The 72,089-nt window shown below is 38.7% G+C and overlaps 4 protein-coding genes across 12 annotated transcripts in view; 1 reads left to right on the forward strand and 3 right to left on the reverse strand.

Annotated features, from left to right (window-relative positions):
* Window positions 1–5,500: 5,500 nt before the first annotated feature.
* Window positions 5,501–5,917, reverse strand: LOC118646487. Its single transcript, XM_036289493.1, has one exon. It carries the CDS (start codon window positions 5,915–5,917, stop codon window positions 5,501–5,503), a length of 417 nt encoding a protein of 138 aa, XP_036145386.1.
* Window positions 5,918–22,906: 16,989 nt separating this feature from the next.
* Window positions 22,907–25,466, forward strand: LOC118646430 (glutamic acid-rich protein-like). Its single transcript, XM_036289312.1, has 4 exons — window positions 22,907–23,123; window positions 23,341–23,473; window positions 24,013–24,854; window positions 24,939–25,466. The coding sequence occupies exons 2-3, from the start codon at window positions 23,365–23,367 to the stop codon at window positions 24,849–24,851; spliced, it is 948 nt and encodes a 315-aa protein (XP_036145205.1). The 5' UTR covers window positions 22,907–23,123; window positions 23,341–23,364; the 3' UTR covers window positions 24,852–24,854; window positions 24,939–25,466.
* A 260-nt stretch (window positions 25,467–25,726) lies between these two features.
* Window positions 25,727–28,369, reverse strand: LOC118647286 (putative nuclease HARBI1). Its single transcript, XM_036291887.1, has 4 exons — window positions 28,038–28,369; window positions 27,007–27,873; window positions 26,656–26,796; window positions 25,727–26,572 (listed from the first exon to the last, which is right to left on the reverse strand). The coding sequence occupies exons 2-4, from the start codon at window positions 27,288–27,290 to the stop codon at window positions 25,792–25,794; spliced, it is 1,206 nt and encodes a 401-aa protein (XP_036147780.1). The 5' UTR covers window positions 27,291–27,873; window positions 28,038–28,369; the 3' UTR covers window positions 25,727–25,791.
* Window positions 28,370–44,040: 15,671 nt separating this feature from the next.
* The window catches only part of LOC105835844 (protein lap4), a 365,219-nt gene continuing 337,170 nt past the window's right edge, over window positions 44,041–72,089 (reverse strand). For 4 of the 9 annotated variants that reach the window (XM_036284277.1, XM_012679441.3, XM_012679439.3 and 1 more), the window contains 3 exons: window positions 66,317–66,448; window positions 65,872–66,072; window positions 44,439–44,714 (listed from right to left, as the gene is read on the reverse strand). In XM_036284277.1, the coding sequence (XP_036140170.1) occupies window positions 44,439–44,714; window positions 65,872–66,072; window positions 66,317–66,448 (609 nt within the window). Of the gene's footprint in view, window positions 44,715–46,411; window positions 46,872–65,316; window positions 65,406–65,583; window positions 65,617–65,871; window positions 66,073–66,316; window positions 66,449–72,089 lie in introns of those variants that run through there. The other 5 variants (XR_001139022.3, XM_012679437.3, XM_036284283.1 and 2 more) reach the window with 5 other exon arrangements.

Genomic DNA, 72,089 nt, shown 5'->3' on the forward strand with positions numbered 1-72,089 from the left:
GCGACTGAGGTAGTCCCCGATCACCCGCTCTAGATAGGGAGGTACCCCGTGATATCGAAGCGCCTTTCCAATCTTGTCCCAAGGCAGGGTGTTGAATGCGTTGCTTATGTCCAAAGACACAGCAATCGCCACCCCGACGATTAACCTAACCTAACCTTGAAACCGACGGTATGGCAACCCCGTAGCGAGATTCAGCCGACTCCATCAACGAGCGGAGCTAGGCAAGCGGACGAGACTCTGGCAGTCCAGATGACCCCGAGGAAGACACGAACGGGCACGAGAGCATCGACAGTAAAGTTATATAGAATAGATGACATGCGAGACGTAAAATAAATAGCGTTTTGCATGTAACTCCAAGCGGGAGTAAAGTCCGTGATATTTTGTTATTATTTTTATTTTGATTATCAGAAAATTGATTTATTTAATTTTAGTTATTTGAATAAATCGTGCAAGCGAAGCAGAGTCGAGAGATTTTGACATATTAAGTCATATATATTTTCTTATTATTATTAAAATTTTATTATTTCATTTAATGCTTTACAACAACACATTTGATAGCAAAGTTATTTTGCGTCAAGTTTTCTTTTATATAAATATATATATCCTTTTGTGTGTTAAATTAGAAAATTTAGTATATATAGTTCTAGCGTTTAATTATAATCGTTACATATATTTTCAAGCACAAGTTAGTTTTGAAAAGAAAAAAGAAGAATTAAAGTTTTACCTTCTATTATATTATTTAAGTTAATTATGTGCGAACTGCAGAAACAGCTGCGGGAATATTCCTTGATTTTATTAATTGTAGTCATTTTGCATTTATTTTCTACATTTCTTTTATTATATGCTTTCTGCATGTGGATAACAATTTTATAATTAAAATTAGCATTAAGGTTAGCTTTAAATGAATGAGAGCATCCCTGAATAAAATCTCAGTAAGGGAAAGAGTGCATTGTGGTGGCACGCGAAAGTGCACCTTATGTTGCATGCTGTGAGCGCGAAATCTCGAATGACGGGATCGGACGATCGGCCAGTGGAGGGGCGACGTGAACGGCGACTGTCACCTCGAGCGCTGATTGGCCGCAGCAAGCGAGACGAGCCGAGGCAATGCCGGGAGCGACCGCGCACGCTGATTGGACGGGATCCGAGGAGCGAGACGGTGCGAGTGCTGATTGGCGGAAGCGGCGAAACTACATGCGGCGGTTCGACGCCGTATAAAACCGAGACGTTTCTCGGGAAGATCAACTTTAGAATCTCAGCCACCGAAGGCCTTTCCACTCACGCGTGCAAGACTCGTCCTACCCATTAAACCCACCTCGAATGGCCGGATCTGCGTGCTACGGAGGGCCCCCTGGAAATCACTTTTCAGCATAACTGCCGGTGGCCCCCCCCCCCACGCTCACGCGCCTTGTGATCGGCAGCGCGCCTCACGCCGAGGGTAAGGAACAGGTGTGCTGGAGTCCCGTCCCCCGGTCGGTCCGTTTATAATCGGACCTGCACGGCCTATCTCTTGCGGAGCAGGAGAGAGGTCGTTTCTTTCTCCCCCGCCACCACCGCTCCCCCTCTTTCTCTCTCCCGACGATAGAGGAGAGGGGCAGGGGGGTGATGTTACCCCCCCCCCCCCCGAGTTTATCTCACTTGTCGGAAGGATGGAGGACGGGAGCAAACAATGCCCCAAGCAAACTGCCATTCCTCGACGGCCCGCATTGCGTCTCCCAAAGGAGGAGCGGGGGGGGGGGCATCCGCGCCGTCTCTAGGGCCGGGCCCCCCAGCGGACATATGTGGATACATATATATATATATATATGGTGTAACCGTACTCGCGAGCGACGACCAACTTCGCCTCCGTCCCTGGTCGCGGCCCTGAGCCGCCCGAGTGTCGAGGCGTTTCTCGCAAGGTTTTATACACAAATATTCGGTTGGGCGCCAGGTACGTTAAGCGTACCACTCTTCTCGTAATTTGCGGGAGATTGCACTCAAATTAACTTAAAAAATCGCGAAAAGAACAAGCCTCGTAGACGATCGGGGCGTTAGCGGCTCTGATAGCCAGCTACTCAGCCCTAAAATGGCAGAGGGGGAGGTTCGACGCGGACGGATGGAATCGGGAAGGCGAGAGAACTATTAAGACACGTAAATGTAACAGTAAGATTAACAAATATATTTAACAGTAGACGATACAAGAGTATACAGCTCTGTTGAGCGACGATGGTGGTTCGCGCGCGTTACAAGCAGACGACCGCTTGGAATTAAGTGTTGCAAATGCGGGATAATCAACGAACGGGTTATTCTGCGTACGCGGAATTCTCTGACTTGCCTACGCTCTATCCAGCGTCATTGGGGGACGCCAAACTCCCGATAGGATAGCGGCTTCGCCAAGGGCAAACGGGATCAACAGTAACTCCGAGCCCGCGCGGCACGCGACGGACTCGTGCTCTTCCGCACGTTAGAGGATCTCGCGAGCAATATGCACGATAATTATTATTCGCTTGCCAACGAGGCGGTACAGGACAATTACATAAAATTTTACAAGAGCGCAATTGCAAAAGGACTCGCGATATAAATGCGATAAAGTAAATCGAATTTTACTACGTTATAAATGCGCGACAATTCACAGTACAATTAACGACAACAAATCGCGATACGATTACAAGACGAAGATACAATTGACTCGGCTGCGGATTGGGACGCACACGCAACGCAATTATAACACGACACGAACAGCACGGAGCGAACTCACGCGGGCGGGCGCGATCGGGCGAAACAACGATACTCTAATAAATTCGTGACTCTAGTCTAATGACCACAAGATCGTAACGAATTCGTGACTCTAATCCAATACTACAAGAGCGTAATAAATTCGCGACTTTAATCTAATGACTACAAGATCATAATAAATTTGTGACTCTATTGTGAGTCGCCCAATCGCAAAATCAGTGGCTTTACAATTTGTGACGCTCGTCTCACCAAGCCGGCTCCTTCGTCTCAGCCTCGTCCGGATCGTCCGGGAGGTTTCCGGCTCCTGCGTCCTCTTACATGATATCTCAGCTCGGGATCTGGATCGCACACACAAGACAATACAACGTCCACAGCTCGAGTGCGGGATCCTGGATCCTGCGGGGGCCGCTCGGCGACGCGCCCCACCTTGTTTCCAATACGCCCTTATTAGCCGCGGTTTTCCGAAATAGATTTTTGCGCAACGCGCGGCGTGCACGCCGTCGCTGGCTGATCAATCCAAGCGCGGTGGTCGATACTGTTGGGCCCTGTGCACGAGAATTTTGGCGCTTTCTTCTGCGGCAGATTCTTCTCTCCTTGCCGGGCGCATCCTCCGCTACCAGGGCGTTACCTCCTCCTCGACGAGGGCGTTCACTGATTATAAGCTGTCGCGATCTCCGTCAGAATTTATGCGGGATCGGGTCTGCAGTCGCCCCGTCGGGATGACGGCTTCGCGCGCCTTTGCTGGATCCTGAAAGCGTGACTCGGCGGCAGTATCGGGATTCTCACAAGATAGAAATTATAGGCAAGATAAGGGCGGTATTAATAACCTGCGGACCCCCGCTCAAAAAGGGTCTCCGTTACTCCCTCGATGTCCACTTACTCTGCGACCTCCGGGAAGATTCTCCGACGAGACGAGACGTCCAAAAATTACAAGATAGGTCGCTGTGGCCACCGATTTCCGCCGCATTCGCAAGGCAGCGCTCGCAAGAATCTTAATAGTTAATGAACGGACTACACACGGGACGTCACACCCAAAAACACACTTTTGCGAACGCTCCCGAGCATGAGGACGCAGGACCCGCGTGATGTTAACGCGTAAGGGCCAATGAGGCCCTTGTGACGGACAGCAGCCTGCGGCTGTCATGTCACAATAGATATATATATATATATATATATATAAGCCCAGGAGGAGGGAGCTGCATTAATCGGTCAATCCCGATGGTTCTCCTGGGCCAGACTCCTCGCTCGCATTTTCGTCGCGCACGGCAGGTGCGACCTCTCGTCTCCTACTCTTCGGAGGGCGCCCCCGACAATTTCCCGCCGCGCACCGTCGGTTTGCGCGAGGTCGCGACGGCGGCCGGGGAGACGGGGGCATAAGTGCCTGGTTACGGTCTTCGTCCCGATTCAGGGGACGGCCGCGATGTCTGCGGGGGGGGGGGCGCACCCCCGTGCCGACGACCCCAATATCCGGTGGAGGGGACCCGCGAGGGCCACCCTCACCTCTCCTTATTTTCTCGGCCTCCTCCTTCCGCGACATGACGCTCTCGCAGAAGGAAAAGGCCACCTTCCAAGCAAATTCGTCTCTCAGAATAGCCTTGACGAGCGTGCCAAGGGACAAGTCCTCGCCGGGCTTCAGCTTTGCCCTTAGGGCACCACGCTCGCGCTCCCAGGACACACGGCCAGCGCGGTGTCCCCTTTCTCTCCCACGTCCTCCGTGCAGTGGTGGCAACGAGTTGTGATTTCCTTTCGGATTCGGCACAGAAACTCCCCGAAACATCCGTGTCCGCTGAGGACCTACGCCATCCGGAAGGACACCCTTTTTTTTTAACGAGGTGAGAATGCATTTACGCATACCCTCGCCACCGATGACTCTCGGGCGAGGGTTATGTGGAACTTACGGGTTTGTGAGTGGGAGGCTAATCCTTCCCACTCACGTGCAATACCCGTACTACCCACTAAACCCACCTCGGTTGGCCTTTACAGCACGATATGGGGGACCCACCGGGAATCACTATCCAGCATAACTGCCGGTGGGTTCCCCCCCGCGCTGGTGCGTCATAGCGGCGGCGCGCATCGCTCCGGGGGACGGAGCGGACATCTCCGGCTAGAGAGAGTCCCCTCCCGTCACCGTTTTAGTCTCTTCCCGGCCATCACTTTTACCCTCTCCTCCCTTGTCCACACAACGCGCGGAGGGGGGAGAGAGACGGGGGACCGATGTTCCGTCCCCCGGGCATTTTGCGCGCCGGGAAAGTCGGGGGCAGAGGCGGGCGTCGCCCCGGGCAACCCCGATCCCCCAGCGGCGACCCGCGGCACACCTGTGCGGCGGGCGAATGTTACCATGCTGGTCCAGGAGGGGGGAGAAAGGGCCGTGACTATTGGCCCGTTTTCCCGGTCCTCCCACGGACCAGGCTATCCTTCCCGTTCGCGCGCGCCGACTTCGCACTCAACCCGAGGCCGACGCGCGCTCGCGACTCCTCCTCCCGTCGCCGTCATCCGGGGGGCGTCCTCTGTTGCCCCCCGCGGTCCCCCAGAGGCCCGAGCGGGGCCGTCGTAGCGGCGGCCGGGGGGGTGGGGGCGCCCGGTCGCGGTCCTTGCCCACCGAGTCTGGCGGGCGACGGCGACGCCGGCGAGGGAGAGGTGCACCCCTTGCACCAGCCTTTCCTGTGTCCGGAGGGGGGATCCGCGAGGTCCCCCCTCTCCTTCTTATCCTCTCGGCCTCCTTCCGCGACATTACTGTCTCGCAGAAGGAGAAGGCCACCTCCCACGTGGAATCGTCCCTCAACATCGCTCACACCAGCGTGCCGAGGGACAAGTCCTCGCCGGGCCTCAATTTGGCCCTCAGGACACCGCGCTCCCTCTTCCACGCCAGGCACGTGGCCAGCGTGTGAAGTGGGGTGTCCGCCTCCTCCTCGTTCTCACAGTGGTGGCAGTGAACCGTGTCCTCCTTCCGGATTCGGCACAAGAAATCACCGAAACACCCATGTCCGGTGAACATTTGTGCCATCCGGAAGGACACCCTGCCCCAACCCCGATCCAGCCAGTCCGCCAACACCGGGGCCAGAGCTCCGACGGTCCACTGATCCGCGCACTTCGGATCCTCGAGGCGCGCGCACCACTCCTCGACCAACGACCGCCGGGCCTGGAGCCTCAATAAACGACGGACCCTGTCCGTCACTATCCCGCCCCCCTCCCGGATCTGCCGCATCCGCTCGTATACGCGGGCCTGCGCCCGTGCGGCAAGATTTCGATCGAGAGGCCTTTATTGGCGCACAGTACAATTGGACACGTTGCAATTGCCCACTGTGCTATTAGACACGAAACGTTGCACATCGTTCAATTGCGCACCGTTCAATTGCGCACAGTTCGTTTGGACACAGTTCCATTGGACACCGTTTGATTGGACACCGTTCGATTGGATAACGTTCGATTGCACACAGTTCGATTGGACACAGTTCGATTGGACACAGTTCGATTGCGCACCGTTCGATTGCGCACCGTTCAGTGGCGCACCGTTCAGTTGCACAACGTTCCATTGCGCACCGTTCAATTGCACACCGTTTAATTGCACACCATTTAAGTCGCAAACCTCTCGGTTGGCGGGGGACCACCTCTGACGGAGGCCCGGTGGAAGTATAGGGCCTCCATCTTTCTCCTCGCCACCTCAAGGCCCAGACCCTCGATAGCGCGCAAGACTCGCTGTACGGCCTGCTCTGCCGTCCTTCTTGTTTCTCTCCAGTAGGACCCCCCGGTCACCACGATGGTGTCGTCGGCGTAGCAGACGACACCACAGCCGGGGGGGGGCAGTTTGAGGGACCGTGTCGTACCCGAGGTTCTACAGCAGGGGCCCCAACACGGACCCCTGTGGGATACCCCGGTGCACGGCCCTCCGTACCAGGACACCGTTCTGGTCTTGATAGGCCAATTGCCTGCCGCGGAGATAGTCCGCTACGACCCGTCGCAGATACGCGGGCACCTCTTGACCGCTGTCCAACGCGACACCCATCGCCACCCCGCCCCGCTCCACCGTCTTTCCCGCGAGGGCACGGACGCGCAGAATCGCATCGATCGTCGATCTGCCCTCGCGGAAACCGAACTGCTCTTGGTGGAGCTGCGGACCATCCCCGTTCAGATGCTGGTTGACTTGGCCGGCAATTATCCTCTCGAACAGCTTGCCGGCCTCGTCCAGCAGACAAATTGGCCTATACGCGGAGGGCGTCTCGCCCTCCTTGTCCTCTTTGGGAAAGAGCACCAATTTGGCTTCCTTCCAGACTGGAGCGAAGCGGCCGACTTAAAGACAGGCGGAGTACAGTCGCGTTACGCGACGGTCCCATCCGGACCAAATGGCCAGGGCCAGAATCCGTCCGGGGACCCCATCCAGGCCGGGCGTCTTGCGACCGGCGCCCATTTTCCTGAGTGCCCAGAGGAGCCCCCCGGCGTCGACGTCCCGTACCTCCTCGTCATCGGTATCGTCTCCACGGTGATCGAGGCACGACGGAGGAAAGCCGGCCGGTGGCGGCGCTCCTCCCCCATCCGGGAAAAGGGAGCTCACCACCCAACTAACCAACCGGCTTCAAGGTCTCCGTCAACGGAAGGGGCCCGCCGCCTAAGCTTTCTCATAGCCGCTCTATACGGGCGCCCCCACGGATCCACCTCGAGGGAGATGAGCAGCTCCTCCCAGACCCTGGCCTTCGCCGTCCTGATGGCCACCCTGAGAGCGGCGCGCGCGTGGCGGTATTCCACCTGGGCCCGCCTTGCCTAGCAGGGCAACGGGCTCGTGTCAGCGGCGGACCCTCTGCAGGGCCCTGCGCGCGTTTGCCCGAAGTTGGGCGATTTCCCGGCACCACCAGTAGGCCGCTCTGCGACCGTGGCCAGCAGGAAAATCCGCGGCGCAGGGCATCGCCTGGCCCTCTCTCCCTCGGTCTCCATCGGGGCCTCCTTGCCCCGAGGAGCCGGATTGAGACTCTTGAGCTCGCGGCGGGGCCTCTTCTTTTTTGGCGCCTCCTTCGCCACGTCGTCCGCGACGTGAGAAACTGCGTCCGTTACGGCGGGGTGAGGAGCCACGTCGGCCGCCGGTGCCGCGGCCGGCGACGCTAGTGGTCCGCTCCTCATTCCCCCATTCCTACCTCCTGATGGGGGACGTTGCAGGCCAGTCCACCCACCCGGTGGTCCGCCTTCTACCCCCTGTCGGCGCAGAGCGGACACCTGAACCGGTCGATGCAGGACGCAGCCCTATGACCCGGCTGGCCGCACCGGTAACAAAGTCCGGTGCGGTCTACGTCCCGGTTGGGGCAGCGCAGCCCCACGTGCCCCCGCTTCATGTGTACTTGTAGCACTAGAAGAGCCTCGCGGCGAGCAGTTGTACACGGCAGATTGACCAGTCGATCGCCAGCCTGCCCGCTGCGACGATCTTATTGGCTGCCGTCACAGGGCAACGGACCCAGGCGGTGTCGAGGCTGTCGGAGGCCCTCCTAACGGCGCCCACCCTGGTCTCCATCTCGGAGCATCCCCCCACGTCGCGAATAGCGGCCGAGATCTCCTCCGCAGTGGCGGAGTTGTCGAGGTCCCGCACTCGCAATTCCGCCATTTTGACCAGCAGAGCGACCTTGACGTCGCTCCAACCGGTCAGCGCCTCCTGTAATAGTCTGCGCCTTTTTGGTCTTTAGACCCTTGATTCCCAGGTCGGCAAGCTTGACTTCTTGGCCTCAGCCATGACCCGGGCGTACCCGCCATCTCGGCAGGTAATAGTCACCACAGCCGACCTGAAAACCTTCCTCTTTTTGGAGGGCTTCGTGCCCCCGGGAGCCTCTCCAGTCCCCCGTTGAGGCGGCTGTTGCCTCGATCCTCCGGGGAGAAGGGGATGGAACAGCACTCTCCCCCTGTTGGCTCTTCCTTTCTCTCGTCGCTCCCGCCGCCCGATCACCTTTGACCAAAGGAGTGGGTCTCTCAACGGTAAGGGGGGCGCCCCGCACCCGGCGCCGGCCTCCCGGTAAGACTCCCCGCGCCAGCCGCCGCGCGTCGCGAACGCGGGCTCAGGTCGCGATCGTTCCGGGCGCCAGCAGACGGCACCGGCCGCGTCCGAGTCGCCCTAGGGACAGGCGGATGGGGTCGCGAAGGCGGAACGATGCCGCCGACCCCCGAAATTCCTGTTATATCGCCCCTGGCTCCTCTCTTCCTCCTCTTCCTCCTCCTTGCGCCCCGGTTTTCGGAGGCTCCCTTTTCCCACCTTCCCAGAGTCGGGTCCCTAGGCCCAGTATTTGGAAGAGGAGGCGGGTAGGCGTTCAGGTCGGGGGCCATGAGTTGGCGCACCCAAGTCCACTCGGCTCATCAATGCCTCGGCCATGCCTTCGAAGTCGAGGGCCTCACCGCAGCTCAGACGCTGCCTGGCATCGAGCAGCTGCTCAATAAGCGCTGTCACGCGTCGATAGGTCAAGCTGCCTTCAGGATCGGCCGGCTCGCCGCACGGCCGATCGTTTATCACCGTCGACACCCCGCGAATCGGCGGTCTCTTAATCCCTCCCGTGGAAACGGGGGACCGTGGGGACAGTCCCGGTCTCAACCCCCCCAGTCGCCACAGCCCGGGCAGGGGACACCCTCGAGAGGGCCCGCCCGCCGGCCGCGGTGGACACGGCCCCCCGCCACTCCCGGCCCCTCCAATAGTGAGTGAGGCCACGGGAGCTCTGATTTGGAAAAGAGGAAGGAGGACCGAACCCTTTGCGCAGCCCTCCGCCTTCGCCTCTTTTTACTCGGACCATCGGAGGAACACCCCGTCCAGCTCAGGCGACGCCGTCTGGGTGGAGGAAGCAGATCTTGTTGCGCCACCCTCCGTCCTCAATCGCTCCTTCAAGGCGGCGACCTCCGCCCTCTAGTTAACTACCTGACTCCTGAGGTCATTGGTTTCCCTCTCGTAGGTGCCCTCGATCACGGCCTGGGCCCTGATGGTGAGGGACCTGGCCGCCTTCCTTAAACCTTTAATACTATCACGGGCGGCTCCCTTGATGGTACCCTTCAAATTGGTGGAGCAGCTCAGGGCCTTATGCAAGACGTCCAAATGTTCTTGGACCCTGCCGCCCAGCTCCACCATGGAGGCCAAGCCGCACTCCTCTCTGGCCCTGCCACTATGGGACGTTTGACCTGTTTTTTGGCCAAAATTACAAAGACTGGTTTTTATAAGCTTTTGTTTATATATATATATAGGGGTTTTTTGGGTTACTGAATCCGAATATGATATCAGAATTCCAAAATTCAAAATGACGGATCCAATATTGCAGACATTAATTTAAAGAAATCAATATATTTTCATAAAACTAAGTATCGTATGGTTTTTTGGGTTGCTAAATCTGAATATGATATCAGAATTCCAAAATTCAAAATGGCGGATTCAATATAGCGGACATTAATTTTAAAAAATCAACATATTTTTATAAACCTAAGTATCCTATGCTTTTTTTGGGTCGCTAAATCCAAATATGATATCAGAATTCCAAAATTCAAAATGGCGGACCAATATAGCGGACATTAATTTTTAAAAATCAACATATTTTTAACAAACAACCAATAATAAAACATTAGTTAATAAAAGATTGATATAATTAATTTTTAAATCTTCAAATTCAAAATAAAGATTATCCAAGTGAAATATATTTTCTAGCTCAAAAGTTGTATTCTTCATCTTTGGTTTGACTAGCACTTTGATCTGAAATATTTTCATTATCTGATTTATTATCGTCTGTATCATTTTTGACTAATAAATTTACAACTTCTGATGGAAGAACCTGATGGCCTGTTCTACTCAAGTCGTGGGAGTTATCCGCTCCAGGTTCCAAGTCATCATTAGTATTTTTATCCATGTAAGTATTATTATCTATTCCCCTCAGTGCTGCCCGTTCATCCTAAATTTCATTGAGTAAGGGTTTATTTACAGCACTGGAGCTCTTCCTTACCCTCTATTTAGAAATCATGACGAGTGAGCTGTTTAGCCGTTTACCGAAGATCTTATAGGAATGCATGAAATACCCACATATTTACATTATATAAATAATGTAAATTGCATTTCTTCCATATATGCTTTTTACATTGATTTAGTATGGTATATTATATCTGCCATTTTCAATTAAAATTTTTGATGTCAGATTTAGTGATTATCTCCTCTAAAATCAAAACAAATAATTTTTAAAATTTTTGGCCACCATATTGAATCCGCCATTTTGAATTTAATTTTTCATAATTTTAATAATTTTGATTTAAAATTCAGATTCAACGACCTCAAAAATCCTAGAATAAATATTTTTGACTATAATCATGAACTTGCAGAATTGGGCAGTCGCGCGACTGCAAATTTTAAAATTGTCCCTGCTTATAAAAATCATATCTCACGAAGTGGTGCCTAAGAGCAAATTTTTAAAACGGTTTTGAGAAGAGTAGTATCTTACTTAACATTTAAATCCAAATTTGTCTTGTTATCGCCTGTAGCCCGAAAGTTCTGGTCTTTTAAAAATTAGAAAATGATTAAATTATTGTTTTTTTTTACTTCAAGTAGATGGTATTTTAATCCAAAATAGTTAAAGTTTAATTTATTATTATTTTTTTTAAGTATTAAGTTGTGCTAAAAATTATTTAAAACAATGGTGGATAAATCTTTAATATTTAAAGAGAGAAAAAATACTAAAGAGAAGAGATTTTTTGATTAATTTCATATACAATTTAGCATAGTTTGAATATAAAATGCAAGAAAAAAAAACTTTGCGTAGAACAAATTGTCTCAAAATTTTTTTCATGTGTTATTAATGTTTGTTGAAGCTTTTAGAGTTTATAAATGTTACGGAATTTTACTTTGATTTTTGACATTTTTGGCCAAAAAACAGGTCAAACGTCCCATAGTGGCCCTGGCCCGCTCCTCCCTTGCTTTTTTACTCAGCTCGGGAGGAGGAACGGAGGGGTCCGTGATCTCCGCCTCTCTCCGCTCCTCGTCCCTGGCCGTCTCCTCGGCCTCTCGTGCGCATTTGCGCCGATATTCACCCGCGGTCTCAGGACGGCCACACTTCCTCTTCAGCGTGGCCGATCCCGGGCCGGACACCATGTCGACGGTGGAGACGAATGCGTCGACGTTCACCGTCTCGACCCGCTGGGTCCCCCCGAGCGAGGGAGGCCTGCGGCCACCAGTCTGGGATTCAGGCTCCACATCTGCCACGTCCAAGCCCCCCGGGAGGCCCACCCCCAAAGGGGCAGACGTCCCCGGACTAACCGGTGCAACGGTCCCCACCTAAGCGCAGATTCTCATGTCCCGAGGTGTCAGCTCGGGGGGCGGCGAATGGGCGGCGTCCCCTTCTTTGTTCGCGGTGTCGAATTGAGCGAGGTCTCGCGATGTCCCGCCCGCACTTTCGAGGACTTCCCAATCGTTGGGAACCAGTTCTCCTAGGTAGTTCCGGAGTGGAGGGTAGACTACCCACTCCTCCATCACTGCCGGGTTTGACGACGACCCTGCTCAACGAAACGGTCGGCATCCCGGCTGTTGCTGCCGCACGCAATTCCTCCGGGTTAAGTAAACCCCCGGGTCGCAACTTAATCTAACCTTGAAACCGCCTCCAGAAGGTGATGGAGAGGAGTTAACGCCAACGCCATCCACGTGCAACCAACAGGACAACCAGAATGTAGCGGCCAAAACAGCGAACAGCGGCAGCGAGCGTTCGGAAACGCAGCAGTCATCCGTGAGGTTAGAACGGTTAAACGAGCGCGGAAACAAAGGTTAAACATTAATATTTGCAAAAATCACACGAAAAGCGCGTGAAAAAGTTATAACATTCTATTTCGTTATTTTAAATATTTAGTTTGTTATTATTTATCAGAAAGGTGCTGAAAAACACCACGAAATTAATTTTGTTATTTCAACGCGTTATTTAAGCGCAGATGCAGTAATAGCATCTCCTATTCCTTTTTTATTATTACCGCATATATAATTATTTTGAAAATAAAGTCAATAAGTTTAAGTTAGTTATAAATAACCCGTTTGATAATACATTACTTAAAAAAATTATAGCATCACTAAATTTCGGCCAAAAATTGGCAAAATTTGAAAAAGTATAACTTAGCGAAAAATTATCGTAGGATCAAGAACTTTTTTCCAAATTAAAGCCTGAAATCTCTACTTTAAGAAACTATTGTTCAATTTTAGGTATAATGCATCCCTACCACTGTAAACCCTTAAAATTTGAGGACATGTTTGACATATTGAAAATTGTAAAGTTGGCGGACTGCACGGATTTCCTAGAATTTTTCTCGCGGTTTCCACTTGCAGGGAAATAAAGTTTGAACTTTTAACTACAATTTAAAAAAAAGTTTTTGCAATTTTTTTCCGCGAAGTTACGGCGTTTCAAAGATACTAGTGCATTTTTGATTTACCGCCAGCATTAGCATTATTCAATGTACACCACGGGGAGGTTGCTCATCGGATTTTGCACATCGTGTGTGTGTGTGTGTGTGTGTGTGCGCGTGTGTACGTGTGTGTGTGGTGTGTGGGTCAGCAGAGATAAGGACCCCATGGTTCGTCACTCTCACGGTATTTAACAACTCCAAACCCTATCTGCTGTGTGTGTGTGTGCGTGTGTATGTGATGTGTGGGTCAGCAGAGATAAGGACTCCATGGTTCGTCACTCCCACGGTATTTAACGACTCCAAATCCTCTCTGCTGTGTGTGTGTGTGTGTGTGTGTGTGTGTGTGTGGTGTGTGGGTCAGCAGAGATAAGGACCCCATGGTTCGTCACTCCCACGGTATTTAACGACTCCAAACCCTCTCTGCTGTGTGTGTGTGTGTGTGTTGTGGGTCAGCAGAGATAAAGACCTTACGGTTCGTCACTCCCACGGTATTTAACGACTCCAAACTCTCTCTGCTGTGTGTGTGTGTGTGTGCGTGTGTGTGTGTGTGGTGTGTGGGTCAGCAGAGATAAGGACCCCATGGTTTGTCATTCCTACGGTATTTAACGACTCCAAACCCTCTCTGCTGTGTGAGTGTGTGTGTGCGTGCGTGCGCGCGTGTACGTGTGTATTGATGTACGTATTGTAGCACTAAAAAGAAATTTAGAAACTCGTATTATCTCCTCTTCGTGTGATCACTTCTCGCAGCCGCGTGCGCATGTTTATGCATGCTCTAATTTCCTCTTAAGAAATTTCATTCCAAATTCTGATTAGAGCTTCTGATAAATTTTGAAGATTAGTTGGTGGTCAGACCAAACTTCTTAACCATAACGACCCATAATGTCCCAGATATGCTCTATAGGGTTTAATCTGGACTGACCGCAGGATGTGGTAGCACTTGGATTTCATTTTCTCGTAAAAACTCGCGAGTAACTGCTGCGGTGTGAGGTCTTGCGTTGTCGTGCATAAGGACAAAATTTCTCCCCATTCGTTAGCTCATTAGAACCACATGAGGTGTCAAAACTTCATCAATATAACGCGCTGCTGTCACTCCTGGCGGTGTCATAATGACAAGATCTGTGCGTTTCCTTGACGTTATTCCTCCCCAGACCATTACTGAGCCATTATTAAATGCCCTAACAGGAGCAACGCATGTCCAATCAAAACGTTGTCCACGACAACGCCAAACACGAACACGTGCATCATTACCAAAGAGGCAAAATCGTGACTCGTCGGTAAAGAGTACATTTGCCCATTGTCTTTCTGTCCACTCGATGTGACTTTGTGCGTACTCTAATCGAGCACGTCGATGTGTGATTGTTAAAGAAGGCACACGGACACGACTTCGTGATCTCAAACCCACCTCGTGCAATCGATTCCTCAGTGTTTGGTCACTAATTTGTCGTCCCGGTAAAACTGCATCGCCAATTCGGCAAGCTGTGGTTACCGGGTTTTTCTCTACAAAATGCCTAATAGCACGATCTTCACGTGCAGTCGTCATACGTCTCCGTCTTTGTCCTTCTGCTGGCTCTAATTCTCCCGTTTGTCGGTAGCGAGCCCAAATCCGAGAAACAGCAGATTGATTCACGCCGATTCGTCTTGCGATGTACCTTTTGTATGTCGTCACAAATACCGAGCAGTATGTAATTTGTTTAGTACAACACGATGCAAAGACAAATTAGAAAATGTGTCCTCGGATTTCATTTGGGATCATTCTTGGGATTATTTTCCACTATCTTTGCATCGTGGAGACGTTAAATACCGTGGAAGTGACGAACCATGGGGTCCTTATCTCTGCTGACCCACACACCACACACGCACGCACGCACACACACACACACACACACACACACACACACACACACACACACACACACACACACACACACAGCAGAGAGGGTTTGGAGTCGTTAAATACCGTGGGAGTGACGAACCATGGGGTCCTTATCTCTGTTGACCCACACACCACACACGCGCACGCACACACACACACACACACGCACACACACACACAGCAGAGAGGGTTTGGAGTCGTTAAATACCGTGGGAGTGACGAACCATGGGGTCCTTATCTTTGCTGACCCACACATCACACACACGCACACACACACACACACACACACACACACACACACACACGCACATACACACACAGCAGAGAGGGTTTGGAGTCGTTAAATACCGTGGGCGTGACGAACCATGGGGTCCTTATCTCTACTGATCCACACACCACACACACACGTACACACGCGCGCGCGCGCAAACACACACACACACACACGATGTGCAAAATCCGATCAGCAACCTCCCCGTGGTGTACATCGGATAATGCTAATGCTGGCGGTAGGTCAAAAATGCACTGGTATCTTTGAAACGCCGTAACTTTGCGGAAAAAAATTGCAGAAACTTTTTTTTTTAAATTGTAGAGAAAAGTTCAAACTTTATTTTCCTGCAAGTGGAAACCGCGAGAAAAATTCTAGGAAATCCGTGCAGTCCGCCAAACTTTGCAATTTTCAATATGTCAAACATGTCCTCAAATTTTAAGGGTTTACAGTGGTAGGGATTTATACCTAAGGCATTATACCTAAAATTAAACAATAGTTTCTTAAAATAGAGATTTCAGGCTTTAATTTGGAAAAAAGTTCATGATCCTACGATGATTTTTCGCTGAGTTATACTTTTTCAAATTTTGCCAATTTTTGGCCGAAATTTAGTGATGCCATAATTTTTTTGAGTAGTGTATATATCTTGACAATGTTATAGCTCATTGAACAGATAAAAGAATTTTACTTATTTTCTTTTGTATAAGCGCGAAGCGGCGATTCAATTGTAATCTCGCTAGCTCTCAAGATCGCTGGAACGGCTCAGCGCTGAGCCAGAAGCACGTGTCTCGTAAGCTTGATGATTACGAGAATATATGGACAGGTGATGAGCCAATAGCAATTTATCCACATAGAAGGAACTTTATTTTACTTCGTTACACTCCACTTTGCGTTTCGGAATTTCTAAGTTTGTCGCGCCGCCGCATTAAGTCCAGCTGTTCTCTGATGTCAGGCGCATCGACTGCGCTCGGCTTCTCCAAGGCGAAACAAGGCGCTCGTCGTGGCCGCGGCACTCAGCGCGTTTAAATTAATCTCACGCTAACTCTATCCACTAATGGTCTATAAATTTTCTCCCGCGGCTCGGATACAGCGGGTTTACGTTCGTAATAGATGCTTGATATTTGAACAGATGCTCGAGAATAAAAATACTCGCGATTTCAATGTAACTTATGAAATACGCGGAGTTGACGATACATTTTTTCAATATCCTCTGTCACGACGTACGTATGTAGACGAAAGCGTAACAAATAATCGAGAAGTTTATTTTGTATAATTGATCCGACCAATAGCGCGTCATTGAATGAAAGGCCACGATCTGTTTTCGCGGAGGCGTCAAACACGGTGCAAACTTTCGTAGTGCTACTCGATGCCTTAATTACCGCGTGATGCGACAAAAAATAATTGTCTTTTGGTTCATCTTCGACTAACGACATGTGACCAAGCGATATGTATTTGTTTATAACCTTGTGGTATTCCGCGTTAATATGAGAATCTGTCTTGAGTCGCTTCTCAAGAGAGTAAAAACGTCGAAGAGCCTGCGAACGCAAAGAACCCAAATTCATATCGTTTGTACGAAATGGTAATCTTACGATATAACGCCTGTTCGCGTTTTGAGTGGTATTTTTCACGTAATGTGCCTCGCATTTCTCGTCATCTAAAAATTTATTTGACGTACTGTCCAAATCCTCAATTTTCCAGAACCTTTTTAACTGCGCGGACAATTCTGCTAACATACAAAAAGTCTGCGGATTTTTATTGCGACTGTGTATTCCGCCCGCGATCACTCAGCCCAATTGCGTTTTTTGCAAAATTAAGTCAATGTTGCCGCGAGACAGATTAATCTGCCTTATGCTCAGCATCGATAGAGTGGATCCGGCGCCAATTAGAAGATCGACGGGCCGAGGCATGTGAAACTACGGGTGCTGGATGTTCGCCGGAATTCGAACTAATTCGAGAGGGAACATCTGATCCGGTATTAAATCCGCTATTTTTGGTATAATTAAGAAAGTAAGATTTTGATGGTAATTACCTTGCAACGACTGAAAATTAACTTCAATTCGATTTTTAGATACAGTGCTCATTTCATTAATCGCACCTACCGGGACTGTACACGCTTGGATAGGTAGCTGTAATAGACGCGCCAGTTTTTCTGTTATAAAGTTCGCAGTATCCAGCAGCGTACAAGCCGCTATCAATTGACCCTTCGCGTTTCGTACCCTTACCACCGCGCTCATCATAAGTGGAGACTTCGAGCATGACGTCACGGAATTCAGCGAAAAACACTCAGGTCATGTTTGCGTGGCGCCCTCCACTGTCGCGTTTACCTGAGTTGATTTAAAAGCTACGACGGTCGCGGGTTTGGTTTCTCATGTCGCGCTTGGGCTTCCCCTTCCCGAGTGTAAAAGTGAGTAATGGAATTTCGGACAAAGTCTACAGTGCGTGCGATTGCACGTGCCTTCGTGCGCGCGAAGGCAGTTCCGACGAAGCTTGTTTTTCCGTACAAAGTCCCAGCGCTGTACTCAATTTTTCAAACGTGGGGCACTTATAAAGGAAATAATCTTCCCGACATTTTACGCATGCGCTCGATACATCAAGAACGAACGCGCGTGTAGCCAACCCGACGCGCCGCGTCTTTGTTGCCGACGGCTGCGAGTCCACGCGGCGTTTGCCGCTCGACTCTCCCCTACGCGCGTTGTCCTGCTCTAACGTGCAGAGTCGAAAGGCAGCCTCGTTCACGAATTTATAAAACTGTGCTAAATTCGGTACTTCGTCAAGGTTATTTAATCTCTCTATTTAACCTCTATTTAATCTCAAGTTCGCATTAATTCTATTATATTTCCCGTCGTTGAGCGCGTTGTTTAAACTCGTCAACTGATTTTCCAACGACTTGAACTTTCTAGCGATAAATGCAATTCTTTTCCTTGTATATAATGAACTTTGTTAATTCCCCTTGGGGTTTACAATCTCAACATACTTATTCTATCTTAAACTAACTTATTTCTATCTTAAATCTAATTCCTGGTTGCTTTGGCAGCCGCTGCTGCCTCCACAACCTGTCCTTCTACGCACACACACACACCGCCTATCTGTGGACTTCCGTTTCCTCTGCCCTTCCTTCAATTAATCAACCATTTTTCCACTCTTCATGCTATCGTCGCCTCTCTATCCCCTCCCTCTCTCTCATCAATTCCCTAATCCAACTCTCTCCCTCCCCATCTGCCCCTAAAATTCTTCCTACCACCTACTGCCAACTGTCTCTGTCTAAACCCCAATCTCTACACTCCTCCCATACATGCTCCCACGTCTCTACGCCACCTCCACATAATCTACATCTTTTCTTTTCCTCCTCCTCCCAATATTTATTGCCTCTCATCTCGTTACCCAATCTACACCTTATAATTCTCCTCCACCTGCTCTCTCCCCACCCTTTTTTCAAGTATCCTGGTATGCCCACCTCCTTCACCATTTTATACCACCTATTATATTCCGAACCTACAATTCTCTCCCATCTTTCCTCTCTCTGCATTTTTTCTCCTTAATAATCGCTTCTACTCTATCGCTAAATATCGCTTCTACTCTATTCTCCTCTCTTTCCTCGCCTAACTCTTCCAAACTCCCTCTCCTGTCCTCCCAATAACTCCTTCTCTCCCCTTCTCAGCCACTCTCTACTTTTTCTGTCCTACACCTCAACTTTATTTCTTCTAAACACTTTCTTGCCAACTCGCTACCTCCGCCCTCTTCTAACCTCCTTTCATATTTCCACGCCCTTCTTCCCACTTTCCCTCTCAATTTATCCCTTAGTATCTCCTCTCTTATCGTATCCCATAACCGTCCATACCAACCTGTCAAATAGCCACACCCTCCTTCCCCAATCACCCCCGTACCTTCTCTTCCCAATCCCCCAAACCTGACCCATCACTGCCCTTCTCACCCATCGCCGCCCTTCTCACCCTATCCTTTATCTGCGCTTCTTGCCCCCCATTTTTTTGGAACACATACCCTAGATAGCAAAATTCCTTCACCTTCTCTATCCTATTTCCTTTCCACCACCAAGTTCTACTCTCCCTACCTCCTCCCTTTTTGAACCTCAATATTTTCGACTTCTCTGCATTTAAAACTAAGTTCTTTCCATCCAAGTATTTTTCTAGCCTTTCCAACATACTTCTCATCTGATCCTCGTCTTCCGCTATTAACACCAAGTCATCCGCATATGCTAACGTACACACCTTCACACCTCCCACCTTCACTCCTCCCCACTTGACCCTCCTCATTACCTCTTCTAAATCTGAGATCAATAGATTAAACAACAACGGACTCAGTGGACAACCCTGTCTTACCCCCCTCCCCGTCCAAAACTCTTCCCCCGTCTCCTCCCCAACCCTAACTCTACTCTTCGTTTTTCTTAGTAAGCATTCTACTCTCTCTATTAAACCTTCTCTAATCCCCCTCTTCCTCATCGTTTTTATCAAAATCCCTCTATCCACCGAATCAAATGCTGCCTTCAAATCTACGAATAACGGTACTAATTTTCCTTCTTTTTTGTCCACACTTCTATTTACTACGTACTTCAATACGAAAATATTATCTATTGTCCCTCTCTTATTCCTAAAACCTGCCTGATTTTCTGGGATTATTCCCTTCTCCACAATCTCCTCATTTAACCTCTCTGCTAAAATTTTCGCGTATACCTTATAAAGCGTGGGCATTAACGTTATTCCCCTATACTCCTTCACCTGCTTTCCCTCTCCCTTTTTAAAAATCGGTACAACTACTCCTTCTTTCCAATTCTCCGGCCATTCCTCTCCCCTCCATACCCTATTCAAAAAACCCCATATCCACTCCTCTAACCTTTCTCCCCCCCCACCTCAATACCTCATTCGGAATTCCATCTAATCCTCCCGCTTTTCCTACTTTTAGATTACTCACCACCTTTCTTACCTCCTCCTTGCTAATAACCTGTTCCTCTTCTCTCCTACCATCATCTCTATCCTTTCTCTCCTCTCCTCTAACCACTCTTGCCTCTACTCCACCTAACAAACACATAAAATACTCTTTCCACTCCTCCATTCTTATTCCTTCGTTGACCCTCCTTTTCTTTCTCCTATCCTTATTTACTATCTCCCACACTTCACTCTCATTCCTGGCCTCTTCTGCTTTTTTCTCCCACTTCCTATTCTTCTCCTCTTTCTTCCTCTCACATAGAACTTTGTAATCTCTTTTCAGCCCTATATATTTACTCCTATCCTCTAATCCTTTTCTCCACCTCCTTAATTCTCTTCTCACCTGTCTAATCACCACCCTACATTCTTCGTTCCACCAGCCTCTTTCTACCTTCTTGCCTTTCCTTCTCTCTCTCTCCGTCTTCCCCATTGCATCCTTAATTTTACTCCGCATCCTATCCCACTCCTCATTTACCTCCTGTTCATATTCTTCTTTATCTCTCCCTCCAAAACTCCCCTGAACAATTCCTTTCCCTCTTTATCCCAGACTCCCCTTATCTCCCTGCCTCTCCTCCTTACATTTACCCCTCTCACCTCACTCCTCACCTCTGCCACTACTGGAAAATGATCCGACTCTACCTTATCTATTACCCTCATCTTTTCTATTCTATCTTTCGCCTCTCTATCTACTAATATATAGTCTATCACAGTGCTTCCCCTAACTCTCACATACGTATACTCCCCTTCCTCATCTCTCACCATCCTTCCATTTAACATTTCCCATCCACATTCACCTATCAATTCTATTAGCTTTCTTCCTTCTTTATCTACCTTACTATCTTTGGACATTCTCCTAGTCTGCTCTTCCCCATCTTTACCATCCGAATTCTCCCCCCAACCTCCTCCTTCTCTACCGGTTCTCGCGTTGAAATCGCCCCCAATAATCACCTTCGTTTCTCCATCCTTTGATTCCATCATCTGTCTCAGTACCTGCATAGCTCCTTCCCTACCTTCCTCCTTTATATACACCCCTACTATCCTCCAACTTTCCTTTCCTATCTTAATTCCCACCGACAATAACCCTTCTCCTAATTCAACTATTTTACTTCCTCTATCACTTAGCTCCTTTCTTATTCCTACCACCATTCCCTCCATCGCTCTACCTTTTCTATTTCTTCTACTAGCCTTCTGTACTCCCCACTCATAACCCTTTGGTACCCTGTCTCTTATCTTTTCCCAACTCCTTGCGTCCGCCCATGTCTCTGATAAAAACATTACATCCCATTCTTTCAAATTATCCCAAAAATCTATATCTTTATTCCCCAGCCCTGCCACATTCCAGAAAGCTATTTTCAAAACCCTCACTGCTCCTCTTTTGACTTACCCTTCACAATCTACATTCCCTTCCCCCCTTCCTCTATCCTCAACTCTCCTTTCTCATTCTTCAAGACTTCTTCTTCATCCCACTTTCACCAATAATCCCCTATCCTGATCCTCCCATGTCCTAACCATACCCTATTTCCCTTTTCCTTTTCTACTCTTGTTATTTTTTCTAACCTCCATCTCATCCTCCTCTCCTTCCAAGTCCAATCTTCCATAATTCTTTCTTCCCTACCTTTTAGCGTCTTCTTCCTACTCCACACTTCTTTCCTCTGTTCCTCACTCTCTAACTTCACCCACATCATCTCTCTCCCTTTTTTGTTCCCCTCTCCTATTCTCCTAACTCCCTTCACAGTCACCTCTGCTCCTATCTCCCTGAACACCTTCTCCACCGCCTTTTTCCTATTCCCTTCCTTGACCTCTACACCTTTAATTAATAGATTCTTCCTTCTGTCCTCCCTTTCCTTCATCTCTAACCTCCTCTCTATCTCTTTCACCTTTTTTCCAATTGCGTTATCTCCTCCTACTTTTATTCTCTCTATCTTTCTCTTTAATTCTTCCTGCGCCACCACTAACTCTTTTCTTTCTCTTTTCCATCTATATTCTCTCTCCTTGAATTCATTAATTTCCTTTTTCAACGCATTTATCTCCTCTCTCATCTTTCTCCCCTGCTCCTCCATAATCTCCTTCAGTTCTTCCTTCATCTCTCTTGCTACCTCTAATGCTATCAATCGAAGTGCAACTGTCGCTTCTGCCTCTATCCGTCATGTTTGTCGCGTCTACTGAACCCGCCTTAACTCTATATTACCTCCCTACTCTGTCACTATGCGGCGCCCCCCCTCTCACGTACGCACGTCTTCTCTCTGCCTACTCCCTGCTTTAACTCTGTTATTCCCCGTGACACCTAATTAATACGTAAAATCACTCTTATCTTCTCTTTCACCACTCACCTATCCACCCACACACTCTCTATGGCTCTCTTTCACTCCCACCCGACTATCCTATCCTCTCCTACGCTTTCTAATACCTCTTATTACACTCAAATCACTGCTTGCAACTACACACGTCTAACTTACTCTGGCCCGGAAACGGAAGTCCTTCCTTGTAGCCGCGTCCATATCGTATCAAGTATCGGCTCAGACGCCGTATATTTCGAAATGAAAAGAACAACACAAAAAACGAATCCCTTTGAAAGAGAGAGAAAAGGACGAGCAAAGAAAAAAAGGTTCGGACTGTGATGACTAGAACCGGCGTCGGCTATTGTTTTTGGTTGATAACCGGCGTGTTCAATGGCCGCGTAGATACCTGAACGCGCGTTCTGCCGCATGCATGAACAAGCTACATCTAGGGTGCGTTCCGTTTCTTGCATGATGCGCACAGGTGCATGGAAATTCGTTCCGTTTCTCTTCATGCACACTCTATGCGTGCATAGCCCAGCCGTATGCTCCGCCTCTTCCGGTGCATGAGACTGCATGGAGTGCCTCAACTCGCGAGGTGAGGCAGTTCATGCAATTCATGCAGTACTGCTTTTTGAAGCACGTATTTCAAAAAATAGAGACCGCTTCGAAAGAAATAGATAACGGTAAGACGAAAATGTAAATAATTGATACTTTTTCCCAAATATATGATAGAAAGGATCCAAATTTTACAATTCTTTTATCAAGCGTGAAGTGTAAAAATTCTATTTGTATATTATCAAAATTTAATGAGTTAAGTTTGGGGCTAGGTTTACAATTTAAGGTTACATTTTATTTTTTCTCAAATTAAATTTAATCAAAACATTCATATGCATTGTGTAGATTGTGATAAATTACTTCTCTGTGATGACTTCAAGGGTAAATACAATGGACATTTCAGTTCTTGTCGGTGAAAATGAAGAATTATATTCACTAACTGTTTCAACTGAAGAATATGAGCAAATAATTAAAGGAGGTAAATTGATTATTAATGTTTTTCTTTTATAAATGAAATGCATTTTATCTTTATCAATCTTATAATGTACTGTTATTAAACAAAATTAAATGGTTCTTTTTTTTAACATATTTAGAAAAAATGCAACTATTCATAGACAGGCTTTATAGTTAAGGTCTTACTTAAATTCATCTTTAGATACTTTGTAGCCAATGAAAAGATTCGTAGAACATCTAAAGGTAAACTTAAAGAGGTCTAGCTAAAATATAAGGTCTGAATATGAATACGTACATATGTCTTAATAAAAGTTTTTTTAATATTATAATAAAATTTCTAGAGACAAGGAAAATTCTTTTTTTAATCTATATTTTTTCTCTACTTCTAATAACTTTTCAAATTTTTTATAGGAATAAAATCCAGTTTTCTTAATCTATTAAAAAAAAAGAGAAAATTGCTTTTAAGATCGTTATGATTCTTACTATGATACATTTACTATAATACATTTAAATGTTTTTGTTTCTTTAAGACATTTAATAGTTGTTTTTTTATTGATTTTTTAGATAACAAGGTACTTGAACGATTAATTAATGAAGAAAATGAAAGAAGAAGTACTACTGCGGTCCAACAAATTATAAATACTAATAATAAAAATTTGAAGAATGTACAAACTACGATATCATTAAAAAGTCACGTAAACAAAGACGACAAAGATGATGATGGCGAAACAGAGTCATTTAATTGGCCAGATAAAGCTGTTATGCTCTTTTTCGAATTATATCGTGAAAGACAACAGGAATTCACTGTTGGGTTAAAACGCCATAATAAAATATGGGCAGAGATTGCTTCAGAATTACAAAACTCTAACTACAATGTTTCTGCTGTACAAGTACAAAATAAAATGTCGAGTTTAAAAAGATCGTATAAAAAAATTAAGGATTCCAATGCTAAGAGTGGCAACCATAATAGTTCTTGGGCATATTATTCTGTAATGGATTCTTTATTTAATAATAAAGGTTGGGTAAATCCCCCAGCTACAGCCAGCAGTGATGGGCCAATTGCACCTAGTGCATCATCATCTTCGTCGACATCTTCAACATCTCATTCTTTATCCCCCATGGATAGTTCTGAATTGCAAGATAACTTGTCGTTTGAACCAAAAACTAAGAAAAGGAAAGTAGAAGTCGTCTTGGAATCTTTTATATCGGATTTAAAAAGTAACAGAAACGAAATAAAAGAAGAAAGAAGAAAAGAACGATTAGAAAGGGATGAACAAAAAGAGCAAAGATGGAAAATTTATAGGCAAGAAAAAAAGGAAATGCATAAAGAAACAACAGAAATTCAAAAATCTCTGGTTTGCCTTTTAGGTAAACTTGTAGAGAAACAGAACGAATCCAAATAAGTTGTAAGTTATATATGATTATATATTTAATAATATAATTAAAATTGTTATAAATATATAATTAAAATTGTTTTTTTTTAAATATAGAAAAACCATTTTGTAACAATGAAAGTGCTATCTCAAGTTTTACTTGTGCTATTATTCATTAAGTTTATTTATATTAAATAATATTCTTATTTTTATACCAAAGATGTATTAATAGATTGAAACAGTTGTAAGTTTAAACAAGTTTATTTTTTTATAAGCATAAAAAACCAAATCGCTAATTTTAATTCAAGTTATCTGATCTCAAGTTTTATTTTGTATTGTGTTTGCTAATATTAATTATGTATGTTATAATATTTATAAGTAAGTGAATTCTAAACTTTAAGTTTTAGATTTTTGAAATGTATCGTAAAAGTTGCAACTTTAAGTTAGTTTATTTAAATACGAAAACTGTTTTCAATGATATCCGCTTAATCGATATTATAAAGTTAAAAAAAATATAAAACATTTATATTATTTTCATATGTTTTGTGATGTGATTTTGTCATTTTATGTAATTTTATTTTATTCATAACTTGTATTATGAAAAAACTATCATTTTTACATGAATAAAATGCTCATAATTATCCATGTAACCATCTTACTTCACATTCCTCAATTATTATAAATGTAATTGTATTTACGATATAAAATGCAATTTTGCTTATGTACTTATTGTACTATATACTATACACACTATACTTTGTACTTGTTCTATATTTTATTATCTATTTTATTATTATGTATGAATTGGTTTTATTATATACATATATTTTATTATTCTTATATTCTATTTTCTATTCTATTATCTATCTTATCTAATCTAGGTTATATTATAATTACACGTGTTATATATTCATGATATAAATTTATTGAATTTCATTTACAATGTGCATAAAATGTTTATGAATCCGGGCTACATTCTTAAATCATACATAATTCGGTTTCTTTTAATGTTGCCTAATTCTGCCTCTGCTCTTATTACATCAGGTACAGCGTTTTCTTCTGGATATATCACAACTGGAAACTCGTCATTTCTTAGCATACAGATATTATGTAAAACACAACAAGCTAATATAACTTGCGGTATCTTTTTTACATCAGTCAAAGGTAAACAATCTAGTAGAATACGGAACCGCACTTTTAGTAATCCGAAAGCTCGCTCTATGGCCATCCTAGTTGAAGACAAACGAGTATTGTAATTTGTTTGAAATATTGTGAGATGACCATTATCTCTAAATGGAACCATCACATGCGGATGAATTGGATATGCAGCATCTGCTACAATATGAGTGTCAAACGGAAAATATTCATTTGGAACCTCAATGTAATGAGCAAGGGTAGAATTTCTAAAAACTCTTGCATCATGTACCGAGCCGACATGTCCTGCGTAACAATGAGTAAACACACATTTTGCATTACACACAGCTTGCAAATGAATTGCATGAAATTGTTTCCTGCATATATATGAAGCAGCATCTTCCTTTGGAGCTCTGATTTTAATGTGCGAACCATCAAGAGCTCCAATTACATTTGGAAAATTTTTTATTTTTGAAAATTCGTTAATTGTGCATCTTACTGTTTCACCTTTTGGCCATTGAATAAACCTTGGTGCGAGACAATGTAAAGCATACGTTATCCGTCTTACTGCTCTGAATGCAGTTGCCTTGCCAACTCCGAATTGAACATGAATTGATCTGTCAAGATAAAATAAATATGATTTGACACAATCAAAAAATAACAAGAAATATTATATATTATTATAAGAATAAAAAAATACCTATAAGAGTCTGGTGTAGCTAAAAACCATAATGTTATTAACAGTTGTTTTCCTGGGTCTATTTGTTTTCTTCCAATTGTCGTTTGAGATAAAGCTGGTCCGATTAAATGCAATATCATGTTGTATGTTTCAGGAAACATCCTACAAATAATAAACATGACAATTTAAGATTAACTAAATCGAAATTAAGTTCTATAATTGCTGTTACATTCTTTTTTATGATTAAAAAAACTCATGTTTTTCAAGTAACACTAGTAATAAAAATGAACATTTTAATGACAAAGAAGAACTCTGAATCAACAAAAAAGACTATCTTTTTGTGTAATAATAATATTGCATTATACAACTTACCTAAAGTGTTCCTTGAATTGTTGTGGTAAATAACCTGGCACAACTCGTTCTATATAATCTGATAATTTTTCAGTTGGAATAGTCACTCCTCTTGTGTTTTGCACCATTAGAATAGCGTATAAAATTTCCGTATCTTCCTCTTCATCACTCGAAAGTTCATCACTTTCATCACTACTACTACTTCTTGACATGCATGAGTCTTCTTCTTTTATCGTAAAAGAAAATGTTGTAGCAATTGTAGAAATTAATTCCGATTCGCTCAATCTTAAATCTTGATTCTCCATGTTTGAAGTATCTAAACAAAATGAGCTGCATGAAATCTGTTCCGTTACCAGAAACGCATGTAGTGCATTCAAGAAACGGAACGGGTTCTACACTCCATGCCCTGCCCTGCTACTCATGCATTTCATGCAAGAAACGGAACGCACCCCTACGCGACGCGTTGGCGGAAGTGATACAATTGCCACGTGGTTCGGAACGAGCGATTGTGAAAGTGATAAAGCGATAGCTTGATTTGATTTTCTTTGAGAATGGCGATATGCAAAAATTAATTTTTAAAGAAATTGACTTATCTGGTAGTAATTGCAGACGTGGAGGACTACTGGGCGGCAGGTGTCCTGGCGTAGGAGCGACGGCGATGGCATTGATGTTGAGGCGTCGAGTTGATGATCTGCAATGGTTGCAAGTCGTCGTGCGCTGCGTTTGAGCGCGCACTGTCCACGTGTATCACCGTCTCACGCCTCTTGGCTACACTATGTCCTTAGTTCGCGAGCTCACACATCACGGGAGGCACCAGAAAATGTATGAGCGGCGACCCGCGTTTGGTCGCTTCCCGTCTTTCGATTTCTCGATAGATGGGATAGTTTACTGGAAGGGCGGTATAGGAATTTCAAAATTAATAATCACGCTGTTTTTAGGGCGAACCCAAAGAGGAAAATCCGAGTCTGCAAGAGCAGGCCCGGAAAAAACCCCCTTCGAAGATTTATTGATGAATTACTTGAACTAGAGAAATTACAAAATTTAACGTATACAATAAATGTGAGGCGTGAGCGTCGTTTCCGAGTTTGAATAGCGAATTAAAATCGCCACGTGGGCAATGCAAAATGAAGGCTAGGCTCCCGCGGACCGGCTGCAGACACGGTCGCGCGTGCGAGGTACTCGAGGGCGGCTCGAGTCTCGGTCGACCTGCGTTATTGAGGTCACGATTTGTTGCGAGCACTTATAGTGCAAATCAAGGCGACTCGATTTCGCTGTTGAATTTCGTAGCACTTCACTGGTTTTCACTAGTCTTTACTGATCGGTTTTCCGGAAGCAAGTGAGTTCGGATCGATCGGCACTTGAAGGCGTCTCCTCGTGTCTCCCCTCCCTTTGTGTTACCGTAGCGCTCGGTAAAAATCGGGAAATTACGCAAAGCCAGTCTTGTCCACGAATTCCGCCTTTCAGCGTGTCGCTCAATGAAAATTGGACAAGTTTTTCAAACGCCGCCAATTGTATTCATCTGTGTTCCAACGGAACAAGGATGAAACTATTCCTGATGTATAGAGCAGATTTTTGCTTTTTTTTGATATATCTCAAAAAGTATTGGAAGTATCAAAAAATGTTTTATACAAAAGTTTTATGACAAAAATATCTTTATCTAACTACATTTATAGAATTAAAAAAAAAATTTTTTTGTTCAAAATTTTATTAATGTAGTTAGATAAAAGTACTTTTATTGTAAAACTTTTGTATAAAACATTTTTTCATATTTTGTTTAGTTTACGAGATATATCGAGAAAACACAAAAATGTCTTAACTTTAAAGGGTGGTTTCATCTCCCCCCCTTTAAACCGTTTTTGGGCCGCTACTAAAAATTTCTAAATTCATGTATTTACCCCCTCTACATTTATGCCAAGTTTCATTAAAATCTGAATTTTCGAGTTCGCGAAATTTTCTTGTTAATTTGGTAACATGACGTCCGCGACCTTAAATGATGAATTATTGACGTCTAGTGGACGTCACCTTGCTACCTGGGAATATATGTTGCAACAATTATATATATAAATATATATATATATATGTTACATGTTATTTGATGTTTGCTGGAGATAATATTAATAATTTTGCATTATATAAATGTTACATTATGTAAGTATAACATGCATTATGTAACAGAGGATCGCTCTATTATCACGCACAAGTTCGTGAGATATAGCGACAATTAAAAATTTTATTTTTGAGGAATAATAAATACATAAATCGAAGGAAATAGTCATCAAACAAATGCATAATTCTCCGTCTGTAAACTTTTTCGAGAGCGACCGTTAGATATGATTTAATTCTTTTGGGAAGTCTGGGGCAATGTCGAGTCTAGAATAGAAAAATAAATAATAACTTTATTACCGAACCATACTCTAACAATGCCCTGGATCGGTACCCGACGCTAAGCAAAGGAAAAGGGAAATATTAAAACTTAATGAAATTAAAGTCTTCAAACAAGGAACCTCCGGAAACTATAAAAATTTATTATTCAAAGCAAAAACGCTGTCCGCGCTCAATCAGTAAAAGTACGTTTCTCACTAAAATCTACAGGAAGACATAAAGTCTTTTTTTTTTGCTAGTTTGTTGAGTGACCTAAAGATAAGAGGAGCGAAAATTATAAAAATCCTTCTCCTATACTCAAAACCCAAACTAAATCGGGCGGAGACAAGAAGAGATGGACCAATAGTTGATCATCTCTACGAAATAATAATTTCGCAAGTTTTCAATAGACAAGCTCCAAATTTGGTGGTTTTGGAAGGGCCTACCAATCCAAAAATGACACCGCCTACACTTCAACCCTTCCCTTCGAGAAATTTAGTATAAAATCGCGATCCCGAAGACCGCGAGCAGCTTTTTCCGCTTTTTGCTTTACACCGAGAGACCGAGTCCGCGTAAGTCCGTATCTCGCCAAATCCGAGTGTTGATGCAAGTGAACACTGAACTCAAGTGAAGTAAGAAAAACTCCATCACTTCTACGACCGGAGGACTGACGAGTCAAGTTCCATCCACCTCGATTCATCCTTGGGGAGGCTTCAGTCTCCAGGACTCATCCTCCAGCTGCGGCTTCGAATCTGACAACCCCTATCTACTCCAACAAGTAGTAAGTCTCTAGACATAAATTTTCACCGGGTTCCGATTTCCGTTGTGTAAAATAAAACTTAAAATTGTAGTGGACAATAGTTTCTTCCATCGTAATCGGTCCAACCTAAAAAAAAACGGAAACGGGCGATCAGGCGGGCTCGCGCTTATCCGGACGCTACCAAACTCACTTCGCGTTCAAAGGGCTCTTCATCTTCGACGGGAAACGCGGACTTCGACCCTGCCCTTCGATAGTCCGACCAGGCGTTCCGGTGCGCGGATTCAGAGGCTGTCGCTCAAGAGTCCGACCGGTCGTTCCGGTGCGCGGATTCAGAGGCTGTCGCTCGAGAGTCCGACCAGACGTTCCGGTGCGCGGATTCAGAGACGGTCATTCGAGAGTCCGACCGGCCTTTCCGATGCGCGGATTCAGAGACGGTCATCGTTCAAACATCCGAAGATAGCGCCCACAACATCCATAATTTCGCCACGGTCTCGGATTCTAACAGTAAACCACTTTCTTCACCTCCTCCTCCCTCAACTTACTATTCTCCTATCAGTTCTCCCGAACCAGAAGAGGTTCCTTCGTCACCTTCACCCACACCATCCCTTGAATTTTTAGCTGAATTCCCCCTTCTACCTCCCCGTCCACGATATTATTACTACGATGGCACCCAAACCTCCTTACTTGAAATCATAGAACAATTCCCCCTCAAAATAGATCCTCTTCTCCATCATTTCCGCGACCTTACAATTAATCCGGAAGCGATTGATCCGGAAGTCCTTTTAGAGATTTTACCCGCACTCGCTCCTAACCCGCACCCTATTTTTGTATTCACCCCCTATTATTTCGATCCTTTCGCTATCCCAGCTGACTTTTTCTACAACTTCTTTCCCCCTTCATACGCCACCATAGAGGAACTACTCTAAACTCACCCCCCCGACTTAATAAAGGTAAATAATAATTATATGATAGATGCTAGATGTTAGCTAAGATAATTAAAACGATTTTTTTTTATTATTTGTAATTATCTTAGCCGATCTTTTAAATTATTATGTTGTAATTATAATAGCTGATTTTTTTGATTATTTTGTAACTAAGATAGCCGCTTTTCAAAAATATCATTCCGTAATTATTATTTAGTAATTATGATAACCAAGATTTTAAAATTTATTTCTTGTAATCATGCTAGCCAATTTGTAAATTATTATTATTAAGTATGTAGCCCGATTTATTCGAATGATTATTCTGTCATCTTTTTCATTTGTCAATATTAAAATTTTTATTTTTGCCATTATGTTAACCAGCACTAAAATTTTTATTGTATCCATGCAAACTTATCCATTATTATACCAGCAGTATTAATAGTATTTTTAATAAAAAGAAAAACATGACTTCAGCGCTTATTCTAGTGTACTTACGTTAAAATAAATTCTTTACATGTAATTTTTAAAAATCACATTAATTAATTAATGTCAAAGACCACCCCCAGATCTCCACTCCCTGATCAAAAATTGCACCAGGTCCAGTCCCGAGTTAAAGTAATTCAATTCACTGATTCAAAACTTGGACCACGAGCGCATGACTCAGAAACAGGGTTATAACGGGCTTGAAAGAGCACGCTGACCCATACTTTGCGTTGTAAAACGTGCGTTTGACCTGAGGCACCTACCTTCTCTTAAATTGCATGCCTACGGGAATTGTGTAAGTTTTGTTGCGTTCTTCCTTGCCTTACCTGCGTATTCGAAACAAATTAAATCTCTTAAGGCTGGACGTAACAATAAAATATAACAAATGTTATAATAAATTAATGCTTCAATGTTATATAACTGTTAAAATATGTGTTTGCTGGGATATTACATACTTTTATATTATAATACATATTATAATACATTTTATATCAATGCATAGCGTTTTCTCGCGAGATATTTAATTTCTTAATATCTGCTGTATTATTGTGTTCAATAAAATTCAATTGTCTCACTTATATCGAAGATATACTTTCCTATACATATATTCTCCTTCCCATTCAGAATATATTAATGGGTGACCGCGTATAAAAAAAGCGAGAGAATGATAACCGTATGAGCGTACGGTCGCGTACGAGTGAGAGACAGACAATTAACGTTGCTTTGTTAAAACGGTACTTAAATAGAACATGAGTCTTGAATGATAAAAATTTTCTCAAAATAAATAACAGAGATAGACATAATTTCTTACACATATATTCTCCTCCCCATTCAGAATGCATTCAAAATGAAAGAGTAAGTGCAACGAATGAAAGAAGAAGAGCCGGAATGATAAGACTGTATGGTTAAAGATATTGCGTACAGGCGAGAGAGATAGATTCGTAGTAGAAGGAGAGACCGAGTATCGCGGCGATGATTACAGTGGTCACACCGGGCGCGGTCCGGCGATGGGAGCGGCGGCGGCAGCGACAGCGACGGCGGCGGCGGGCGCGGACCCCGATTCCCTCTTTACCGATCCCGGTGACGGTCATGGACCCGAAAATCATGTATCAGCTTCTTCTTCTTCTTCTTTGTTATATTAGCTCCGGGGCCATCATGGCCCGATACGGCCACGACCAATCAAAAAGCGCGGCTTGTCCCTTCGTCAGCGACACCGTCCTCCCCCATCGAGGGGCGGGAATTTCAAATCTTGATGTCAATGGACTTGAGAAAGGCGAGGATCAATCGGCAAAGTTTGGATGGGGGATTCTTGATACAGGGAAACAAACTCGAACAAGGCTCAGTGGAAGGAGTTAACTCGCGCAGATAAGCTCTTAAACGAACCGCTTCAGCCTTCGAAAACGGGCAATCAAAAACAACATGATCAATATCTTGTCGCGGGGAGCCGCAAGTACAAGAGGGCGAGTCCACGATATTCTTTCTGTGTAGGCTATAATACAAATTATAATGGTTGCTACGTAGACGATTAAGCGTCACAATTATCTCTCTACTCAGCGCTCTTCCGTGAAACCACGGTTTATCCGCGGTAGAGTGAAACAGAGCGTAAAACTGCGAGCCCTTTTGCCACGACCGTTCCCCCAAATACTTCAGGAATCTCCGTTTAAATGCATTTCTGGATATGGCATATAGGTCCGGATAAGGAATCCTAAATAAAGGCTTCGTACCCACGCGAGCCGCTCTCTTAGCGTATACATCGGCTCTCTCATTTCCGTCTATGCCGATATAAGCCGGAACCCAAGCAAAACAAACCGTCGAATCGCGTTTTCTTATTTGGAATAATAAAGACTTAATACGATGGATAATGTAATTGTTATGAATATCCTTGAAATACGCCAGCTCCGACATAACGCTTTTTGAGTCAGAAAAGATCACAGTCTTGGAAAAGCCAAATTGCAAAGCCGTAAACAGAACCTGGAAGATCGCCCAAGCCTCCGCGGAAAAAATCGACGTCTCCCTGAGTAATTTATGCAACACATGAAAGGGAGTATCAGGAGAATACACTCCCGCCCCTACCGAATCAGAATCCTTAGAGCCATCAGTATAGAAAGAAGTGACATCCGCTCTCAATTCCCTTGTTTTTTCAAGGAATGTTCTATTCACACCTTCCGCAGGGACAGAAAGCAGTAAGTCCAGGGACACGAAGTCGCACCTCACACACCCCGACAACATCTCATGTTATATGAAGCCAGGGAAACGGAAGAATGCAAGATACGGGAGGCGTGCAAGAAAGCCAAATATGAGCGATAAGCCGGAATGCTGCAAACCGCGTAATTATAATTATTCCTGTTTCTTGTTTTTTCTCTAAAAGCCTCTAGGCCAATCAAAACCGAACTGAACTCCATAGACATGTTTCTTAAGACTGTTTTGTCCGTTAAGTGTCGGAAACGAAAGTCCAGCGGTGGTTCCCTGGCCTCGTCCAACATAACATTTATTGGTGTGAACATCCGGTATCCCATGGCAATTCTGATGGCACTGTATTCCAGACGTTGTAATGAACAGAATATGGTTTTATTTCCAGTGATTTTAAAGATCTGACAGCCGTACTCCATAACGCTGCGAAAAAGAGCGCGATACACCGTCAAAAGATGTTGTGGGCCCCCCCCACTAAGTGCCCGCCAATGCGCGAATAATATTCAGAACTCCTCAGCCTCTGTTGATGAATAATGTGCTTTTACCAGAGAGAGAAGAGTTCAAGAACACGCCCAGAAATTTAAGCAAGTTCCTGGGTACAACTGGAGAGTTGTTCAATCAAGATGCCCGGGGAAACAAGACTAATGCTACACCTCCTGGAGAACACGATAGAACGTGACTTATACGGGAAGACATTCAAGCCTCGATCATCAAGGAAGCGACATATTCTAATGGCCGTCTCATTGATAAGAGCGATGGCGACGTTTCGGTCCTTGTGGGAGGTGTAGATCATAATATCGTCCGCATATTGTAGAAATTTAACACCAGGCAAAATACATTCTTTAATACCGCGCATGTAGATATTGAATAGAAGCGGGCTTAGAGTAGAGCCCTCCCTTTACAGATATTTGCGGGGCGGAGAGGGAACCGTCCTTGACGAAGTAAATCCTTCTCTCACAGATCAAGTTGGCAATAAATTTGCGAGATCTAGCCGGAATCCCGACAGTTCTCAAGTCCTACAAGAGGATGCAAAGGATCACATTATCAAAAGCACTTTGAACATCAATGGAAAGCACAACGGTTTCCTGTCTAGATACGAAGCCCAAATTTACATAATTCGAAAGAGTAATCAAGCTATCCGTGCACGATCTATGAGTCCTGAAACCAAATTGTGCATTCGGAATCAAATCCTCAGATTCCGTGAACCATCTCAAACGAAAGTAGATACATTTCTCTATAATTTTTAGTATGCAAGAGACCAGAGAGATAGGACGGACATCGCTTCCATCCGCCTTTGGAATGAAGACCACAAGTGATTGCTTCCATTGTTCAGGGAAGGCTCCGGTTTCAAAGATCCTATTAAAGATACGGAGCAAAGTCGTCCAGTAATCGGAGGGAAGGGACGTCAAAATCTTAAAGTCTACCTGATCCAGGCCCGGGGACAAATTGAGTCTAAAAGTCCTAAAAGCCATCATTAACTCCTCGAGTGTGAGGGGCTCATCCAGATCCCTGCAGAAGCAATGGGACAAAGCAGTGTCCTGGCTCTCAAGATCAGCCAAACCCGGATAAGGCTCCTCCACGCACGTATCCGGGCACATCTTGCGCATAGCCCGAGCATAAAGACCATCCGAAACTCCCCCACTGGAGAGAGATCCCAAAGAATTCCTATTTTTAAAAGCCCTGATGAGCCTCCACACATCCGAGAGAGAGGTTCCAATGTCGAAGGAGCCACACAGCTCACGCCAGCTCCAAACCTTTTGCTGTCTTAAAATTCTGGTGCAGGCGGCGTCCGCTTTATTACTATCCATTAACTTGGCCAAAGTCGGATCAGCCTTCTGGGAAGCAATCGCCTCCTCACACGTATCGTTCTACTAGGGAGCCGAACCCCGACCAGCGAAACGCCGGGTCGGACGAGGAGGGGGGCATCGCATCACTCTATCCATACATTTCCTTACGTGTTGAAACCAATAATCGTAAGCTAACAGAGGATCAGTAGGCATCTCCAAAACAAGAGCATCCCACGTAAGCACCAAGATCTTCTGCAGACGCTTTAAATTTTTCCTGGAAATTTTAAGTCTGTGAGTAAAGCTCTGGAAAGGAGCAAATGCACAATTAATTTTTGTATATATTGGGTAATGATCACTCCTCCTAAGATCCTCGTCAACCGAAGTGCAGCAGTCGACAGCCAAACTGCCAGAGCACAATACCAAATCTATAGACAACGCATAATTGCGGCGTTTATTGAAAAACCTAGGTATATTGGGGTTCAAAATAAAAATATCAAAGGCCTCTAGGAGAGAAGCAATTCTGACACCAGTTTGGTCACTCCGCGTTCCTCCCCATAAGGGATGGTGGGCGTTAAAGTCGCCCATTATCAAAAAATAATTATATCGAGAAGCCAAATTAAATAAGTCGGTAAAAAAGGAGTCCGGAGTATGCTGTCCGGAGTGGTGATATATGTTCACAATGAGAATTTCAGAGCCCTTGAAACTTTCAGAGACAGCCAACATCTCTCTCGACGGACGAGTGCCGAAAAGTCGACAGATCCGGCAGTCCACGCATCAACAGATCTCTTCTCACCATGGTGCAAACACCCCTCTCACAAGGGGCGCAAACATCAGCTCGAATAATGTCAAACCCTCGAAGATTAAATTGGTGGGAGAGGCGGAGCAACGTCTCTTGCAAACAAATGACTGCACAATCGAGAAACTGTGACTGGATCTCCGGGACCTTGCCCAAGACACCCCGGCAATTCCACAGCACAACCGTCGAGGAAGAATTTCTCCTATCACATCCGGGATTGTTTCTTGTAGAGTTGAATTCTAAAAATAAAGAAAAGACGTAAGTAGAGAAAGGAGTGTCACACCCTATTGGGTGCGAGATCTTTGGTATAATTAATGTCGGTGTCGAATCTATGATCACTATTAATAATCTTAGAGTAGGTTTCATTCAACATAAATAATCATGGAGTATAGCCTATCCAACGAGTCGGCAAGATGCTCCTGCCACCGCGGACGCGCATCCAAAACCAAGGGAGGGGTAGGAGAGGGGGGAGAAGTCCCCACCTCCCCATCGCCCACAGTCCCCACGCGAGGGGTAGCGGCCACAGAGGGCCGCGCTGGAAATGAAAGGGCCGGAGATCTGCTGCTCAGTCAGATAAGCAACTCCCGGTGATCAGATGGAAAAGGGGCAACGCGAAAAAGAACCGTGACGCAGCCCGGGGGGGAGAGCCGGTCCTACCCGGCACACGCCCGGCGGATGACAGGCCCATTCCCAAGCGCATCAGACCCCCCGGCGCATATCGCTTCCATATAGGTAACGGAGGACAAGGAATCGGGGGGGATCGACAACGGGGGGGTTCGACAACAAATTAAATCTGCCTCTCGAATGACCGGCCAGCGACGCAGGTGGGGGGGAGGGGCAGACCTTCCACCCCTCAAGTTAATGACCGGAAACTCCGAAGACTCGTAACGATAACCAGCACTCTAGGGGAAGCCTCGGGCAAACACGACCCTTGGCCTCATGGAAGGAGATATTTTCATTCGTAGCAAGGTTAAGAATCGTTTTGTGCTCCTTAACAAATGGACAAGCGTGTGAGGTAGGCAGGTGCGATCCTCCACATCTAAAACACATGGGATTATCATCATTCTTTTTGTTACAACTCTCATGTTTATCCTCGCCACAATATATACAACGCGGTTTACTCTTACAATATTTACTCACATGTCCCAATCTAAAACAAGAGTAACAAATTCTAGTCTTTGGTATGTAGGGGAAGACCTCGCGTTTTACCTTGAAGAGAGATACATAGTGTGGAAGGACTTGTCCAGAGAATTTGATACGTAAAGTTCTTGACGGAAGATATTGAAAACCGGAATCCGATTTCACCCTTCTATTTAAACAATGAATCTCTGCAATTTTCTGTGATAATTCAACATATTCCTTAATGGAATCCAAGTCCATCTCTTGTGGAATGTCTTTAATAATACCAATCCTTTCCGATTTGTACGCTGGAATAAACGCTCTCAGCTTTAACGAGTCAAGAAAACCATCCAAAGTCAATTTATTCGCGAGTAAAGCCGTTTTCAGTTCCACTTGAATGAGGCCTCTACCAATTTTTCGAACCTCTTTAACATCTGTATGGTACTTGATTGTTAACTTTTTGCTTAAGTGGATGTGGAGAGGGAACGCCGTCGTCTGTGGAACGAATATGAACGATATAAGGCGGGAGGTCAGTATTAGTTGGTTTATTTGAAAGCCGAGCCGGCATGTACAATATTTACATTATTCGTTTGTTGATGTTCTTTCGAGCCTGGCAAGGCGGAGGGAACATTGTCATGAACGTTAAAAATAAGCGGATTGGAATTTGACCCCCTGTCCTTAGGGGGAACAGTCGAAGCATCTACCGGCGTCCCACCAGCGGGCAATGCCCGCGAGGGGAGGCCCCCGGGAGAAACAGAGGCTACAGTAACAATATCATCCATTTCGCAATCCATGAATGGGTTATCTGATATATCATTTCTCGAAAGAGGAGTGAATAAGAGAGAAGAATTATCATTGTTTTTTTGTAAAATTTTTTAAATCTGAACTTTAGTCGCCCGTTCCCCTCTCGGAGCTCCCAAGTTAGAACCGCTCTATAACCAACTACTGAACATAAAATATGTATTTCGATGAAATCTATAACTTTTATCTTAAGTATTTTTTGAAATTCGCATTGTTTACGGAAATAAATGGAAAAAACTATATTAATTCAAAACAAATATTAAATAGTTTGAAAATTAGCCGTTTCCGTACATTCGCACTTGTGGCATTCGACTACATTTAATAAGTACTACATTTCTTTACAAAAAATTTAAAAATCTAAAGAAGTATAATTTAATAAAATTAAAACGCTATGCACTTCTTGTTTATTTTATCTTTGTGGGTAGTAGGAGGGCAAGTGTAATGTCAGCCAAGTGGTGTCGGTTAAGTAAACTATCGGTCAAATGATCGTGTCGGTTAAGTGTACTTGTCGGTCAAGTGTACTGTTGACCAAATGGTGTCGGTCAAATGATTGTCAGTCAAGTGTACTGGACCCCCTTCAAACTACTCAAAGTACAACTGAAAGCCAACAAAATATTTTATAATGCCTTACATCAGGCACTTCTGAAACCACCTCTACCTTTCTTAATAAAGAATTGTTTATTGTTAGCTTTCGTTGTCTCAACAAATTAAACATGTTTATCAGAGCAGAAGGATATAATTGACATAAATTTAATAAATAACGTTGTCTATAAAATTTGTTGTAATAATTGTAACGCTTCATATGTAGGACAGACAAAAAAACATCTTAACACCAGAATTGAAGAACATGCGAATAATTTTAAATTAGAATCGTCGAGACATTCTGTGTGGTAACAGAACACGTGTTAAAAAAGAACCATCTATTTTGTTCGAGACTATAACAATTACTTTAGAGTTTTAACATTTCCTTTTTATTGGCTCTGTTTTATCCGCGAGTAGTGAGAGCTCCTGACAGCCATCGAGCTCCTTGTAGTTCATTTCTTCGATGCACCGAGTCGCGCGGCGCTGTCACTAGCTCCTCACGTGCGCGATTTTCGTTTGCTCGCATCTTGGTAACTACGCAAATAAACAAGCCCAAAAAAGGACACGTCCAAATCCATGCCCAAATAAGTCTCGATATCGGTTCCCTACCGCCCCTTTTTTTGCCTCCGATCGTAATTGTTTTACAATGCAAAATTCGTCAGTCTCTCGCAGCCCGGCACCGAAATCAGATCGTCCAGCAGATCTCTCCCGTCTTCCGCCAATCCTAGCTGCGGGGATTCACTTCCGTTTCTTCCCTATCAATCGCGCCGTGATAGTGTGCGTGAATTAATTCTCCCGTCAACCAACATTGTTTAATCCTTCAGTTTTGTATTCGCGTGAATGTTGTGCGTGTATTATGTCCGTGCGCAGGTGGCCGTATCTTTCCCGCGAACGTCCTCTGCCTCCCGCACAAGATCTCCGTCGGATCGCGCGCAAGATTTCCGGATTCGCGAGGACCTCGATCTCGAGGCTCTGCAAGATTTCCGCGTCGATTAGGCAGCGCAATATCACGGTGTATCAAGATATCCGACACCTTGTAAAAGATACGGTTCGCCCCTCGCTCCGAACGTTTATTTGTGAATAAATAATTAAGCGAGTGACACCAACGCCTCCTTCTTATTCCTATCATCTCCCGTGAACCCCCCGCATTCCTGACCACTCACTTCGCGTCTCTATCGGGACGGATCCCGGCATTCCCTCCGTGCGATCGCGTTTACCCTACGCACGCGCGAACATATTTGATTGGAATAATGTTAAGATCTTAGATTCGGAATCAAATTACCAAAAAAGATTAATTTTAGAAATGTATTTATTAAAATTTAATAAATTTATATTAAAGAGCAAATTAACAATATCAATTTAGAAAGACAGAATTTCTCAAAAATTCATATTATTGTTTATTTGACATTCTGTCCAAAATAGGTAACAGACGATAAGTCAGTTCACACCGTTTCTGTCGAACATCACACTCACTTGAACGCTTTGTCTGAATTTGGTTTCCACATTCTGTATAATATCACCTGCATCTAACATAAGTAAGTCTATCTGTTTTTTTACAAGACCCGTATCAGTTATTGTGTCTACACAACATAAATTACACATAGTTCCTTTTCGATTTGACCATTTTAGATATCTTTAAATATTCTTTGACAAGATTTTTGACTAACATATTGAACCAGCAATACCCGCACTTTTAATGTTCTGACTCTACGTTTTTTTCGTTATCAAATGCGAAAAACACTGTGGACTCTATGTTTTTTTGCCAACAAATGGAAAAACACCGTCTTTTCTTTTTAATATGTAAAACAATTTGCGGAATATTGTATTTTATCACCTTCTTTATCTGTATGACACAATTTTACCGATAATATGCGATCATTTTAAGTTTTTTCAAATGTTTACCAATTATTAATAGTTTAATTATATGTTTTAAATTATATATACACTTACTTTTATTTACGACTGATGAGGGCTTTGTAAAGTCAAAACATTTCGAAAGTTTATTTAATATTATAAAGCACATTAGTTTTTATACTTATATTTTTATGTTAGGTAATAAATCATAATTAGGATAACAGTTTTTGGCTCGATATATTAACCTGTATTCTCATATTATTTATTGTTTTTAATATTTGATTTATGTGTAATTTATATAATAACGATAACTACATTGTTAAAGAAAAATTGAAGAAACGAGGTAATCAAATAAGACAGAAAAAATATTTTTTTAATTTCTTATTAGTTTCGTGTGTAAAATAGATACTTCAATAAAATACAAAATATATTCTTATATGAAAAAGTACTAACATTAGCACTTTTAATATTTCTACAAAATTTATCATTAATCATAATTTATTTTTAAAATTATATATAAATAAGTATAGTTTGTGAATATGTGCTACACAATTAAAAAGAAAACATTTCGATTAGTTTAACAAAATATTTCATTAGTTTAATGTTCATTTAGTTTAATAAAATACTAATTAGTTAAATGAATAATTGTAGTTTTTTCTTTATTTGTTTATACAAATATGTTCTCGTACATAATGTATTAAATCATTTTCGACAGAGTTTTAATATCCAAATTGATAATTAAACAATAGTATTTATCAAATGCCTTCTCTACATAGTAAACATCTTACTTAATTTCATTCATTGGTCCCTTATTCTTAATCGCACTTTAAACAGCAAATACAATCGCATCTTTATTTATTTACACTTGTTGGAAAATTTATTATATCTATTCACATTATTTACCCACCAAATAAATATATTTTTTAATTGCATAATTTTTGTGTGATTAACAAATAATATAAAAAAATATTTAGTATAAAATATTTTCTTAAATCTAAGGCCATATTAATTTTACGAATACATTATAATAAATTATATAAAAAGTGTGATGTCTTAAATTTTTCACAGTCTCGTGTACAAATAATAAAAATATATCCAAAGTATTCAATATGTATATAGGAATAAATGCAAAATTTATTCTGATTGTATATAAAATTAATCAAATCAAATGGTCTACCCAATTTTTCACTAACTTCTCAATATAAATAATTTACATTAAAGTAAACATAAATTAAATATTTTTACTTCAAATAATATGAATTTACTTTTTTCTTACAGTAATTTATTACAGAGATCAAAATCTTTGTAAAAGTTATATATTAAAATCAAATAAATAAAATATTCTATAAATATACGATAAACCATCGGCCAATCTAAAGTTTATAATTAACACATTGTATCAGCAATAGTTAATTATTTATAACTTTACACAATATATTAGCAAAATAGTTAAAAAAATAACAATTTTAAAAGATATTTCGTCATTTTTCAATAAATATAAATAATCAGTATATGGACGTTACAAAAATGTACTGCACATATCATAAAACACAATTATAATTATGTATGTAATATTTTTATAAAATTACAATTGCAGTTTTATCACAAATTTAAATCATTTTAAATTATTATTTTAAAGAAACAATTACAAAAATTCTTTAAAAAATTTATGAAAAAACAGAAGTGCATTTTGATCATACACATAGTAAAAAATGCAATGGTATGATATGGGGTATTATGATAATTATTCACTACATAATATCTTTTGTGTGTGTGTGTGTGTGTGTGTGTGTGTGTGTGTGTGTGTGTGTGTTTAATTATGTGTACATGTGTAATCAATGCTACGTAATCAAAAAATATAATAAAAATGGATTATATAAATTTAAAAACCATATTTATACATTAAAATAAAATTATACAAAAAATTCAAAAAGTAATGTAAATGGTATATAAGTGTTACGGTTTTCCATGTTCTGTTATTATTGAGTTACTGAAATATTATTTACAAGGGAACGGACAGAACTGTTCCTCACCGATTTTAATAAGCTTTAGATATGTTGTAGAACATAAAAAAATATTAGACTCATATTTTTTTTAGCGGCGTATCTCGACGTTTAGGGGTTGAAACCACCCCTAGAAAATAACGCGTGTTTTCATTTTTGGCGAATATCTTTGAAAATATAAAGTTTATGAAAAAATAATTTATACAAAAGTTTTATGGTATTTTATACTCTTTACAATAGTATATTTAGATTTTCCAAAAATTTTAAATTTTTTAATTTAGCCCACCCACCTCTTTTTTCAAAATTTTGAAAGTTTTGTAAGGACAAAAATTAAAGAGCATTAAAAGCCAAATCCAATATAGCCAAATATAATAATATATGGGTTTCATCATTCTCAACTATTGGCAAAATCTTGTTGATGATAATCCCGTGCTTATTTTGCTTTACATTAATCTATATTCGCATTTGTAACAATGAAAATATACGTACGCACACACGTATATATATATATATATATGCTACTTTTGTTATATATATGCATTTATACTTTATATCGTGTAATACGTTGGAGTATTATGTAATTAAGGTTTTTATGTTCTAATATAAAAATATACGCAGGAGAGACAGTTATTGAATGTGACGCGACTAAAGAAATAGCGCAACTTCTAGCGCGGCGCCTATAGCGCGAGATTATCATCTCATTTTGCCAATAATTGAGAATGATGGAACCCATATATTATTATATTTGGATGGATTTGGCTTTTAATGCTCTTTAATTTTTGTCCTTACAAAACTTTCAAAATTTTGAAAAAAGGGATGGAGGTCGGTAAATTAAAAAGTTTGAAATTTTTGGAAAATCTGAATATACTATTTTAAAGAGTATAAAATACCATAAAACTTTTGTATAAATAATTTTTTCGTAATTATTATTATAAAAAATAATAATATATACTTATATTTTCAAAGATATTCGCCAAAACAAAAAACGTGTTATTTTCGAGGGGTGGTTTTAACCCTTAAACGTCGAGATACGCCGCTAAAAAAAAATATGGGTCTAATATTTTTTTATGTTCTACAACATATCCAAAGCTCATTAAAATCGGTGAGGGACAGTTCTGTCCGTTCCCTTGTTAGTAACTTTATTTTTATTCTTTAATCTTTTTTCTAAATTTATTTTATATTTTTTAAATGAGAAAGTTAGTTCCGTATATGTAAATAGATAAACGTAATATATAGTAATAAAAAATAAACATAAAATAAACAAATTACTTGTAAAATATATGAATAATAATGTGTGACAATAACTTAATGTTTAAAATAAGTAAATTAACTCATTTCTGTTACGCATACTAAAGTCATGAAATTCTAACACGGATGCGTAAAAAATGTAATAAAAATGATTGTACTATTTTTATTACACTTTAAATACCATTTTTGTTATGTTCATATTACTTATTACATTTAATAATTTTACATAAAGAAAAAGAAAGATAAAATACAAGTACACTTATATGACAATAATACCATGCCAAATTTATCAAAAATTAAAAGAATGAAAATATATCTAAGCGCTAAGTGTTTATAAATATAATACATAATATATGTAAATGATTTATCTACGTAGCATAAATGTATGCATATTCACATAGAACGATTACACTTTATTATATTACTGTTATACACTAAACTTGTGTAATAATAAAATATTGGAATAGTAAAAATTTTCGTCAATTTTTATCTAAATCTAATTAATATTTTATATCCTATTGTTAAAATATATGTTGAAATATTTTATCAGTGACGACCTTTCTTTGATCGTTTACGTTTCTTCTTTTTTGTAGACGTAACAGTAATATTTGTTTTAGGAGAAGTTTCATTTGTAATTTCAAATGTGTCGGTTGTAAGATGGGAACCTGCTTTCTCTTTTACAGTACTATCAGTTATATTTTGTTCTATGGTATCTTCACTTTCACTTTCAGCATCGCTCGCACCAGTACCAGTTATACTTTCTATGTCCTCTTCTGCATTACTTAATTCCAGTGATATGATCTTCTCCCTCAAAGTTTCCACCTAAGTACAAAAATATATACATTGTAAATTTCAATCTAATTAATTTTGCGCACTACATTTTGAATATATAAAATAGATGTAGTAAATAATTCAATTAAAATTTATTACAATTTACAGAAAAAATAAAAAAATTTTGTGTGTAATAGCTGTGTAACATTACAGGACATAAATTAATAAATAGCAAATATTCTAACAACACTACCTAACTAACACCGATTCGAATACTTAATATACTTATTAACACCAAAAAATATTTAACGCGTGTTTTTTGTTTCTGTTAAATATGCATTTTAAAGGTAGAACTCATCCCTCAACTCCTGAGGGTGAAAACAGCTACGATTAATTATTTCCGAAACGATATATTTTCTGAACAAAGTGCTCAGAACCAAAGTTGTAGAGTTTAATGTGATGCACTTGATGGTGACCTTGAGTTGATATTGAGGTCAATTTGTAAGGTCAATTAATTTTGGAGATAATTAATTGTTGACGGACTTTTATCACTATCCTTTTACTGTATCCTGTGTAAGCAACTGAAAAATTAGAGGAGCGCTGGCTGGTTTCGAACTCGGAATCCCTTGCTCTTAACGATAGCTCTCTCATCGCTAGTTCACACGACTTCAACTGCTCTTGTTTATATTTTGTACGCTTATAAACCCAAGATTAGAACCACAGGATTCTCTATTTTATCGACTATACTTGTATCTATAATCAGTGATTTCGTGTGTTGACTCTAAATCTATCTTCAAAATTGATTTATTGCGTTATTTTCCTAAAAGATCTGAAGTAATGTGAAAATTTTAGGTAAGAAAACGTATAGTATTAACCTAAGGTTTGTTTTTTATTTCTGCACTGCTGCACTGGTGCAATAAGTTAGAATAAGACAAATATATTTTTTCTCATTCTTACTTATCGCACTAGTGCAGCAATGCAGGAATAAAAAACAAACCTCTAATTGTAAGTTAAACATTATCCTCATACTATTGCTGCTTTCCATTTATCTGAAAGTGAGACTGAATCACTCAATAATGTGAGTATTTTATACTCATTGTCAGATAGTGACGTTATTACTCAGTGATTTAAAGAAACATGCAAGTGATCACGCTTATTTTAATGACAAAATTATCTCAATATATAACCTCACTTCTAAAGTGAGTATGCGAGACTCAGTAAAGCACACGGTCTTGAAATTACTCAGATTGTAGGAAAAAACTCAGTTGAATCTCACTTGTAAGAATGCAAAAGGAACGTGCATTTAACTGAGTTATGACGTCACAAGTGAGAATTATCTGAGTTTTGATGTAAATGGAAAGCAGCAATATTAGAATAATATCTCCAACTTTTTCGGATTATTAATGTTACTGTAAAGTTATCCACAACATCCTTACTTTGTGTTCAAATTTTATTCGGACATATGATCAATTGTCATTTTAACGACTGTCGTTGACCAAGCATTTCCCAAAGTTATTTCTTTATTATTTATTTTCTAAGGTATCTTATTCATGAATTTCGTTTGAACGTATCTTCAACCTACGTAATTTTACATCTATACTTGGGAAAGTGTTCATTGTTTGTAGTTTTATGCCAATTGTTCTCACGACTGCTGTTTCTCGTAAATGTTTTCAAAATTCTTTCAGATAGTATTTACAGCAAGTACTTTTTCACCATTTGTTCCCACGATTTTTTTTGTGTTAATTTTATTGGAGCTTACAATCACAAATTCTACTTTCTGTGAATTTACTTTGTGATGTCTGAAGTGAATCTCTGTTATGATATTAGTCAGATGTCAGAGTAAATCTCTGTTATGATATTAGTATTAAAACATTGTTAATCTGCAAAATTTCATGTCACTAAACTCGACAAATATTTTAAAGTTATTGTGCCTCACTTTCGAGGATCCAGTGTATAATATAGAATCTACAATAACAGATAAAGAAAGATCATTCGCTTCTCAACTGGCAGATTTGGTAAAAGATGCTATAAATTCTGATGTGTTTAAAGAGACTTATGATATTTTGAACTTTACTGATGTTAGTGTGATTCTTGATGCTGTTTTAGTTGAAGATGGTTCAGAAGATGTTTCAGAAGTTGCGTAAAACGATAAAAAATTCAAATAAATTGTAGACATTGAGAAGAGGAGAGTAATTGAATTTTAGCAATCTGAAAAAAAGAAAAAAATGAGTTTAGAATAGATTAAAAATCGATTTAGCAAAGTTACAAATAAAAAACAACTGCACAGATGAAAAGCACAAGTTGTTGAGCATGGGTAAAGCACTAATAAATTGTTATATATCTCTCAATATGTTCTAGATCAATGCATCTGATCGAAAACAGTGCATCTAATCGAAATCTATCTATTCATGATTTAGATCTGAAGAGATGGACCTTGAAAGCAAAAGAGGAAGTTTATTTTTCTTCTCAATTATCTACAGCTTCGTCGAAATAGATACATAATTTCAAAATACAACACAGTATTGTTTCAAAGAAGATAAACAAATTCGTGACACAAATGCATATTTCAAATAAAGTAGAACTATTGCAACAAGCACAAAAAAAGAATAACAATTAAGTTATATCAAACTCATTAACTTTAAAAATAAAAATTGATCAAAATACAAGGGTAATGTGAATCAACGCGGGAGTAAAACGCATATATAATATAAATTTTTTTATTAATTGAATTTAACGCCGTATGACAAATTGTAGAAGTAAGAGCTGACGATACCACGCTTGACAAATTAAAAAACTGACACGTTTCGACTTACTTTAAAGTTATTTGAGTAGATACAATAACGTTTAAATTACGGAGCAACAAATTAAAAACGTGTTGGACTTATGTCACATAGTTTTTTGACCCAAATGGAGCGCAAAACGACAGCATTTCATGAGCTTAAACCACTTTGCGAGACATTAATACCATATTCATCGTTCAAGTTAATATACTGAATAAGAATGCGATTAGTGTTGTAACTGGTAACGTGTAATTTTTACCTTTTCTTAAGCAACGTGTATGAAACCGTCACACAAATTCCTTTTTAATTACTCACCCATAGATGCAAATCATTTCGCACTTTCACAAAAATTAGTCACAATTCAATTCAGTATGTAAAAAAATAAGTTAAATGGATAAATATTACAAAAAATAAATAAAATAAGGCAAAAATTATGTCAAATAAAGAAAGTCAAGGTAAAATAAAAATGAACAATGTTATCAGTTTCGCAGTCAAATAACGAGTGAAACAATACCGTTTAAATTTACAGAGGACAACCAGTAAAAGTGTCAATAAATATTATATATTCCCTATGACTGAAGAATACACATGGTCAAGAAAATCGGTATTAGTCTGCAAATTCAAGGCTTGTTTTTGTGACTTAATAAACAACATTTCTGAGGTTAATCTTTTATAAATATTCATCTCCGCGTCAAGAACTTTCACTTTATCCCTCCCCCCAAAAATTACGTCCATGTTTTATCCTGTGATCAGTAATTACTAAAGGGTGGCACTTACTTGGACACGGTTCAAAATTTCCACGGTGCATTTGGACACTGTGTTTTTAGACACAATATCTTGCGTACGATTTAAATGGCCACGGTGCATTTAGACACTGTGCATTTGGACACAAAAGAAATTTTATTAAAAATGTATACCAGTTATATGCACACGTAAAATTTGACCACCGGATATTTGCACACGAAAAAATTCCCACTGTTCACTTGGACACGTAAAAGTTGCACACCATTCATTTGCACACCGCTCACTTGCACACCATTCCCTTGCACACCGTTCACTTGCCTACCACTCATTTGCATACCAAGAAATGCGCACCGATCATCTGCACATGAAAAAATACGCACCGATTATTTGCACACGGAAAGATGCGCACTGATCATTTACACACGGAAAGATGCGCACTGATCATTTGCACACGGAAAGATGCACACTGATCATTTGCACACGGAAAGATGCGCACCGATCATTTGCATACCGTTCATTTGGACACGGTGCTTTTGGACACCATTTATTTGTACACCGGACAGTTGCACACCGTTCAATTGCACACCATTTAAGTCGCAAACCCATGTGGTGCAGTGAATACCTTACGCACGCACGCACGCACACACACACTCAGATGCACGCACGCACGCATGCACACACACACACACACACACACACACACACACAGATGCACGCACAAAAGAAGAAGAAAGAGAGTTAGTGAACTATTCGGTTTAGCGGCGCCAAGTTTTTTATAGTAAAATATTTATTTGTATTAAAATATTTATTTGTAATATTTGTACAAATAAGTATTTGTAAAAGTAGATGTTCTAATTCGTATGAACATCCATTTTCATAGTTGGCGCATTTTTTTCATATCATTACTTTTGTAGAAAAAATGTTTTTTGTTCTTTTTTGAGAAAAGATAATTTTATTAAAATTTCATATGTTTGTAGTCCCAAGTTAAAATTATTTTGTACAAGAATAAGTTTTTAAGAGCGTTTCTTGCGCGCGTATACTTGACGCTTTTTTATACCTTTTTTTTAAAAGATAATTTTGTTGTGATTTCACTCATTTTGTAGTGATAGGTATTTCGTTTCTTTTTATAATATATATGAAGATTTTTAAGACAAATTTGAAGTTCATATCATATCAAATTAACGATTGAGACTGAAATTAAATTAAAATGATAAAACAAAGTTATATTGGTTTTGGTTTCTTTTCTGATTATATTTTAATTCATTTTCAAAATATGCTTATTACATCGTAGATTACATCGTGAAGGAAAATATAGCTGTAGCTAATTTGAAGATTAGTATAACACTATGCGTTATATAGTATGCGTAATACAGTATATTACCCAACATTTTCATTTTTTTATGGAAATAAGTATTCTGAGATAAGTTAATACTTTGTGTTACGGTTTATTTTTAGTTATCATATTAAAAGAAAGAGAAGAAAAAAACATTTTATTTGAACCTAAAGTAGAAGAGTAAAAAAAAAAGAGTGAACGAGTAAGAAGAGATAGAGAGACAGAGAGAAAATTAGAAGTTAAAATAATAAGAAGAAAAAGTAAGAAAAGTGACATAAAATAAGTTATTACTTACTAGTGATGTAACGAATGTGCGATTTTAGATATTCGCGAATGCGAATGCAAATGCGAATATCTGTTACCGACATTCGCGAATGCGAATGCGAATTTTGACTTGCACGAACCTGTCGGTTCGGTGTAGCTATTAGTTGACCCGCGCGTAAGGGCCATCACACACAAAATGACATAAGCTGCATAAGCATAGCATAAGAGCTCTCTAGGCCAATAAGCATCTTATGTATATCAATATGGCGACTTTATGCTGGGAACTGATTAGTTCAACGGTCTTATGCTATGCTCATGCAGCTTATGTCATTTTGTGTGTAATGGTCCTAAGACTATAGCGCTACAGTAGCAATGTCTTGCCGGAACGCAGTCATTGTTTACGTCGTTTACAATGTAAATCCTTAAGAATGGCCAACTTTAATAAAAGAAAATTATTGAATTGTCTAGTTTTTTTACATTATTTTATTTTTTTCCTCTAAAGAGACCAACTTTTACTAAAGTAATATTCGCCGAACATTTGCATATTTTCTACGAATGCGAATGCGAATATTCGTTACATCACTAATATGTATATAAATTTAATTATAACTTTATTCACATCATATTACACATAAACATAGTTTCAAAATAAAAGATAAACATGAATAAAATTAGCAACATTCTATTCATTATTATATAAAAGAAAATACTTTACCGATGATTTATTATAGAAATAAAATATAAAATAGAATAATTTTTTATACATATCCCAGGTAATAAAGAAAAGTCATTTGGATAAATATTTATAAAATATTCAAATAAATATTATACATATTTTGTAAATATTTTATAAACATTGTGTGCTGTCTGGGATATGTATAAAATTTAGCTTTATCAAAGGAACAGAACAAAAACATATTTTTATAAGTTATTCTACATGTTATTTCGCATACGTAAAAATCAGTAAAAAAACTGTAAATTTATATTTATTTATTAATATTATTTAACTATATGTTTCATGTTTCTGTCATCTATTGAACTGATATATAACAAATATGTATTCATGAGCATCAAGTGTTCATGGATCATCGCGAAGTGCTAGGCTGCGTACGATCTTCGAAGTCAAGCAATGTCGACGGCGGTTCAGAGTTGGATGGGTGACCGCAGAAGTTATTAGGCAATGTCAGATGTGACTATATTGTCAGCATATGAGCATTCATATATTTGACATATGTTGCCGTCATGTTGCTATTAACATGCTGTTGGTTGCGAATGGCATACCGATGATAACAAGTTGCCGTCAATTTGCTGTCAATATACTGTTAATCACGGATGACAAATTGACAACACGAGTTGTCAAGTTGCTGTCACAAATCACTTTTTTGCGAGTAGCAAATTGATGCTGACATGTAATCAATCTGCCGTTGTTAAAATTAGAATTCACGTGAGTTCAGTTCGACAGACATAATATTGACGCACCTTGTTCTAAGTTTGTCAAAATTAGTTGTTTCAACAATTGTTGGCGATTTGTCAGCAAACTCGCTGCATTTGGCCATCTGGGTAGTTAAATCGTAATTGTACTTTAATAATTATGTTTATTATCCTTTTACAGTTATTGATAATAAACTTTTATTTTGTCCATGTTTCACTTAATGCTCTTGGAACATATAATCATGTGCCGACTTGTAATGGGAAACAAAAGCGCGACTCTTACAAAAATTGTAAATGTGATCTATGGCCTTTAAGTAACCTACAAAGTTAACAAGCTTGAGAAATTTCCGTAAGAGTCACGCTTTTGTTTCCCATTACAAGCCAACACAAGATTATATGTTCCAAGAGCATTAATTAAAACACCGGCAGAATAGATTTATTATCAGTAACTAAAAGAACAATAAATATAATTGTATAATATAAATTATATAAAAATATGATTATAAATGTACAATTACAATTTAACTACAAATTTAACTGTAAAATAGCAATAAATATAATTAAATATAATTAAATATTAATGCAAAAAGAATGAAAAGTAAAATATGACGTTCCATATTTGAGAAGTTGACTCGCCATTTTATAGTCTTTCGTCCCATGTATGCCTCGTTAAATTTATAACTTACAATAAAATAAGTTAGAGAATCAAAAATATAAATAAAAATTTTGAACGTGATCTTTGTAAATATATGAAGAAAATTGTATTAACCCTCTGCCTACACACCTTATTTTTCTCCCGATTCCTACACACAGGGGTTACGCTAACCTCAAAATTTCGTTGACTTATATCTCCAAATGTATTTAATCAATTTTAACTTCTTTTTTCTTTAATCGAAAGGAAAAAATCTCAGAATTATGATGGTCTTGGCTGAAAAGTTAAAGATATTAAAAGAAAAGAAATTTTTTGAAAAGAATAAAAAAGGAACGAAAAATTTTTGTAAAAATTTGCCTTTTTTTTAAACGCTCGTATTTATTAGAAAAAAATAGATAAAGTAATTAAAATGGTGATCAATGGAAAGGGGAAGAGTTGTATTTTAAGAATCTATTGTCAGTTTTTTCATTCTGTTCAAAAAATATATTTATTTTGTAATGTGAATTTAATAAAAAATGAATGCAGTTTAAACATAATAGTAAAAGAAAATAGTAATATTTATTTTAAAAACATAATTATTAATACCCAAAAACATAATTATTAATACAAAAAATATTTATTACAAGACTTTATTTATTATAAAAAAATTTTTTAATTTGTAATGTTACAATTGCAGCATATTTTTGCAAAGTGATCGCGACATTGGTAATATATGTATATAAGTACTGTATGCGTAAATGATACGTAATGGGGAAAAAAAACTTTTACTTACCCCTCAAATTTGGAACTTTTCTATTTTTTGTTACGTTCCCTACACACGGGGTAACTGTAACCTCAATATACACTTTCGATGCTTCTACTTCTGTTGTTTTCAGAACATTGACAACGCCCAAAGAGGAATAAGTAGAGCACAGTTCAAACTCCCCCCCCCCCCTCTGGTTCCAGCGTCCCCTTGCTAAATACTTTTAAGTAGCAAACATTTCAAAATCGACTGGGGTTACCGTAACCCCATGTGGAGGCAGAGAGTTAATTAGAATAAATTGTTTTGGGAACAACAAAGTATTTAAATACTTACTTTTCTGTTTTTGATTTAACTAAGAACCTTATCGATATATTTCTTGCTTTATCCATATCCGACTTGCATAAAATCCATAGCAGTTACTAAATAGACTAGTAAGGGATACACCCAGATAGCCAAGCGAGATTGAGCATATCGGGCAAATTAATGCACTGCATGTTGTGAGCTTGCCCACAATTTGCTGTCATTGTAATTTAACGTGGAACAAAGTTAGCATCAGGAGAGCAAATAACCTTCACGAGTTTATGAAATTGTAAGTGCATGCATTGAGGAATAATAAACTTATCACATTGACAGCAATTGTGCATGCATGTTGACAACTTGCCGTCAGTTTGTTGAATTCTAATGAAGAATTTTACATAATATGAGAACAACAGACAGTTTGAGGAAACACCTTGGCTTTAGTTTGATGAAATTAATAGGGAATAAGTGACAGCAAAATGACAACACGTTTTCTTCATTTGGCTATTTGGGCAGAAAATTCTTGGCATCCATATAAACATATCTCCTATCACAGGTAGCAAGGTGACGTTGATACGACGTCAATAATTCGTCATTTAAGGTCGCAGACGTCATGTTACCAAATTAAGACGTAATAGTAACGTCATTTTTTGACCTATTAATTACGTCAGTCATTTATCCATCTTACAACGTATTTCCGACGTCATATTCTTGACTAATTAATAACGTCAGTTAATTGATCATTTTACGACGTATTAATAAGATTTTATTAGTGACTAATTACTGACGTTAACTATAATTCTTTGTAATAATTGACGATTTGACCTCAAATGACAAATTATTGAGGTCTAGTGGACGACACCTTGCTACCTATAACTATCATTATTTAAAGATTGATTAATAAACAACATTATTAAAATTAATATAATATTTTATATAATTAATACTATCAATATTTTAGAATCATCCCAGGCAGCACATAATATTTATGATAAATATTTATTAATATTTATTAATATTTATTTTTTCAAAATATTATATAAATATTTTACACATATTTTATATATACGAAAAAAAAAATCTTTATTCAACATATTAAAATATAAATTAAATATTTTATATAATATTTATGATAAATAAAAGATAAAGATTTGTATAAGTAATATTTTGTAAATATTTATAAATATTTCATAAATATTTTTATAATATTTATGATAAATCTTTATAATTTGTCAAATCTAAGACCACAAAAATATTTATAAAATATTTAGATAAATATTAATAAAATATTTAAATAAATATTTTATAAATATTTTATAAATATTGCGTTTTGTCTGAGGTATAATTTAGCTTTATCAAAAGAACAGAGCAAAAACATATTTCTATAAGTTATTCCACATGTTATTTTGCATATGTAAAAATCAGGAAAAAAACTGTAAATTTATAATTTATAAAAATATTAGTTAACTACAAGTTTCATGTTTCTCGCATCTATTGAACTGATCTATAACAAATATGTATTCATGATCATCAAGTGTTCATGGATCATCACAAAGGGCTAAGTAGCGTACGATCTTCGAAGTCAAGCAACGTCGACGGCGGTTCAGAGTTGGATGGGTGACCGCGGAAGTTAGGCAATTCCAAACGTGACTATGGTGTGGTGGGTCGTGATGCTTGTTGAGAAACAACGTAGATTTCTTTTACATTATAATTATGTTATTTCGATATTTTCATAATGCAAGTACTGCATATATAGGACATGTACCCGAAATATTTTCTAAAACGTCAAAATAACGGCTTTTACTACCTGGGATAGTCATAAAAATGACGTTAAAATGTCGTCTTTATTAAATGTAACCTAAAAACCTGTTTTTTCATAAAAATAACAATAAAATACCGTCAAATGTACGATACTAGCTTCTTAAAAATGACGTCAATAATATGAAAATAATGACGTATTTTTGACGTCAATATATGACGTCGTTAAGATGAGACAAATGTACGTCAGTTTTACGACATTTAGACGTCATTTTATCTCGACATTATGACGTCTGGTTCGTCATAAAATGACCAAAAAATGCCGTCAATTAGACGTCACCTTGCTACCTGGGATATTATAGCCTGTGACCGTGTCATCGACAGTCCAGCTGATTGACTTTTATAATCTGTAACTTTGTTATAATTTTGTTATTTCAGACAAGATTTTACGCTTTTTACCTATTTCAACAATCTAAAGAAAAAATTGTACAATATCTTAATTTAAGAGCCACACACTAGTATTTTTTAGAATAAAATTATAACATTTGTAATTATTTTCTCCCCTGGCCTGCCATAAGGAAGTGATTTGACAAATTAGAAAGCACACCTTCAAATAATCCTTTTCAATATGAATTGCACTGCCAATTCTCTATATAATGGCTTGCTGAATTTAAAAAGGGATGAACCTCAGTAAATTTATCAACAGCAGCATACATGGTCTTAGAAGAAAGAGAATTTTTGTGTAACAGCTATCAACTTTTCTTACTATTTTTTATAAAAACTAAAATAATAAATATAATAATAATATGATAATCTCGTCAAATAGCTTGTCCTTTCTTAAATCTTTTGCAAAGTTTTTCATGGAACAAATTACAATACAAATACTTTCTGACACAAAAAATAAACTGTTTACTTCATTTTATCATATTTGGGGGGGGGGGATTACGTTAGTTCATATCATAAAGGTCCACATTTTGTCGGGCACTCTGTAAATTCCGAGTTTTGAAAATAATTACATCTCTCTCCTTATCATTCACTCTTTTCTTTCATCTATTCATCTTTTACTTAAATTTCAAACAAAATGTTTCTTCCTCTCTTTAAATATAACTATAAATAAAATATAACAAAGTATTAATCTTATCTCAGAATACTTATTCCATACAAAAAATGAAAATTTTATGTAACTTATCTGATTATATAACGCAATGTTATATTAATGATTATATAACACAATGTTATATTAATCTTCAAATTAGGCACAGCCGTATTTCTCTCCACGATGTAATATGCAAATTATGCATAAAACTAAAATCGCCACTAACGGACTAATCTCGCGCACGTCAATACGCCACTAACCTCGAACTGTCACATCACCGCCGTGAAACTTGCCACGGATTAGTTACCTCAACAGGCGGACTCAACCGCTAATCAAGACACGTAATTTCTCATTCTGTTCTTCCGCGGACACGAACATGCACTTTTTGTCAATTCTCCCTGTCACATTCATAACCATTTATCGCGCGAAAAGCAAAAGTACAAATCCCCACCATCTGTCCCGGGCGACGACGATAATAATGACGACGACGTTTCTTAAAAATGTTATTCTTGATACGGAACTTTAAATCGCGGTATCTTCACTAGTAAGTCACGTAGTAGAAAAATAAAAACACTTTTGTTATATAAATTGCAAGCTATCCATTAAGCTTATTTAGAAATCAATCGATTCAGCCGTTATTGAGATCCGATAATCTTGTAACGGTGCACCCCGGAAATGCATCGAAGGCATCGAATAACGATGCGTCGTCCGTTGTGACGACGGGAGCGCTACGCGCTCCCATTTTAAACGCACACGAGAAGACCGCGTGAACGAGCGTAAAGAAGGGGCCGCCCGCGCGACGATTCAACAGACCGCGCACGCGCCCTCCGTATCGACATCTACCGATCGCCGAAGACCGCCGAAACTCAACGGAATCGCGCGATACCGAAAACAATACGGGAAATTAGGTAGGCTCTCTCTTCTCATCACTCTTCCTCCACTCTCTGCGACTCCGCCACCACTCGCGCGGGGTATAAAAGGAGAACAAGAGCGGAGGAGAGCACCTTTTTTTCCGCAAGCCCGCACCGAGTCCGCTCGGTACAACTTGCTCCTAAGTAATCCGGCAAGCAGGGGTCTGAGATTTCTCGGCCTCAGTCAGGAATTTCCCGACCGCCGGCTCCCAAAATCATATCCCGTACAGATACGCGCAAAACCGGGGTAAGGACTTTCTCCGCCTCGGCCGGGCTATACCGGTTAGAAGCGTACGCATCCCAACTCCTAAAATCTCCGCAACTACAGGGGTGTGGGCCCTCCCGCCTCGGCCAGGTCTTTCCCGGCTAGCTGCAATTCAAAATCAAATCCAACCTCTGTCCGCAAAAAAGAACTATCGGACGAAATACCCGCGCAGACTTACACAAAGAAGTGGGGGAACCCGGCCGTCTCATCCCTCACTCTGCGCCACGCATACAGCACCTGCAAACAGCTGATCGGCACACCGAAGGCCGCACATTCAAACACACGAGACAAACGCGAAGCACCGCACAAAGTGGAAACGGCGATAATCAGCCGAAATACATGTATAAGATTGTACAAATAGTATAAATCATTTCTCTTATTAAATACAAAGCTGTGTCTCCGGATTTGTCTCCCTCCCTGGTTCCCGACTGCAGTCTATCCGCGCACTAGCCTGGAGGGGGGAAAAAGACAGGTCGTTACAATCTACATTCTACGGAATCTCGCAAACTCGCGTAAATAGAGGCATGGCAGCGCCTCGCGCGCGTACACTTGGCGCGAGGGACTACCGTGCCTTTTGATTTGTCGTAGAATTTCTATTTATATAATTTTAATGCTCTGAAATCCGCGTTTTCAATTGTCATCCTGTTTGACCCACATATGAAGCCTCATAGTTCTTACATAAAATCTTATAGATGTTGTTTCTTATAGATGCTGTTTCGAGAGGGTCTTTATGTACTTTTATAAATTTCCGCAATTTTTTCTATAACGATGTATTATAACATGACAATCTTGAATTACGATTTTTTGTGGTGTTCTTAAATTTATCAGAAACGCCACTAACAAAAGGAATCATAAACTAATGCATTTTTTCTTCTTCAAAAATTAAATTACAAGCATTGGTGTTTGGAGCAAATTCGTTAATCAATTTTTTAATCCTTTTATTAATCGTCTTGAAAATCAAATCTATCGGGTAATTGTTATTTAACAGCTTTTCTATTACAAAAATAAGATTTTATGGAATTCAGAATGCAAGACATTAAATACTTTATGTGGCGGCTGTGATCACTGATAAGGCGGCTATGACCGTCGACAATTGACAGCCGCACATATTCTGAATTTTACAAACAAATAGAGGAAATTCTTTCTGCCAACAGACGTCGCATTATGAATTAACTCGAAATTAAGATGACTAATCAGACAATATATAAGAAGAGACGAATCGACGTCTCTTCGCTCAATGAGCAAATGTAATACTTGCTCCAACTAGAGCGAAGATCTGCCAGATGTCAGAGCAAGAAAGATCTACAGAATACTTCCCTTGGAAGCTGATCCCGATTGATTTCCCTGAACCAAGATTCTTCATCGACTCAGACGACTCACCAAGAGGCCGCCACACAAACGGATCTTCCTGAACAATCTGCAGCGAAGAAAACTCGCCTGGAGATACCTCCACTAAAGGAACCACCAGAATCATCAACAGAAGAGGAATCTCAAGAGAAATACGGTCCGATATTAGTCACCTTAACGAAGCCTCATATCTCCTATAGGGAGAGAAGATTGTAACACACTTTTTCCTCAGCGCCGAAAAGCGCGCTAAAACAATCAAAAATAATTGTAGTAAAATAAATATTAAAGACGAAGTCTACCTTGACTAATTTTTGGTGAGGAGGTTCTCCTCACTTTATATATCATACTTATAATTACTCCTTTCTTTTGAGAGAGAGAGGATGCTGAGACAGAATGTGGTCTATAAGATTTCATGTAAGGACTGTGAGGCTTCATATGTGAGCCAAACAGAACGACGATTGAAAACGCGGATTTCAGAGCATCAAAATCATATAAATAGTAATTCTACGACAAATTCAGTAATTCTACGACAAATTCAGTAATTACTGATCACAGGATAAAACATGGACGTGATTTTAATTAGGATAAAGTGAACGTTCTTAACACGGATATGAATATTTATAAGAGATTAGCCCCAGAAAAGTTGTTTATTAAGTCACAAAAACAAGCCTTGAATTTGCAGACTGATACCGATTTTCTTGACCATACGTATTCTTCAGTCATAAGGAATATATAATATTTACTGACATTTTCATTGGTTGTCCTCTGTAAATTTAGACGGTATTGTTTCATTTGTTATTCGACTGCGTAACTGATAACATTGTTCATTTTTACTTTACCTTGACTTTCCTTAATTGACATAATTTTTGCTTTATTTTATTTTTGGTTATGTTTATTCATTTAACTTATTTTTGTACATACTGAATTGGATTATTGTCACTTATTTTTGTGAAAGTGCGAGATAATTTGCATCTATGAGTAAGGATTAAAAAGGAATTTGTATGACGGTTTCATATACATTGCTTAAAAAAAGATAAAAATTACACGTTGCCGGTTACAGCACCAATCGCATTCCTATCCAGTATATTAACTTAGACGGTGGATGGTATTGATGTCTCACAAAGTGGTTTAAATACATGGATTGCTGTCATTCGCGCTCCATTCGGGTCAAGAAACTTCGTGACATAAGTCCAACACGTTTTTAATTTGTTGCTCCGTAATTTAAACGTTATTGTATTTACGCAATAACTTTAAAGTAAGTCAAAACGCGTCAGTTTTTTAATTTGTCAAGCGTGGTATCGTCAGCTCTTACTTCTAAAATTTGTCATACGGTGTTAAATTCAATTAATAAAAAAGATTATATTATATATGCGCTTTACTCCCGCGCTGATTTATATTACTCTTGTATTTTGATCGATTTTCATTTTTATTGCAACAAGTTTCCAAATATGTGAGTCAAGTGAAATTAGATACAGATTCAGACCAATCAGCGTTCAATTTGGAAACACATTCTGGTCGTACATCAGCATCGAAGGGTCCTTTAAAAGTAAAATGTCTTGCTCAATCTCTAAATTTCTTGACTCACAGTTATACAATACAGCCTTTAAGGGGCAATATCACATTGTAAATTTTTTTTGACAAATTTTTTTTATTTTAAATTATCTCTTAACTATTCAAGAATGATATCCAATTGAACATATAGAAACATTTTGAAGTGACCAAAAAAATTAATTTTCTAAATGAAGTTACAGTGCCAAATTTGAGCTCGGTGCGGTTGAGATACTTATGGCTCTACATTAAAAACATAATCCTGTTACTTCAAGAAATTTTTAATATTGTGAAGCCCATCTATGAAGAATCGAACAGTGATAAGTTGTTGATATGTTGCTTGGGCGGATTCACACAAAATTCAAATAAAAGCTTCACTTGTCTAGATTATAGCTCCAAAAAATATAGCTAATTACAAGACAAAATTACACTTGATACTATCGTACATCTTGCAGTTATGGTTTTTAACTAAGGGTTTATTGGTATTGTGCAAGTTATGAAGCAGTTACGTATTACAATTGGTTAAAATTGCTACAACTTCTGCTTAGAAGCCGATGCCACGCGTATCAAATCGGTGCGCTCCTTAACTGAGGAGACTAAAAAAGCCCGGAGAGACTCAACATCGACAAGAAGAAAAATCTAAAATTTCATCAAAATTCTAATACTTAAAACATTAAACCCGTTTTTTTCAAAACTACATTTTTCCCCCTACAGCATGAAATATTGCTGCAACGTTGCAGAAATATTATTTTGCAAGATTGGAATATTGCAGAAAATATTGCTGCAATATTGCAGCAATATTCCTATGTCCGCTCCAAAACAATATTGTGCAATATGTCTGCAATATTTCTGCAATATTCCCCGTAAGATTTCTGTAATATTTCAGCAATATTGCTGCAATATTTCTTGTAAGATTGCTGTAATATTTCTGAAACGTTAATGCGCAATATGAAGGAAATGTTGCAGGTGGTTAAATTAATCAAATAATATGTAAGATGTGTATTATACGAAAAACGGAAAATGAATTTATTGTCATACCGTTACGGCACAATAATTAAAAAAATTATTAATTAAAAAAGTAATTAATTAAATTAACATACACCAACGGATATCGAATATCGTTCCATTCTAGATTTAAGTAAGCATTGGAATGAAGCAAGTCCAGAAAATGCCCATCCTGATCAATTTATACGCTAGAATTACACATGCATGTATGGTTCACACATGTTTAATTAATGTATTATATATATAAGTCAGAGTGAATATCTTCTGGACTTGCTTCACTCAATCTAGTATGGGACGCAACGCTGTCGTGATTACAGAATTTGTTGCACATCTATGTATCTTTTAGCTCTAATCTTACATAAAAATTTAAAATAAAAATATCCTGCTCTATTTTTTTATTTGTCCCTTAAAACTATGTAAAATATTACTTATTGTTAGTTCTAGATTAAGAAATACGGATTATACGGAAATAAATTTTGCACGGTTGCAATATAATATTGCCACGATATTGTGCAATATCTGTTAGGAAATATTACATTTGTAATATTGCTACAATATTGCACAACATCTGCTAAGAAATATTACATTTGTAATATTGCTGCAATATTGTGCAACATTTGCTAGGGAATATTATATTTGTAATATTGCTACAATATTTCTGCAATATTGGTTATATTATGCACTATTGCAATATTTCTGCAACGTTGCAGCAATATTTCATGCTGTAGGGGGTATTACTGGCTGTACTCCCACAATTTTTATCCGATTTGTTTGAAATTTTAACTGTAGCTTAAAAATGACATTATCTAATGAACTACGTAGGATTTTTCCCATAAATTAAATTTTATCAATTTTATGATTGTTTTTCGGTCGATTTTTTTTTGCGAAAAAAAATTTTTGTATTTTACTGCTATTTTTACAAAAATCAATATTTTTTTTTTTAAACCTACGTAGATCACTAGCTATTATCATGTGTTTTAATATTCTTTTTGAATTTTTGTCCTAAGCGCAAATCTAAAGCAGAAAAAGATACGACCACGGAGGTACTCCGAAAAAATTAAAGTTACATGCGAATGCTGGTGTGCCGCTATTTTGTTTCATAAATGTTAATAAAAAAATTTTTTATACACTTTAAGAAATGTACTATAATATACTATATGTAAATCGAATTTCAATATATTTATTCATTTTGAAAAAAAATCGAGAAATTGACTCTTCATTTCAAGCGCATAAGGTAATATTACACCTTATCTGCTGATGATATCTTGAAATCCCTCTTATTAATCGTTTTACAAGAAACAAATGGTTATTTTGACCCAATAGTATAGAAGTCAATGTACAAAGCAAATAATATCCTCGTTTTCGCCACAAAATCTGGAAAGTTGACATTCGATCTTTCTATTAAATGGTTTGAAGGTGTTTTTTTGCCTAATGTTGACAAGAAACCTATTTTGTGTTTGGGCTTTTAGTCAGGACAAACAGAACAAAACAAACCTCGGGAATTTGAAAATGTTTATTGATCTAATGATTAGATCAATAAACATTTTCAAATTCCAAAAGTTTATTTTACTTAAAAACGTTAAAAAACGTTTATTTTGCACATTTTCACCTTGAAAATTAATCTAAAGGCTGACTTTAAGATCATTATCAAGTACATCACTTTGAATTTTACAACTTTGGTCATATAATTTTTTTTCAAAATATGCATCAATTTGGATAAATACGAGATTCTACAAAAAAAACTGATCAAATGACTCTTTTAGATCAATCGGACCACCCATGTTCTAAACGTAAAATTTTATGCTCTATCAATTTTCGGGATTAAAAGTAGGCTATTGCCTTTTTAAGAAACATGAAATGATCTTCAACTGACCTTACAAATCCACCTCAAGGTCAACTTAAGGTCACCATTAAGTGCATTACTTTAAACTCTACAATTTTAGTTCCGAGCACTTTTTTTTAAGAAAATATGTCATTTTGAAAACAATTAGCTGTTCCCGCCCTCAGGGGTTGAGGAGTGAGTTCTACCATTAAAATGCGTATTTAGCAGAAACAAAAAATACATGTGCAATGTTTTTCCGTGTTTAATAAGTATATTAAATTTTATTCGAATCGGAGAGTGTCAGTTGGATAATGTTACTTGTAAAAATATATTTCCATTAATTTAACATTACATCAAATATTAAAAAATGTTCATAAGAATAGGGGTCTGGCAACGTTTAGTTTTAAAGATAAAAAAAGTTTTGAGAAACAGTGGAATGTATATCTTGAAAACAAAACAATTGATAGACAAGTATTGTAGATAAAAATTATATAATCTGTGTAAAAAGGGATAAATAAGGAGATGCACGCACGCGCGTACACACACACGCACACGCACGCACGCACGCACGCACGCACGCACGCACACACACTTTTTAATAAAAATAAAACAATAAACTTTTATAAATCAAGTTTAAAAAAATGTAAAGTTAAGGGGGCCGTCTACATTAGGAGGCCAAAATTAAGCACTTATTTATTTTTCTAATGAAACTAAGCAATGGATCTTTTTGCAATTTTTTTCACTTATTGTGCATGTCTTTAGGTACTCAAAACAAGTTTTATTATAAAATTTTATTTATTTAATTATAAGTTGTAAGCAAAAATGCACAACTGCCTTAAAAAATTCCTTTCACACTGTGTACACGATAACATCCAGTAGAATCGACTGAAAGAAAAAAACCAAAGTTTTTTGTAAAGTTTATGAGTATAGCTTCTAAGTGAACTTAAGAAAGCCATACATTTATTACAAAAAATTTATAAAAATAGCATTTTGAAAAAAAAAATTAATTTTTTCCGAAAAATTTTTGACTTTTTTTTAAATAACTTTTTTTTATATGACTTTTAATTTATATTTTAGGTTCACACAGAAGATAATTTAATAACCTTTAATTTAAAAAAAATAGAAGTGGATCCATCAATTAGTTTTTTTTAATCGTGTACGCAATTTCGAAAAAAGTGGTTTCGAGAAAAACGCGTTTAAAGTTTCCAATCAAAGAAAAAGGTTGCAAATGTTTATTTGTACTTTTTGATTAATTTACTATCCCTGCTCCATATAAATGTCCTCAGTGTTCTCATACAATTCATTCTTCTCCAACAGCCATTGTTTGTCGTAAGTACGCGTTTCCTGCGCAACAGATCTGCTACGACGATTTTGGCTAATCGTGCGCTTTTCGTTTATTCTATCCGCAACATCTCTGCATACTGGTCCAATAATTATTTCCATGCATGACATGATTCTTAGAACCGACAAATAGCCTTCATTGAAAATTCCAGCAGCTATGTAAGCAGCAATTTCAATGATTTTGCGGCCGCAATGGAAGTGTTTTGGAGCCAGTTGCTAAATCGTCGTATTAAAACTTTCATTGGCATTTTGTGTATACCCACCTAAACACCTCTCAAGTAATTCTTTCTGAGTAGGCAATGTACCTTTTCAAAGACCGTTAGGGATTTTTACTTGCCGTCCCGTTCGAAGCGCTCGGGACGTGCTCATTTCGGCCTGATACAATTTGAATCTATACTTGGGACTTCAGAAGCATGTTCTACGGATGAAATACTATCGATTTAAGCAAGAAAAAAAAATCGATTTTTTTAATCCTCTAATGTAGACGGTCCCCTTAGAGCATTATAACAAATACTATTCGCTATTTAAAAAAAAATACTACTACATTACTTAACTAATTAGTATGGTTATTGTCATCCATAGTCAATTATACAAAACATAATTATATCAATCTATTGCTCTGATATTACTACAAGTTATACCCAATAGAGCAAGTCTAAATGTCATAATAAACGTCAATATAAACGTCAATATAAACGTTATAATAAATATCAATATAAAAATGAATCGTATTTAACTAAAAAATTACTTTTCATAATCATTGTCACGTTAACGTTGTGATGACATTTTGTTCTGATTCTAAGTATGTTTTCAAATTTATATGTTTAAAACATTTCTGTTGCAAAATTTCATATAACACAATTTGCAAAATTCTTCCAGAATTGTACATAAATTGTAAAAAGTTGAAATCATTTTGAAAACTTTCCGCAACAATTAGTGTTATGTGTTAGAAATTAAACGTTTTTAGACTAATGTTTATATAAATGTTTTTAATGTTTAATAAAAGAATATATCTTTATAACATTTGATTTATGTATATAAATATATTAAGATTTCAAGCTAATATAAGTCAATTTTATCATATCTTATGTTTTCTGACTTTTAATATTTTTTTGCTAAAATTCTACACCTCTATACATGCAATGAAATAGAAAGCACATCAAAAGAGAAAATACAAAAAAATATGAATAAAAATAAATCATCCACACATTACGCACATATATAAAGCGCCACAAGCTTAAAAAAATACATACATATATATATATATATATATATATATATATAAGATATTAATATATAATATAAAAACCAAATTACCAATGAGTTCAGGAAGTTGTTAGTAAGATCAGTAGAAATAACATTCATAATTCAAGATGGTGCATAATATATCATCGAAGCGAGGGAATCTTGAAATAATAACACAATAATAAGCAAACAGAACACAGTATGTTACATAAACAAATAAAAACAAAAGCGCAACAATATTTTTTCTTAATTTTCTAGTATTTTCCTTAATGTATTTTTATAATGTATACACATAGATATATTAAATTTATAATTGCCTTATTAAGTGTCATCCAGCATTTTATCCATAATAATTTATTTCCTATTGTATGTCTAAATTAACATTATTGACAATAAACAATAATCAATTTATTAATCAATTAATTGTGAAACTAAATATTAATGTATCAAAAGCTCATGAGTTTCCCAAAACACGTGTGCAATCTGGTATAGAGTATAATCCATCTCTCCTCTCTTTATATTGGTAAAAAAGTACATTTGAGAGATAATTGTAACAGTGATCATTTATAATTGTGCTTTTTATTCCTTTTGTGACATTTTAGTGCTCGTATGAAATTTTACAAATACCTGACGCTCAATGAGCTTCTCGACGTATTCGACAGTTCGTACACGACGTTCGCCTGTCACTTCGTCAAGGTATTCCTCGGTACGCCGAGTGACTTTCTCATCCACTACTTTTTCAGATTCGCGTATCTCTTTAGGAGGACCCACTTTACTGCGCACAGCAAGCTTAGGAAAATCCGCGCTAGACGGCCGTAATGTAGTAAACTAAGATACCAAAAGACAGACAAATGGGAACCGTTGTAATAACATGATTTTTTTCTTTATGAATGCTATGTTGTGTGTTAGTTTAGGCAAGCGAGACACCAATTAGTAAACGGGTTAAACACACAACTTAGAAATAATTAAACTTGCAATTAATTATTCTCTTGAAGATTGTCTTGTTATACATATATGTTAATTATTAATAATTAGCTTTTTATCCTGAAAAATATTATTTCTAGATTTTTACCTCGATTACTGCTTTTTCTTGATCAGGACCAGAATCGACCGTAACAGTTGCATTACGCGTATCTTCCTCTTTATTAGCAGTGTCCATTATTTCACTCATCTTTCTGATTACTATTTGCGCCTGGAGCGCATCCTATAAAAAAATTTAATATATTTTGATGAAAACGGGAAACCCATTATCATAACATGTTTCTATTATCATTACACAAATATATTTCCCAATGCAGTCACTAAGAAAGTGTTTTGATTAAGTTAACGAAACGTGTATTTGGTTTATTTTTGTGAGATTGAACAAAATTTCTAATTTTTATGACTAAATATAATATATTATAGCAAAAATGTTTCATAGCTTAATATTCTTCCAAAAAAACTTATTTTTGTATTCCTGGCGTATACAGTTAAATCAATGAGATATAAAAATTACATATAAAAGTTTTATGGGTTTCAATATATTTTATATAATAATAGTCTCGGTAAGCAAGATATTATTAACGTTCCCAGATAGCATAGAATATCTTATGGATTTGAAATATAACGTATATTTCAAATCCAGTTTGAGTCCATACATCCCTGGACACAAATGGGACTTAAATTGGATGTTCTTTTCTGGAAATGAATATGATATCCTATCAGTATATCCTATAAACGTTCGATGTACATTCAAGTTTAAATTGATCTCTTTATATTAACGACAATTTTAATAAAAAATATTAAAAAGTGTTTGTTTATTAAAATTGTTTGTAACATTTAGAAAAATAACACCATTATTTCTTATTACTGAAAAGATTTCATTAAAATGTTATAACAAATAATTTTAACATTTACTTTTATTTTTATAATTTTAATATTTACTTTTATATTGCAATTCAAAGATTTAATTTTAAGTACTTCCGTTTTTATTTTAAACTCACATGCAAATTTTTTATATTAAATATATAATTTTATACTATATAATTACACTAAAAAAAAAATTATAATAACAGTAATCTGCTATTTTAAAATAGCAAAATTTAATATTTGTTTGATTAGACAAACAAAATTGGGTAAACTTTTGAATTGACAAAATAAAATTATGTTGTTATTTGTATTTATTAAGTATAGTAATATAAGGTTGCACTTACAAAAAAAATTTTTTTAGTAATATTTTTTTAGTAATATCAACAAAATGATTCAATAATCTGGAAAATGCATAGAGAAAAGTTGTAATAATAGTAACAAAAAAAATATTCCAAAGTAGTTGTTTTTTATTAAACAATTTTGTTAAGATAGCACACACGCGTGCAGCATCCGCGGCCGCACTAGCTGCAGCAGCCGCGAGTAGTTCGCAAAATCGCTGCTAGATAAGGACGCAATGCTTTTCCTTCTCGTGAAAAGATTTACACAAAAGGCCTATAAAAGAAGATCACCCACAGCCTTTTATGTCTTTCATTGTACGCATATCAACACGTCACTAATCTCGAGCTGTCACATCACCGCCGTGAAATTCGCCGCGGATTAACCTCGACAGGCGGATTCGACATTCGACCACCAATCAAGACACGTAATTTCTCGTTCTGTTCTTTCGCGAATACAAACATGCACTTTTTGTCAATTTTCGTGCCTCTGTCACGTTCGTAACCATCTATCGCGCGAAAAGCAAAAGGACAAATCCCCACCATCTGTCCCGGGCGACGACAACGATAATAATAAAAATGACTACGACGTTTCTTAAAAATATTTTATATTTTACTCTTCGTGCGAAACTTTAAATCGCGATATCTTTGTTCGTAAGTCACATAGCAGAAAAATAAAAACATTTTTGTTATATAAATCGGATGCAAGCTATCCATTAAGTTTATTTAGAATCGATTTAGCAGTTATTGAGATCTGATAATCTACGGAATCTCGCAAACGGCGTCTCGCGTAAATAGAAGCACGGCAGTGCCTCGCGCACCTACACTACCGTGCCTCTTGATAATAACACAGCATCACAAAATTTTCTTTTTTTATTTTCAAAATTCAGAGGAGGTTCTCTATATAGATCTTGGGGGCTAACTGGAATCTGCCCGTTTTGCTTTAATATGTCAGGTTTTTTTGTAAAAAATATGTGATTTATATATTAACCCATTAATGCCCAGAATAGATCAACGGGAGGATCGGAAAAGTAACTATCAAAAGTAACTATTAAAAGCTTTACTTTAGGTCATAAGAACATTTTTAGGTGTAAAAAATATTTTTTTGATTCGTTTATAAGAAAATTTGTTTAAATAAATTACAAAAATCAACTTTTTGAGAAAAACTGATAATCCTATTTAATTGTACGAAAAAAATTACATAGAAATCATATATCATTACTCAGAATAAAAGGACGTTAACTCAGAAGCCGTTTGAAAAGGGCTTTAACTCGATAAAAAAGGTGTTAACTCGAAAACCGATTGAAAAAGACGTTAACTCGGAAGCCGGTTGGAAAAGACGTTAAGTGAGAAGCCGGTTGAAAAAAGCGTTAATTCGTCTGCTAAAATTTTTCGCTTTATTTTAGTTTTGCAGCACTGCCGAAATAATTTTGGTGCTTGATTTAAATTTTAAATTTTAAAACAAACATATTAAAACGAAAATGAAAATGTACATATAGGTAGAGCACCAAAATTATTTCGGCAATGCTGTCAAAACTTAAATTGAAGCGGAAACTTTGAGGGCGTGAGTTGACGCCTTTTTAACCGGTTTCTCAGTTAATGTCTTTTCCAACCGGATTCCAAGTTAACGCCTTTTTCAATCGGCTTCCAAGTTAACGCCCTTTTATTCGGAAGCGACGGTATTACATTGCTAAAAATGTTTCTATTTATTTTACTGTAGTAATATTATAAACAACTTATCTGTACCCGTTACCGTCTATGGCTAAACCAGCGAAAGGAATAATATATTACATTGCCAAAAATGTTTTTTATTTTGCTGTAGTGATGTTATAAACCACTTATATCTATCTGTACCCGTTATTGCCTATGGCTATACCAGCGGAGGAAATGAAAAACTAACTATTATTAGAAGCTTTACTTTGGATCAAAAAAGACATTTTAAGTGTGAAAAAAATTTTTTAATTTGTTTATACCCAAATTTGTTTAAACAACTTACGAAAATCGACTTTAAAAAAAAAACGAATAGAGCCATTCGAGTGTACGGAAAAAAATACATGGAAATCAATAGTTACTTTTCCGATCCTCCCTGCTGGTTTAGCTATGGGCAGTATCGGATACACACAGAGATAAATTGTTTATAACATTACTACAGCAAAATAAAAAACATTTTTAGTATGCATAATTTCCATGTAATTTTTGCCGTACAATCAAATGACACTATTACTTTTTCTTAAAAAGTCGATTTTTGTAATTTGTTTAGACAAATTTTGTTATAAACAAATTTAACAAATTTTTTTTTCGCCTAAAATGTTCTTGTAATCTAAACTAAAGATTCCAATGGTTTTACCGATCCCGTTGGTCTAGCAATGGGCATTAATGAATTAATTGTGTATAAATCACATTGTGGATGAATGTATAAATCACATATTTTTGTGATTTACATAAAAACATTACGTATTGGAACAAAACGGGCAACATATTCAAGTTCAGCACCGCGAGATCTATATAGAGAACCTTCTTTGGTTCTTGTAAATAAAAAAAAATTTTGTGGTCTTGTATAATTAAACACTTAATAGTCGACTCAACTGGTAATTTTTTATTAGGAACTTCAAATAAACATCGTAACGGTTCGACTATCGCTTATAGTCCTTTTCAAGTGATTACAATAAATACAAAATTTTTCAAAATTTATTCTCGGAACTTTGACGAATCATGGGTCCGTGCCCGCAAATAAGTTCGAACACTGAAAACAGGTGCAAAATTAAACCAAATCAAACTAATATATACCTTAACAAGTTATTCTCATAAATCTTTCATGTTCTATGCGTCATAATTGTGATAATTATTAGATTAGAAATTATGAAACTTAAAAAATCGGTCTGTTCTAACAAGGAGATGCCAACATCTACTAACTCTACTTTCGAATGAGCCATAGTGCATTCAAAAAGGGGAGGTGAAAAAACCGTATTTTAGCTTTTGAGTGAATGGGCCCTAGTTTCTAAGAAAATTGCATCTAAATATGTGCATTTTTGATCAGTTAAATAAGTACAATGGAAAGCCGAAACAATACATTTTTTATTTATTATAAAATTCTGACATTCTTGTACAATGTCGCGTTTATTTCTTAATTTTGACGGATAGCAATTATTTTGCATATTTTTAGTTATTTTTTGTTTTTTTTTTTAAATTGTGTTTTCCACCCAATGTACGTAAAAATATGTTTGCAACATGCAAGTTGCATTTTGTAGTGCAAAAAACATTTAGGTTTGAAATATTTTTATGTAAATTTTTACCCACAATATTGTACAAAAATGTCAGAATTTTATAGTAAATAATAATGTATTATTTTTTATATTTAATAACATTATAGAAATTTATTAAAACCGCAAAAAATTTTTTATTAAAAAAAATTAAAAAAAATTAATTGGCATAAAAATTAAAAAAAATTGTCACAACTGGTCTCGAACCCATCTCGCACAGATAGCAAAAGTAGGCGCGCACTAAGCACTCGCGGCCACCGCGCTTCATGCCGAAAGTGGATTACCATTGTACTTAACAGTTAAAAATGCACATATTTAAATGCAATTTTCTCAGAAACCAAGGCCCATTTATCCAGAAGCCAAAACACGGTTTTTGCTTTTCACCTCCCCTTTTGAATGCACTATGGTTCATTCAAAAGTAGAGTTAGCAAATGTTGGCATCTCCTTGTAAAAGAGAGCAATCGTCGAAATAACGATGTCAAAAAAAGGGACACTGACAGAAACATTTTATGTGGATTTAATAGGTCACATGGTGTTTGCTAACCATAGAATGACAACCGTCTTCTTGTTTTTTATGTCATTAAAATATTCTTTAATAACATGATAATGTTTTGTTTAGTCAATGTATGAAACCTCACAATTTGTATACTTGATCTCGTAGACAACCTCCGTCTTTTTAGCATTTTATTTATTTTCCGTTTTTTAACGTTTCCGGTTTTAATTTGTAGCTGCGGCCCATTCAGTAATCGAGCCGTTGCTTGTGTTCTCTCTCTCTCTCTCTCTCGTTTCTCTTTTTCTCATTCCTTCCCTCTCTCCGTCTTTTTTCTTTGTTAAAAATAAATAAAAGATATATTTTAAAAGACATTTTTCGATGAGTTAAACAGTTATAGTAATATCAAGAGACACGGTAGTGTCTCCCGCCAAGTGAACGCGCAGCGCACATTTACACCAAGTGAACGACCACCGAACATTTACGGGAGTACGCGACTTGCGAGCACCTGAGATTATCAGATCTCAATAACGATTTAACCGATCGAGTTCTAACTAGGTTCAATCGAAAGCTTGGGTTTGATTTATAAAAAAAATATTTTCATTTTTTTCTGCGTGCTCTACGAGCGGAGATATAACGACGCAAAGTCCAAAATGTAAATTTTTTAATTAAGACTAGAACAACACAAGCGCGCGCTACGCGCGCGCTATTTAGTTTTTTACTTTTTAAAAATAGAGAGAGAGAGAGAGAGAGAGAGAGAGAGAGAGAGAGAGAGAGAGAGAGAGAGAGAGATAGAGAGAGACAGAGGAGAGCGAGGAGAGAAGAGAGAGAGAGGAAGAAGAGAGAGAGAAGAAGAGAGAGAGAAGAGAGAGATAGACCGAGGAGTCGCGAGAGCGACTCATCAATGCGGAC

This window comes from Monomorium pharaonis, chromosome 1 (genome assembly GCF_013373865.1).
Source record: "Monomorium pharaonis isolate MP-MQ-018 chromosome 1, ASM1337386v2, whole genome shotgun sequence".
In the NCBI taxonomy this organism is placed as follows: domain Eukaryota; kingdom Metazoa; phylum Arthropoda; class Insecta; order Hymenoptera; family Formicidae; genus Monomorium; species Monomorium pharaonis.

Bases quoted from the DNA above. Each gene is read 5' to 3' on its own strand.
- LOC118647286 (XM_036291887.1), bottom strand. From the start codon at position 27,290: ATGGAGAATCAAGATTTAAGATTGAGCGAATCGGAATTAATTTCTACA. The intron at 26,797-27,006 runs GTAAGTTGTATA...TATTATTTGTAG, and splicing joins CAATTCAAGGAACACTTTAG to GATGTTTCCTGAAACATACA. The intron at 26,573-26,655 runs GTATTTTTTTAT...TTATCTTGACAG, and splicing joins GCTACACCAGACTCTTATAG to ATCAATTCATGTTCAATTCG.
- LOC118646430 (XM_036289312.1), top strand. From the start codon at position 23,365: ATGACTTCAAGGGTAAATACAATGGACATTTCAGTTCTTGTCGGTGAA. The intron at 23,474-24,012 runs GTAAATTGATTA...TTGATTTTTTAG, and splicing joins TGAGCAAATAATTAAAGGAG to ATAACAAGGTACTTGAACGA.
- LOC118646487 (XM_036289493.1), bottom strand. From the start codon at position 5,917: ATGCGGCAGATCCGGGAGGGGGGCGGGATAGTGACGGACAGGGTCCGT.